Source organism: Falco punctatus (assembly GCF_963210335.1).
Source record: "Falco punctatus genome assembly, chromosome: 2".
Taxonomy (NCBI): Eukaryota; Metazoa; Chordata; class Aves; order Falconiformes; family Falconidae; genus Falco; species Falco punctatus.
In genome coordinates this window covers 99,095,802-99,167,890 of record NC_137581.1, presented here as the reverse complement: position 1 = coordinate 99,167,890, position 72,089 = coordinate 99,095,802, and the positions used below count along the sequence as shown (strand labels likewise).

General features: G+C 34.8%; 1 long non-coding RNA gene across 1 annotated transcript; it reads left to right on the top strand.

The window, feature by feature from the left end:
• The first annotated feature begins 16,509 nt into the window (after positions 1–16,509).
• Positions 16,510–58,376, top strand: LOC308058806. Its single transcript, XR_013925975.1, has 2 exons — positions 16,510–33,838; positions 33,875–58,376. It is a non-coding gene; the product is annotated as an uncharacterized lncRNA (long non-coding RNA).
• Positions 58,377–72,089: the final 13,713 nt, after the last annotated feature.

The following is a 72,089-nucleotide window of genomic DNA, read 5'->3' as shown; positions in this document are numbered from 1 at the left end:
TCAGGACTCTCAAGGACTTTCCAGAGCAGCTGCTTTCCAGATGGTGAGCTTTAAGCATGCACTGATGCCTTAGGTTGTTCCACCCTAGGTGCAGGACTTTTCACTTCCCCTTCCTGAACTTGGGAAGTGAAAATGAGTTTCCTGACAGCCCATTTCTCGAGCCTATAGAGGTCCCTCTGGATGACAGCATGATCCTCTGGCTGACCAGCCACTCCCCTCGGTTTTGTGTCCTATGGAATTTTGCTGGAGTTGCACTGTGTCTTCTTACCCAGGTCACTAATGAAGATTTTTACATTGTATTGATCCCAGTATCAGCCCCTGCAATACATTACTAGTTACTGGCCTCAGGCTGGCTTTTGTGACGCTTGTAGGCTAGCAGTTCAGACAGTTTTCATTCTGTCTGACTGTGCATTTACCAAGGTCAGATTTCCTCAGTTTCTCACTAATAATGTTTTGGGAGACCATTTTGAAACTCTTGTTAAAGCCTTAATATTTTCTACATAAAAAGGTGGATTCCATAGTAAGGCTGAAGAATATTTACAATATAAAAGTCTCTTTGAATGGTAAAAGTGAAAGAAAGGTTCCTGTTTCTGTGTTTCTGACAAGAGGTTTTCCATTTAGCAATTTTATAATCTATGACTAAAGAGACTGCAACTAAAAAATGGCTAGAGTGTCTAACTGTCTAGATGTTCACATAGCTTACCATTAATAGATTGAGAAGAAGCAACAACTTTTAGTCTTTGTTAGGGTAATATCTGTAACCATACAAATTATTATTTGGATGCCCAGGATAAAATGCTCCAGAGTTGTGTCTTTCATGTGCCAAGTTAAGACTAGAAGCAAATTTGACCAATAGCCTTTGAACTAGTCCTTGAAATTGGGGGTTTAGCTGTGGAACCCTGACACAGTGAGTACTACTGCATAAAATTGCTGGTAACATGTTTGTTGACTTAATTGTAACATGGCACTACACTGGCAAAAACAATGACCTTATTCAGTAAGTAACAGGTTTGATTTAATCTATGAGACAATGACATAAAAGTGGATACCAACATTAAAATACTGTGAAAGCTGAATTTTACTGTAGAATCAGAAAGTACATACACACTTCAAGGAATGGGGGATGGCTCATCTGCTGGGTGCACTAAGACTTACCATCCTGCATCAGCCTGAAGAGCAATATTCAGAGTCATTACCACGACCAATAGCAGGAAAAGTCAGCTCATTTAACATTTGCCTCACTATACTTGGATTTCTTGTGCCTGAAAACCATTCATTTTCTAATGACAAATCAGTTTGGCATCAATAGTTTCAAGGAATGTTAGCTTTACTAGCATACCTTCTTCTAATGGTTTGACAGCCTTTACCTTAACATTTCCCTGCCATCCCCCCCCCCCCCCCCCCCCTCCCCCAGTTAATTCCTTTGATACTTTTTTCTTTTGCTCCCCAAACTATTTAGTTTTCTAAGCAAAAAAATGTGCATTTGAGGAGACTTCAGTTGGAAGGGACCTACAGTGATCATCTACTCCAACTGCCTGACCAATTCAGGGCTGACCAAAAGTTAAAGCATATTATCAAGGGCATTGTCCAAATAACTCTAAAGCACTGACAGGCTTGGGGCATCAACCAACTCTCTGTGAAGCCTGTTCCAGTGTTTCGCTGCCCTCTTGGTGAAGAAATGAGTCCTAACATCCAGTTTGAAGCTTCCCTGGTTCAGTTTTCAACCATCCCTATGTGTCCTACTACTGGATCGCAGGGAGAAGAGCTCTGCACTTCCCTCTCCGCTTCCCATCCTCAAGAAGCTGTAGGGAGCAGTGAGGTTGCCTCTCATCCTCCTTTTCTCCAAATTAGACAAACCATTAATCCTTAGCTGCCTCTCAGAGGACATGCCTTCCAGACCTTTCGTCAGCTTTATTGTCCTCGTCTGGATGCATTTGGGTACCTTAACATCCTTCTGAAATTGTGGGGCCCTAAGCATTTGATTTTTAGAGTTCAAGTCAAATATATTCAGTATATTCAAGTACATTCAGGAACATATTCACTTGATAGCATGTGTGTGTGTCTATGTGTCTATGTGTTTGTAGGAGACTATCATAAACAGAAAAATTTTGTAATCATCACAGGTTTGCATATTACAGCAATAACTATGGACAAGATAATATACAAAAATATGTGTGTGTGTGTGCATTTTTTCTAGATGAAAATAAAAAATGTATAGAACAAAATGTATACTAAGAAAGGAATAAATAATATGAAAATAGTATCATGGTGTAAGAGACTGCGCCAGTGAGACCCACCATTGCCACAGCAGATGTGTTGTCTCAACATTGCTATGACAGGAAACTTATGCCATCACCACAGTGAATACCTTGTTAAGGCAGGAAGATAACACCACTGCCACCGCAGTTAAAGGAGGAAACCAACTGACACCATGGAGCAATGGGGGAGGTTGATCCTGCAATACTTAACCAAACCCCTGTACATGTGCCGAGACCTGGGTTCTGTAATTTTTTGGTTTGTTTCTGGTGGGTTCTTTTCCAGATTTCAAGTAATTCAGACTGTTTGAAATACAGTTCAATACAGAACTCAGATATTTAAGCCAAACCCAGAATAAAGATTTTATTTATCAATCCTCATGACTTTCATGAAAACACAGTAAACTTGATAACTGAATGTGATGAAACTGCATTCAACAGCAGAGCTGAAGGTAAGGGCTGCTCTTGGCCTCTTAGTGACTTAAATTGTCAAGGACAAGTTGTGTTCCAATGTGATTTCCATTTTTGTAAGGGAACTTTAGCTTTATGTATACCTCCTAACTTTCAAACTGTGACCTCTACAACAATGACTAGTGAGCAGCTTGTGTCTGAAAGAAGAGCCAGGAAAGAAAGGCACGGTGGTTTTATGCTGAATGAGATAACCTCTGGAAGTTTTGCTAAGGATATATAAAGTTATATCTTTTCTGTTTATTCCACAGAAAGAACTGGAATTTATGGGTTAAGAGGAACACTGAACCAATTTCATACCACTGACAAGACATTGAAAAAGTAGGTTCAAAGACACAGTTTAAATTAAAGATGTTTTCTAAAAGGACTTCCAGAAATAACAAAACATATAAAATAACTATTGAATAGCAGTTTCATGATCTACGCAGAAAATATGTGCAATTTTAGGAACATTATTTCCAGCTGAAAAATCTTTATATGTGTCTATATACACATGTAAGCATATATAAGTGTTTGTATATGTACATATACTTTTTTTTTTAATGTCTTGGTCTGATTATCACAAAATTATCTTACTGGATTTTTGAGACATCTGATTAATTTATTGGAAAACCAGAGGAATACTTTCATGGTTTTCTCTTGGTCTCATATTCTGAATAGTCTGGCTAAGGATGCACCTACAAATGAACAGAAAACATCGTGGTTTATTTTCTATACAGAGGTAAGACACAATAATTTCACATTTCCTCTTATTTCAAGGACATGACATTGCATTCTTTGCTGCTTTCAGTAATTTATTATGTGTATATTTACACTTGAGCTAGTTTTCACAGGATTTTTTTCAAGCATCACCCTGCTGCTACATGTTAGTCACTTATCTTATTAAAATGTAAAGAGGTATTACCATTAACATATCAAGTGTATACATATGTCACAGAGTTGTATGAATCACCAAAAGCCTGCCAGTATCATCAGAGTCTGTGTCCTAGAAAAGCATCTCCTAGAAAAAGTGTTCTTTTTCATGAAAACTGAGGCATTAATATAAACCACCTGATATTTAACGTCTACTTAATAAAAGACAAAATTTCCCATTCTTTATTTTTACTTGTTTTTATGAAGGACATCTATGATAATTTTATTACATATTCCTTGCACAGAACATGTGTACACCTCTAAGTTCATAACTATTTTTCAAGTTAGTAGCTAGACATACGATTTATCTTCATTACTCTTCATGATTTGAATGGAAACAAGCTACTAAGTGAAGATGTACACTTTCAGCAGCAGCAGTTAGTAATATTTTATCATCCTTTGAACACAAAAAACGAGAAACTCTCCTTTTGATACAGATCCTGCTCATAATATTCTGAAGGTTTACTGAATATTTTCTGAATTTAGTGACTAATACAAATCTGTTTAGTTTTTGCTATATAAATATTGAGGGATGATGGTAATGTGATGAAAGAAATCTACAGGGTCAGATTTACATAAGTAAAAACTGGCATCATTTTCCCATTCAAAGAAAAAAAATGTACAACCTAGTGAATGGTCTTATGTACAAAACATAGTGAATGATCTTATTCAAAGCTACATGGTCCAGCTGAATGTTTGGCTGGCTGTTTTGCCTCTCCAGAAGTAGCTGAAACCCTCATATATAGATTAGTGTTATATGCTACTAATTAGCCAAACTCCAGCTTCAAGGAGGAGTAGATTACAAGCCAGATTAACTGTTTGCCACTACTTGGTTTTCCTTTCAGTGTGGGAGGATGTGGCTCACTTTACAGGTTTGTCCAGTAATTTTGATTAATTAAATGACTAGTTATTTTGAAAACAACTTTGCTCTTGATCTTTTCTTTCTCGGTTTCCTCCTTTTAGAAACTTCTAGAGTTTTTTCAGAGATGGGAGACCAAAGGGCTGCTTGTTTGATTTTTGTGATCCACAGATCTTACACATACTTCAAGTTGATAAGAAGTATTTTGTGTCTTGCTGTTTATAGTATGTTTGAAAATTCTTTTATAAGACTTTCTAGTCTAAAAGTCTGTCATCCAACTCCTTGTGACTGTATGACACTGAACCCAGATTCCCAAGCTTCTACCATGCCATTTCTTTTGATCCACATATTGATTACTGCCAGGTTTATGGAGGGACTGAATAGTTTTTCTGAGTAAAATTACTAACATACACTTATTTTTAAAGGAAAAGCAAGATGGTTTTGAATATTTTGTCTAAATCTGGGGTAGAATCTTGTTTCCTTAAGTCATATGACTGACCTACTGAAATTTTAGGTATCTGGCTTTATAGAAAATAGGGCTTTCATGTAGCCTACCTCAGACAATAAACACATGGCGGGAATTTAATTTATTGTTTTGTTAGCCACTTCTAAGACCCCTAAAAATAGGAAACTGTTCATCTAAATTATGTTATTTCTTATCCCTGGCTCTTTAGAGATAGGATTTATTACGGTTTTCACAGACACTGGAGTGAGCTACCTCTATTTTAATTTTGCAGCACAGAGACCACTAGGAAAATATTTAAATGCCTACAGGCATCCTACACCTGGGAATCTAATGGTACACATTTCTGCACAATAAAAGATAAGGCACCGAGTGAGCCTCCAGTAGGAGTCTTTGCTTTCAAGTTCTGGCCTGCTTGAGAGGACCACATCTTTCAGACAGTGCCATGGGGAAGTTACTCTTCTTTAAACCTGCTCCTGTAAATAATGCTTCTGAGGCTATGGATTTGAGAACCACTGAAGCCAGTTAAAGCAGAAAGATGGTATAAGATAAAACATAGACAGATTTCATGAAGCATGGTTTAAAACACAAAGTCCCCATGCATACATGGCCTAACCAGGAAGGTAAAAGCAGGATTGTCCTTGATTGCTACCTTTCTGACTTTCGCATTCCTAGGTGCAATACCTCACCTTCAAATGAAAGTTAAATAATGTTTTCTGCTGCTTTTTCTCCATTACTGTTTTCTTCTGAAAACTAATAAATTGATTGTATATTGCAATTCACGTAAAAGGTGTGAAAAATTCCCTCTGAAACTGGGTACCTAAATTTGTAGTGTTGCAGAGTTATAAGCATGACATCACTGCTCATTTTCAGAAAAGACCCTTCCAAGCATTGGTAGTCAGCAGAAGTTAACTTCCAACTAAGCTTCAAGCTAAGACCTTAATGGCATCTTCAGAAAAAAAAAAACAAATTCCCATTTTCTTCGTCACACACTTTATGAATGATCAGGTAAATCACAGTACTTCTAATTAGGTGTCAGCAAAAGAAGATAAAACTCTGAATGCAGCAAAGCATCAACAGAACTATGTAATTCAGCACTAAATTTCATTCATTTTTATGCCCGACTTCCTTTGTATATATATAAAAAATAAATAAGAAGCTTCCAACACACTATTAAAATTTTGGCAAAGTTCATATCTAACTAAAAATTATGTGGAATACAATAGGAATTTTAAAATCTCTTGCCCCTAAAAAAAGTTAGTAAGTTGTGTCCTCTTTTATCCAAGATCTGAACAGTATCCTTTGCTTTAACAAATTGCTGTATGATTGTAAACAAAAATTAAAATAGCTTAGTTGTATGCCATTACATTTATTTTATCTTCCCACTATATAGATCTAAGAAATATATGTAACATTTCAGAAACTTCACTGAGCTCTTTTAGCCAAAATACTGATTTGCACCATTGCCTGCTCAAATCTGTTGCATTTTCATAGAAATCATGGTTGCTGCTCATGATAAATAAGCCTGATATGATTTGTTATCTTTTTTTTTTTTTTTTTTTCCCCACCACTTTTCTGCTGAAAGTAGTTGTGGTTCTCTTTGGTTGTTTATTCACTAGGAATACTCATAATTTAAAGAACTTGATTTTATTTTTCCTGAATAAGTCTTTGAGGATATATAGCTCGGCTATGTAATAGGGCATAAAGAATTTTTATTATCATTGTCTTAACCACTAAAATTAAGCAGGCAGGAAAGAAAGTTGAAGAAAATGTCACTTGCAACTTTTACATTATTGCCATGAAAACCTTTGTATTCTTACAAGCCTTTGTGAGAATTTGTTATCATGATGTATCAGATGTATTTTTCGTATTCATCCAGACAATTTTTTAGGAATGAAGCCACACAGGACTAAATGAATGAGATACTGGATTCCCTCATCCAGTCTAGTCCCTATCTTCTGCAACAGCAGACAACAAAAACATAATTAAATACTAGGAAGCCCCATAGAGTATTTACAAACACAGGATCTATGAATATAAAATAATTCTCCACACTTCATAAGAAATACAAGAATCAAATGATATAAAAAATGTATATATAATGTGATCTATTAAAAAACAAACAAACAAATTGACATAAGGGAATCACAGAATATTATTGTTATGTATACAATAATGACAAGATTTTTTTTTTTTTTTAATAATTCCAGGGAAACCTGAATGTGTCCCATCCGTATCTGTGGTCAGTTTTCAGTGTTTTAAAGGAAAGCAGGAAAATATTCACTTATAGTATGAATTAGGGTTTTTGTGCTTGCAGGGAAATTAGAAGAAAAGTATCACTCTGGATTTGGTACAACCTTATTAAATCCAGTGATTTTTTTCTGTAGACTTTAGTTTAGGATATTTGAACTTAGGAAAATATATTATATTCTTAGATGCTTTATATTGCCAGAAACACTCTTCTAGGGGAAAAAAAAAATAATCTACAATGTTCATGCAGCTTTTTTTCTGTCCAACAAAACTGAATGAAAGACTGAAGCAGAAAACTCACACAGGTGAACACTGAAATCTTTCCTAATTACAAGCATCAAGACAGGTGCAGAAGAGGATGACTGCTGTGTGGTATGGGAATTAGAGTATTAATTATTGAATCCTTCTTGTATTTCCCAGGTTCACCTTGACTGATTTTATTAAATGTTCAGTGATACCAATGATGTCCAGTGATCCACTCCAGTAACACCTACTTTTTTCTCATATTGTGAGAAGGCCTGCCAGATTTGTCTCATATGGTTTTCTATCTCATACTTCCATAAAGCAGATTGCTTGGTAGCAGGGATGATGACGGTACAATGAAAATATCAACTTCTAGCTGAAATGAATGCCTCTTAATTTTCCACACACCCATTATTGCAAAATGCCATATGGTTTCTTTGCTTTCTTCTTTCTGCAGTTCCCTCATTTTCCAGCAGTGAATTGTGATTTCTGTTGCAATGATCTCCAAATCTGATTCTTAAAGTAATATTAATTTTTTTTGAATGCTCTGAAGTGATGACATTTTAACTTCTGCCACAGTTATCTCTACATTAAAAGTAAGATTCATTGTGTTCTATGTCAATCTTATCTTTATGGAATTCTAAACTGCTTGCATGCTTGGGTTTTGTGGTTTTTTTTCCGTTTGGTGGGTTATTTTGTTTGGGAGTTGGTTTTTTTGTTTGTTTGTTGGCTTTTTTACATACATTAGTATAATTCCAAGTTAAAGCTCACAATAAAAATAACTAAATAATTTAAAAAAAAATAATGAATGGGCTTCTATCTGAGCATGCATTTGCTCTCACTGTTGTTTCATTACCATGAAGACCAGTGTGTTCTAGAATAAAATTACAAAAACCTTAAAATATAAACAGATCAGTGTTATATGCAATATTTCAGACTGACCATATTACTTCTGTGTCTTTATTTGTTTAATTATACTCAGTGTTGTAAAATCAGTCTAGTTAGAACTCTTAACAATTCAGTATAAACATAACTATAAAATCAATTAAGAAATACACTTCAAAAATTTTGCAAGAAAATATATGTTGTATACTAAAATAAGATTCTGGATTATATGATCCTAAATATAATTCTTTAAACAGTAGGATATTTTTACTAATTTAACTAGTAACAAGGTGGACCGGAACAGCTCTCTTTCCAATAATATGGCTATGAATTTTCCTTTTACCTAAGGTCTACATCTTCATATGTGGGTAAACGTTGACTGACTATGAATCCATCTGTTGTTTGAAGAGAAGTACTCTAGTCCTACCCGTATTTGTTTACAATCTAAATTTATGAAACAAACCTCTTTCAAACTCTCATAAAACTTCCAGACTACAGAACCACAGCTCTATCTCACTGAACAAAATGGTTCTAATTTATTAGCGTTTAGTGTGCAAGACATTTTCCTGCTAGTACATTTTCCATTAATTCTTTTGGCCATCTAAAAACTACAGTGATCCCTTAGGAAGTAAAAGAACACATATGTTCATACATTTTGTAAATTATTTTTTGTCTATCTTTAAAATCAGCTACCCACACATCAAAATATCTGTCCCCAATATAGCTGTTTGTCTAAAATTTCCTTCTTAGGATTTTTTTTTTTTATATTCTTTCTTTCTTTCTTTCTTTCTTTCTTTCTTTCTTTCTTTCTTTCTTTTTGTTTGTTTTTTAACGTGCTTCAGTGATCAAGGATTACAGGAACTAGTGTTGAAAAGCAATAGAGTGTGAAAAAGATATGAAGAAGATCATTAATTCTTTTGTGTATTATAGAATCCATTCCACTTAAACATTCCTAAAATTCTTAGAGAAAGCAAGTTTTTCAGCATCTGTAGTTATACCATTTATCTCTGACAAAGGGCAGCTTTAAGATCTAATATCTTATCTATTAATTCAATTACAGAAACATTTTCAGCTCTTGTGCTAATATTTATTATCAATGTAAGTCAGAAATACAACAAAATCTTTTTTTCTCATTAACCTGTAATGATATAACTCTCAAGATTCATAAAATAATAGCAAAAAGATGTCATGAGGAAGAAACATCCAAAATAAATTATCTGATATTCTTTTTAGTTTGTAATCAATAAGTATTTCCATTGTAGTTTTGGTACCATGAAACTGTTAGAATGTGTCTCTGCATGTCTGCATGCATTACACAGTTTTGTTTCTAGATACATGTTACTCTTTCTGCTCCATATTATTAAAAGATCCTGTAGAACCTTCTGATTAATGAATTATTTAACTGATCATGTTCCAAAGTGCTTTTGTCTTCTTACAGTTTTGACTATTACTCTGAAATTCATAATCTTTATAAATCTACGTATTGTATTGTCTTGGTTTCAGAGGGGATAGAGTTGTTTTTCTTCTTAGTATATAGTACAGTGCTGTGTTTTGGCTCTGATGTGAGAACCATGTTGATAACACACTGATGGTTTTAGTTGTTGCTGAGTAATGTTTTTATTAAGTCAAGGGCCTTTCACTTTCTTGGGCCTTGCCAGTGAGAGTGCTGGAACTAGCCAAAGAGGTATTCCATACCATATGACATCTTGCTGAGTATATAAACTGGGGGAAGAAGAAGGAAGTGGGGGACATCCGGCATTATGGTTTGTCTTCCCAAGTAACTGTTACGCATGATGGAGCCCGGCTTTCCTGGGGGTGACTGAACACCTGCCTGCCCATGGGAAGTGGTGAATGTATTCCTTTTTTTTGCGTTGCTTGCATGCATGACTTTTGCTTTACCTATTATATTGATCTTATCTCAGCCCTCAAGTTTTATATTCCTTTCAGATTCTCCTCCCCATCCCTCTGGGTGAGGGGGAGTGAGCGAGTGGCTGCGTGGTGCCTGGTTGCTGGCCAGGGTTAAACCACAACATGTATTCACATACCTGAAATATAATTTTCTGAACAGTTCCAAAACATTGCCCCAGAATCACACAAGTAATAATAACCAGACTTTAGCAGTTTTGTAATGAAGTTTTGGTAAAAACAATATTTACATTTTGTTTAACAATTGAGAAAAGGACATATTCTGATGACAAAATACTTCCCACCTCCTGTCATTTGCATCAATGCCATAAGTCCTCTTAAATTATTTACTTGAACAGATCCCTCATTGCCAGGTGCAGATGGCACAATCAGTACATAAAATGTGAAAATAAATCAGGATATCAAATTATTTTCAAAATTTTTTAGCCCATGAAAAAATGAAAAATTGATTTTATTACACAGAAAATTAAATGCCTGAAAAGACTGTGTTTGTTATACCAATGAGTACTACAAGACAGTATAACCCAGTGTAGGATCAAGATGTAGGCAGAGATAGAACTGTTTTTAAAAACAGTTACTAAAATAAGTAAAATTATCTGAGGGGGGAATTTTTTTTCTCCTGTACCCTTAGTCTAAATCTGAAAAAAAAAAGAAGAAAAAAAAAAAAAAAGAAATAAAACACAAAAATACAAGATAAAACAAAAACTCATGGGGGAGGGGAGGAACAAAGCAGAAAATCAACTGTCTTTGAACTTAAATAATTTCACATAAAAAGCTTCTTCCACTCATTCTTTCTCCCATCCTTTCAGGTGGTGTCTCCTTAGTATCTGTTTCAGTAGAATAGGTAGTATTGTCCTCCTTCTTCTCCTTCTGAGTGGTAGAAACCACTGCTTTCTATATGTGATAACTGATATGCATTTAGCAGTCCTGGAAAGGAGTGAAGATCACTGTCACCAAAGTATATATTCAGTTTCAATGATAACATTCGTTTGAAACATTTTAATGCAATTTTAGGCTATGTGAACAGGTGCAATCACACCACCATACCTTGTTATTTAGGAAGAGTACTGTAGACATGAATACAGCAGCAAGGGACTGTGCTCCAGTTAAAATAGACACATTTGGAAAATGCAAGTGTGTTTAAGCTAATGAGCACATGAAATATGTCAGGAAAAAGTAATAAAATTATAACAAACAAAATTATATACATTATATTGTCTCCAAAAAGCAAATAAACAGAACATTAAAATCTGCTATGAACTTTTTGATCGTTAGCTGGAAAATGTTTAGGGGCAAAAAAAAATTACCTAACATTTCATATGCATTCAGAAAAGCAAAACAAACAAAATAAACAAGAGCAAAATGAATACTGAATAGAATAAGCAACTTTTCCTTCACTGCAAGTAACAACATCAAGGTGCAGTCATCTGTGTAAATTGTCCATTGCTTATGGGCAGTTCTAAATTTTGTGATACATACTGCACACAGAGGTAACTCCTGGATTTAAAAGTGCTGGCAGAAATGGTCTTGGAATAAAGAAATATAGATAGGGGAATCTTGCAAAATTTACATTTCTGAAAAATTTGACAGCTTGATAATAACTGTCTGCAGTTATGATGCAAGTTAGTTGGTGGTGGGAGGTATAAACCAAACCAACCAAACAAACAGAAAACCCAAAATTCATAAGATATTTGCTCGTTCCTCACTTGTATCATCACTGCAATAAAAAGATCATTATTGTTTGGGCTGAACAAACTGTGCAGTTCTGCTTTCCCTTTATTAGTCTGGATTTGTAGAGACCACATTCATTAAATCCAGTGTGCAATTAAGATGATAAAAAGGATCCAGTGAAGAAATACCAATTTGTTATTACTGAAGAACCAAGCAGTGTTTGTGAAGGAGCCAACCAACAGCACAGTTAGAAAAATGTCATTTCAGTTTCTTTCATTCAGCTTTCACAACAATAATGTGCAAAAAGAATCTTGAACCATATCTGTTTTGTTCTCCTTCTTCTGATGTGATCCTACCAGCCCCAGTGAACTCCTAAATTAGCAAGGTCCAGAAATGTTTGAAGATATGTTTTATTTTTAAATACTCCAAAATACATATTTCATATTTTAATGAATCCTGCATAGCAGCACAAACTATTAAGTAGAAAGCTAAATCCCCACAAAGTGTCACAACATCTAGAAATATTCACCTGGGAAGCAATGTCCAACCTTTTACCCAAAACAGGGCTAACAATGAATTCAGACAAGGCCTTTGTCCAGCTGAGTCTGGGAAAATGTCTGAGGAGAGATACTCCGCAAGCTGCTTATGCTGCCTGGTCCAATGGTTAATAAAACTCATGCTGAGCATTCCAACACCACATCCCTCCTTATAACCAGTTGGAACACCAATGTATTGTTTCTCTTTCCTTAACCAGGCACCATTGTCCTGGATTCACCTCATTGATGACCTCTTCTAGGCAGTGTGGTATGACTGTGAGGTTCTCTCAACCCCAAACCACCTATTCTCCATTTCAGCTCCCCCAGCCTTTCCTTGCAGGGCAAGTTCTTCATTTCCAACCAAATTAGGAGACCTTGGTTCGACTCAGATGAATTTACCCTTTTGGACTGGATGCATCCCATTAAGTCCCAGGTGCTTGTAAGGATCAAGACTTCACAAGATAAACCTTAATCAATCTTCTACTACCATTGAAAAGTTCTTCTTGAACCCTTTCTCTAGGCACAGAGACTTCAAAGGCCTTCCTAATAAAGGCTGAGGGCAAAAAAGGCAAAAAGGACCTTAGCCTTGCCTGCATCCACTGCCACAAGGTCACCTATCCCTCCTTTACAGGAGGACTCTGTGCCTGGTGCAGAGCACGTCTCCTGAGTGGCACCACCTGCCCTCTCAAGCACAGTGTGAGTCAAGGACTTTTACAGGCCAGGGCCTTCTCCAGCTTCCTGGAGGGGACGTTCTGGGCCCTTTCATAGCTACCACTAGCTTGCTAAAGCTTGTGCTAGATGCAGTCTTGTTCACCTGGTGTCACCCCTGGAGGTGGGCAGGAGCCTGACAGACCCTGTGCAGCAGTCAGCCATATTCATGAGTGCCCCCCCTTTTCAGTCAAGAGCCATCCTCCTAACAGGGAACAGCTAACAGAAAACTGCTCTTCACAAGTCTTAAGGGGCTTCCAGAGGTAACTACAAACATAAATCATGATTTTTGAAGGAAAAAAAAGGAACAGAAAAAGTAAATAAACAAAACAAACCCCACAAACTGGTGTGGGTGTGGGTGTGGGTGTGGGTGTGGGTGTGGGTGTGGGTGTGGGTGTGTGCGGGTGTGGTTGGTTGGGTGTGTGTGCGTGTGTGTGTGTGTCTTGGGGAGAAAAAGGGATTAAAAATAAACCAACTCCATCACCCAGCTCCCCCAGGACTTGCTTAAATCATAATTGGGGGGTGGAGGTTTGGGGTGGGGAAGGAATAAACAGCACTCCATTGCTACGTGTAAAAAAGTGTTAAGCTACTGGAAAAACAAAAGAATGTTGCACTGCATTTGAATAGGAAGGTTTTGGTAGCTGGTGGTGTTACATGTGGGGCTTCTGTAAGAAGCTGCTAGAAGCTTTCCCTATGTCTATAGCCTCTCTAACCCAATATCTAAACAAACCTCACATAAAACCTGAAATAAGTAGGTAAATGCATAGCACCCCACAAGTAACTGCTAGAGGGAGGAAAAGAAAACCACACTCAGCAACCTTCAGCAACAAAAAGTCCCTGTCTAAATAAATACAGAAAACATTAAAAAACAACAAAACAACTCCAGCAAAAACAACTTTTTAAAAAAACAAACAAACCACAACCCAACCCAAAACAAAACAAACCCAAACCAAACCCACCTGAACAAAGTAGTGCTATGGGAGAAAAGAAAACCTACTGAAAAATAAAAACTTCACTCCTATACAAATAAATAAATACATACATAAATTAAAACCCCCATACAAACTCAATAACAAATTGCCAAAAATAAGATTGCCGCTACTTCTTAAAACAACCCACAGAAAAGGAGTAAAATAAAAAAAAGGAAATTTAAAAAAAGAAAGACCCCCCTAAAAACAGCCACCCATACATACTTCCAAAACACAAGGGAAGAAATTCAAGAAGCTACTACCCCCTGCACCCCTCCTCCCCCTGGCCCTTCCCAAGTCAGAAAAATAAACATGGTGAAGAAAACACTGTCAAAACTGTCTGTATAACTCAAAAATGTCTACTACCTCTCTGCTTGCTGTATTCTGCACAGCAGGGAACTGACTAAGGGTGCTGGCTGAGAATGAAATACCAGTACTGAATCATGTTTCTTATGTAAGTGTATTTACAGGTTTCTTATAACCCTAAAAGGATTCACAAGAGAGGAAATCATAAATCTTTTCAAAATGTCTTCCCTTGTTCCTCGGTAAGGGAATAAAGCCTGACAGAGCACTTTTAACATGTGTCTGCTAGGAACTTGCTATGCTTCCATAATAATTCAAATATAAGCAAAACCTCATTTAAATAAATCCTGCCAAGGATTTATCTCACCTAATTTTATGGGGGAAATTCCCTTGCCTAAACTTTTGCTACCAGTGTCATTTTAGGCACTGTAGGGTCTGTCTGGCTTCTAGGTGTCCCTTAACAAGAAAAGGGGTCCTAGGCTCTATTTAATATCTGCCTATCCAAGACAGACATCCCAGGGCAGGGGGTAGAGTTTGGAGGTCATCTGGAAGCAATGTAAGAGAAATTTATTTTACAAATATTGTCTTAGATTCTTGTATTTGGGCAACAGATTAATGCCCAGAAGTCTATAGTGAGTCTACATCTACCTTGAGAAAGTTAGCTTACTATTTCATTAGAGGAAATAGAAAGAAAGTGGGCATTTTGGGGCATGAGTCGTATGAACTATTTTGGATATCTGCTTCATGAGATTCCACAGAGGTGCCTATTTCTCTGCTAACTGTACAGTGGTGCAAATACACAGAAATCAGTTGTAGACATTTAAAGTTAGGTAAGATAACTTTTTCACGGGAACTTCATGATCTCTAGCTGGCAGTACCTACATGTATTCTGTACCACATTTGTTACACCTAAGAAATACAGATAAGTCCCACTTCAGCCAGTATAAAGGCAACACCTACATGGAAACTGTCGATTGTGATTATGACCACATGGTAACTGCTTTTTCCAGCAGATGAGGTGATGTATAGAGAAATAATAAAAGTTTCTGATACATTTTCCCACTGCCTTTTCTGCAGAGTTCTGAAAATTACAGAAGTGTCTGTGACTTCTGTGCTATTCTGTGTACTGCTCCGACTAGCTTGTCAAATTGGAGGTTTTGTCACAAGGTACACGGGCTATGATGAACTCATAATCAAACCAACAGATCATTCTCAAACTAAAAAACATACACAGCAGCTTTTGAAGTGAATAGACTGGCTGCAACCCTCTGATCTGCCTCCATTTTATCAGAGAAAAATAATGATGTCAAAACCTGTGGTGATTTTTCTTTAAGAAATATCATTTATTCACAGGTCACACAAACAGCAATCAGTTTTTAACATGTCTGTGAAAAAAAAAAAAAAAAAGAGTACTGTATAAGCAACACATCATAACTTGTTATTGACTTGGAAGAGGCAATGAAGAGCCTGCCCTACATTCATGCTATGTTTATTTGGAATGCACAGTTTAAAGAAACTGAAAACTACAGGAAAAGGGAAGTGAGACAATATTTCTCCTTTCCTTGCCTATATCTGCAAAGTTGCTGACATTTATGCTGGCTGGCTACTCAAATTTTAATCATCAGTGGATTTAAAAAGACCATAGATGCATCCATTTCTGAAAACTGAAATAACTTTCTACTTGTTGTTTCCACTGGTATGTCTGTGTAAGGCATTAGGTTCCTAAAAATTCACCGTCAGGATATTTCTGGCAGAATAACAAAGTAATATTTCTTCAAAACAGTAGGCTTCAGCACCTAAATTTACAGTATGTCCCAGATATTTCAACTACTATATTGCTATTTGTGTTTGAGCAACCCTGGGAATTTATCCTTCCCTACAAGAAATGTGAAATTGTAGGGGTTATTAATTTCTGGCCAAAATTTTGACCTCTTCCTCCTCATAAATTTATTGAATGATTTTTTGCTGATATCAGAGTATATTTCAGAAGGTTTTAACACAAAAAACTAACCATGAACAACCCACAAAACCCCATATATATATATATATATATATATATATATAAACCCCGAGGTTTCTTAACGGATTGCATTTTAACTCTCCTTCAGTTTTTCTCTAGAATTTTTTTACCTAAGAAAATTTTCCAAATATCTGTCACCTTTTTGGAAAACATTTCAACCACATTCCCATCTCTCCCATCCCACCTCCCCATTTATATATGGGTTCTTATTAGAGGACGGAAACCCAAAGTATTTTCTTCAGCAAAATGTGATACATTTTTACTGAGTCAACATAACACAACTCCCTTTCTAGTCTAAGAAATAGAAGCACATGAATAATGATCAGCTACTGATCTAATTCTGTCTCATACAAAGGAAATATCCTGGTGAAAGAGGAATTGAAGTTTTCTCAGAGACAATAAAAATAGAGATGTGAGGGATTAAAAGATACACCAGTGTCAAAAAGCAAGTTTCATGGTTGTAGGACAACTTAGTATTTTTCATAAAGTAGCAATAACTATTTGTAATGTAAAGAAAATATTCTTAATGTTATTTAAACTGTTAAATAATGCACATTAATTAAAATATACTACTCAACAAGAAGCAAAAGACAGATAAAGCCACTAGCTAAAAGGCATGTGTCCCAAAAGTGGGATCTAAGGAAAGAATTGCTATCTTTAGAACCATAAGCCTTAAAGGCCTTGCCTAGATGGCACATAAAAGCCTCCTTAGTTTTAAACAAGTTTTTAAGAAGTATCTGGGTGCTAACAACTACTTTGTTCTGGCAACATTTGCCAGAATCATTTATCTTATCTTCCTTGATAAAGTTGATCTATTTTCAACCAGTCTAGAGGATCAATTTCTAACAAAATCCAATGCCAGCTGTGAATATTGCTACACTTATTTAATACTGTACCTTGTTTATCTATATCTCAGTTCAGTTTTGTTTGCCTCTGAATGAAGGTAATTAAATTCACACTTTTCATGTCAGGTGAATGACATTCACCCTGGGGGAAGAAGAAGGGAAAGTGGAATCATTCTAAGGTAGGAACCAACAGGCAGGAGTTTGAAAAAGACCATATATTCATCTTCAGGAGGACTCATACACGATACATTAAGTTTATTCTGCAACTCAGTATCATGTACTTGCAGAGTCAAACTCTCCCAACTCTGTGTACAGACACAAGCAATGTATTTTAAGAGCAAGGTTGGTACAGGGTGCCCAAATGGAAATGCAGCTGGGACATTTCTGAGTGTAAAAAATAGTCTGACGTTCTGACAGTGTAAAAGGATGCATTCACAGCTTCCTCCCAGGGTTATTTTACTTTACACCATGTCACAAAACAGCAAGCGGTTCTCTGCGATACATGCTGGGAGCACCAACTAAGGGTTGAAGGAACCTTAATTTACATTACTTGTCCAAAGATAGTTAATGCATTTTAATGTTTTGTAATTCAGATTATATTGCATTCAAGAATGTTTTCTACAGATAAACCATCCCACCAAAATGAATGGAAATCCTAATTTTCTTCATAGATGAGTGCTGTAAGCACAAGGTGAAGTGTCATGTCCGCACTTTTTTTATTGATAACTTATTTTCAAGCTACATGACACTTTAGTAGCAGAGTGGAAGATACCTTGTTCCAGAAAATATTATAGCATACCTTACAGTTGCTTTCTTCCAGTGGTTTAGTGATTTCTAGGTACCCATACAGTAATTCTAAAGTGTTTATGAAAGATGATTAAGAAAAGAGAGTTCAAATAGGTAATACATCATTGTGCATACATAATTTTATTGAGAGTTCATAAACCAGTAAAGGTTACGAACCAAGAATATGTTATCTGAGCAAAACAAAAGTGTCTTGAAATGAAATTCTACCTTCTGACCTCCCCAAATCTGGGAAGAGAAAAAAAATTATACTGAATTCTCACATTTTTCAAAGAGTGATTTAAACACTGCATATTGGCAAGCAGGAAGCAAGCTAACATCCTACAGTATACCCTGACAGGAAGGAGACATACCTTGTTGGTAAAAAACCTCATAAGACCTAAGAAGCCTCCCTGGGAGCCATCAAGTTCTTTTCTATTAGTCAACCTGCAGGTCCAGCTAGTACATCAACTGTGGTTTATTAGACAGTGATTCACCTTAGGCAGTTAATTCTGTTTAAATACTGTGTTGGAAATTCAGGAGTGTACATAGGTTAGATATGTAAAAGATGAGGACTGGAATCAGGATGAAAATAGCTAAGGCCTAAATCTACTGCTGTATTCAATATATGCTTTCTTATTTTGAAAAAAAAATAAATAAATAAACCAAGACTGCTGCTGTGATGGGTTCTGACAGCTATTCACTTACTCAATTATCATAGTTCGTAAGATAAGTTAAAAGAAGAGATAATTGTCAGTATAAATGTGCAATTAATTCTATTTCTATGTTAATTTTAAAGAATTTATAAGCAGATCTGATATATATAATCAGAGTGATAATCATATATATTTATAACAATCTATCTAAAACATAAATACCATTTCTAACTCCATAATAATTGTTTTTCCTGCATTTAAATAAAAAGCATTATTTAAGCACAGGACGTCTATTCAGCTGACCACTGTAACACTTCAACCAGTTTAACAACAGGCATGAGTTTACTCTAATAGTACACAAACTTTACATGAATAAGAATTAAAGCAAATTCTAGTGCTACAGAATTACAGTCACTAGAATAAATTCATACATAAAAATTGAAATAAAAGATCAGCTTCTTTCAGTCTCTGTCACAGAGGAGTTTGGGGGTGAGGTAGCCACAAGGACAGAAACATACCAACCAAGGACATAAAATCTGAAAATCACTTGCTAAGCAGGTTGGTCATAGCAGGTGGATAGCAATTTCTGTTCTGCCACAAACACACACACATGTCATGTAAAAAATATGCTGGCACCAATCACGGCCGCCAGGCCAGTCATGAAAAGCTGCAGGAACTCTGGACAGAGGACTCCAGCCAGTCCAAGTGGCTCCTTCAATCAGTTCAGATTATAGAAAATACTTTCGTATATTTTAAAGAATTCAATTGAAACACCAAAATAGAATTATTACCTCTAGACAGGAAAAGAAGCAGGTAATTCTTAAGGTTTGAAGTCTAAGACATTTATAGCTCTTGTAAAACAAACAAAGAAAAAGGGTAGCAACTTGTTACTCTTGGTAAAATGCTCTAAATATTCAAAGCACTGTATAAATATTAGTTTGTATTCCACCAAGTGCTAAATGTACATTGTACTTTTATTTTATTTTCTGCAATATACTACAATACTTGTTCTCAAAATCTGGGGTTTTAAGCTTTGAAGAAGTAGAAGATTTGATCCTTGCTGGGAGACTGTGTTTTCTGGCCAAAATTACACACTGCTTTAATTTGCTAGGGCCAAATTATGATTTATCATGCACACCATGTAGCTATCCAACACATGTCAAAGCAGAGCAAATCTTGTATTTCCTTCAATCAACATTCTGAGAAAGATTCTAGTTACATTACTTGTAGCCTACAGTAGAATAAATATATTAAGATGTTTAACCATTCATTGCAAAATCAATTCTGCCTTTAAAGAAAAAGAAAGAAAACAACAAAATTCTAGTAATCACATTCTTGAATGATTTAAATTTTATGTCAGTTATTATCATGTTCTGTTTGTCAGCAGCCTAATATTTACCTGTTCATGAACTATTACTTTTCCTGTGAAGCTGGTTACAAACAGGTGAATTGCTTAAGAGAAAATTATTTCTTTAAAAAGATTGTCATAATCGTGGAGAAAACTTCCAGGTCTGTGCCTGTAAGAGCTTTGGTGAAAACCCACCAACTGACACCACTGCCACAGCAGATATTTGTCTCAACATTGCTATGGCAGGAAAACCACCAATTAACACCATGGAGCAATGGGGAGAGCTAATTCAGAGAAAATTAACCAAATCCCTGCATGCATCCAGACCCGTGGCTGGGGAGATTAAGGGCCTTGGAGACCCCTGAGGGCCATCTAAATCTTCTGGAGACCCCCTAGTGACAGTATTGGGCTGCACCACCGCTGGGTGGAAGGTGTGGTTAAGTAGAACAGCTCAGGATAAAGGAACGGAACCAACCAATATCGTACGGAACATTCCCCCAGCAGACTTGAAAATTAATTGGAATGTTGGGATGCTGCAGCTCTGGGGTGGTAGCTATTTCATTTTTTCCTTCTTTATTTCCTTCCTTTCTCTCTTTATCTCTCTGTCTCTCACCTTTGCATTTGCAAATCACTTGTCAGGCAAATAAAGTTCCTTGGCTCTTTACTCCGTTTTGAGTCTTAATTCTGTTCCTGAGAATATGGGCAAAATCTTGATCTAGTCTTTGACCAGCATGCAACAGTGCCACAAACTGACAAAAACCAGCAGACTTCCACTGACTAAAAAAGATTCATAACAGGGAAAGGTCTTGCCCAGGTTTGGTTTGTTGTTGTTTTTGTTTTAATCAATATTCTGTAAGAATATACAGTATTTGGCAGATGGAGGTTAAGGGGATCCAATGAGTTTTATTTTCAAAATAAGTACCAACAATTTTCTAAAGAAGAGTAGTAAGTATGAAATGTAGTTGATATATGTTAGAATATATTCAGTAAATGAGGTACTATTTACAAAGGTGTGTCCTAAAGCATTGTCATGGATAAATTATGAAGCAACTAACAAATTAAGGTTTCCCAGCAAATCATTAGAAAATTTGTTCAAGAAAGACTTCCACATCTGCCATGTTGAAGACAGTGGAGGGATAATAACTCTGCACCACAGTTGTAACAGTGATACAGATGTTCAGCTAAGCTCAGTCTTTAAATTCAGATATGCTAACATTGCTGTTATAATATGGCCTTATCTCAGAGTTTTATAATCAGTTCATACTGAGAAAATGAATATAATCTATCAATACACACATTTTTCCTATAAAACCAGCCAGGAGTCACTTAAGCCTCCTCTCAATCCTAAATTTACTACTAGTAAAGACTGAATTGCACCCAAAGTTTTAAATCGCTTATAGCACCTGATATTGGTACGGTTCATACATATGTTGAGATATCATTCTTTTGTTGCTGGAGGTAAAATAATCTAATTACTGTCAACAGAAAGCCTGCAAGATTTAAACCATTCTCCTCAGCATCTCAACTTCTCTGAAGTGATCATTTATACTCAATATTTTAGGGTTTTGTCAGCAGTTGGTAATTTATTTTACTTGTCATTGAGATAATGCTGTCTTTTCTTTCTTTTTTTTTTTTTTTTTTTTTTTTTTCATTTTTTGACACCACCACCATCCTTTCACTCTTCCTTATTGTTTGTCACCTCTTACATCTCATTAGATTTATGGCATCTTCTTTAGGGGCAGAGATATTAAACTTGAAGCAAGGAACCGTGTGCTTTCAAAGTTATTTTAAATATATTTTTACAGAGAGAAGCTGCAAAACATGAACTACTTTTCTCCACAATAGAAACAAAGTTCCTGAGCCATGCTAGAATGCATTGATAAAAGATTGCAGAAAGAGGAAAGCTATTTGCAGGAAAACTCCTGGCAGGAAGACAAGTCTCCTCTTGTGATTTGTATCTTCAGGGAAACCAAATAAAACCAAATAAATTCACATGAGACACAAGGATATTAGTAGTGCTATAGTCACATGTAGCATCGGCAATTTAACATCAATTAATACTTAAAAAGGCTTTTAAAAATATAGTTATTTGGATCTTATAGTAAAGAATATGCCAGAGTTACTTTTACACTTAAAATAATGTAAAAGGAAAGATATTTCCTTTTCTGTGTTTGTTGAAACTACACACCTAAGATAACAATAAAGTTCAAAACACATTCAAAGCAATCTGTTTTGCACAAATATTGTATATAAGACAAAATGCCATAATTTAACCTCTCAACTAAATTACACTTCCCTGAACCAAATGTACACAAAGTGTTCAGGTACCATAACACAGAATTTTCCTAGATGCCTAAAAATCATTACCAAGTATCCTTGGCTCTTCCCTGTATTTTCAGACAGCCTCTGGGATTGCTAAGGGATGGATACCTATAAGAGTAGGAGAAGAAAAAAAATAAATATTTATTTGAATACAATGTCAAGAGATGACCTGCATGCTCTTCCAGAGGAATAACGGGACACCTGACCCCAGGCTCTGTTTCTTAGGTGAGGAGTGCTTCTCCCATGAGGAGCAGCAATTTGTTTTTTCAGCTGTGCACATACTTTGTAGCACCTCTCCAGATGCTACATTTATGGTCCATCTGTATTTTTTACAGCCAAGAGAAATCCCTTTGGTTTTGTTGTCCAGGTGTCAAAATGAATTATCATCCAGCATTCATCTCACACAGCTGGAGACTATTAATCCAGAACTAAAAAGTTTCACATTCTCTGTAAGTAGTGACTACAAATTCTGAAAACTTGTCTAAGACAGTACAAGCAATCTCTCTCTCTCTTTTTTTTTTTTTTTTTTTTTAATATGTCTTAACTGTAGTGTAAATTCTCCACTATGAAGCCAAGCATGACAGTTGAAATAAATTGAATGCTTTAGAGGGAGTTCTAATGGACCTTTGTTCATAATGGACACAGCATAAATTGTTTAATAGAAAAACTTATTTTTCCTAGACAAGTCTATTGTAACCCAGGTACTGTGAAAAATATTCACAATATATGACATCTCTTCTTTCACGTAGTATCATAGGATAATTCAGTTAGGAAGTGATCTCAGATAGCCTCTAGTCCACCCAAAGCGGGGCCAGGTCTAGGGTCAGAACAAGTTGCTCAGGGCTTTGCCCAGCTGAGTCTTGAAAACCTCTGAGGACAGAGAATGCACAACCTTTTGAAGACTGGGATATTGCAGTGCTCCATTATCTTCACAGTGATGCTTTCCCCCCCCCTTATATCTAGACAAATAATACATGTTTTAATGTATGACTTGTCTCTCATTCTTCCACCATAAATCTAAGTTAAAAGCCAAATCCATCTTAATGACCCCTTTATAGATGCTGAGGAGCTGCTGTTTGGTGGTCCCAAAGCGCTCTCTTCTCCAGGCTGAACAAGCCCAGCTGCCTTAGCCTCTTCTCATGAGGCAGAAGCTGGAGCTGCTCAATTGTTCCCAGCTAAGCTAACTAAAATTTATTAGCATTCATCTTGCATTGATGGGCTTGGAACTGGATACTGCATTTCAGATGCAGTCTAACATGTGATATGTTAAGCGGCAAAATAACTTCCATTGCTGTACTGTGTTCCTGTTGATAACACCCAGGATGCTGTTGGCTTTCTTTACTGCCAGGCAACACTGCTGATACCTTGACCTCACGGTTCTTTTCAGGAAAGCTTCTCCCCAGTAAGTCACTCCTCATACTGCTCCACTATAAGAAGTTAGTCCATCCTCAGTTCACCATTTCACATACGTTCACATCAAATTTTCTAAAGTTTCTGTTGTCTCATTCTTTTAATTTGATTGGGTGTCTCTGAAAATCAGCCCTGACTTTCAGTGGGTAAGCTGTTTCTCCAAATTTTTGTGTTATCCACAGACTTAATAAGCAAGTACTAAATTTCTTCTTCTAGATCATTGATAAAGATAACAGAAGTTGTCACAGGATAAACTTCTGAGGAACTCCACTTGTAACTAGAGACTTTCAAGTGTTGCTAAAGTCAAGGTAAATGACACCCGTGGTGCTCTCTTTATTCACAGATCCAGTCATTTCATCATGGAAGGCAGTCAGACTGATTAGGTGTGATTTAGCCTTGGTACCTCCATATTAGCTCTTCCCAGTCACCTTCTCCTTGATGTGCTCAGAAATGTGCTCTAAGAGGATTCTCTCTACAACTTTCTCAGGGACTAAAGTGAGGCTAAAAAGCTTGTAGTTCCCCAGACTGACCTTGTCCTTTTTTGAAGGTGAGTAAAACATTTGTCTATGTGCAGTCACCAGGAATCTACCCTGACAGCTGTGCAGCTGTGACCTTTCAAAGACAGACATATATATATATATATATATATATATATAGAGAGAGAGAGAGAGAGAGAGAGATGTATATACATACATAAAAGCAAAACAAAACTTTCAGTGGTAGCAGCCAGCTGTCTCTGCATCTTCAAGTTCATTCTATTTGGTATACCCGTATGTATATACTATTCTTCAGGAAATTAATTCAGTTGCTTGTGTTTAATTGTTCACCACTATGCTTTCTTGACATTTCAATCAAGAAGTGAAGAACATTTCACTAGAGATCTTTCTGAGGTTTCTAACTGAGAATTACTGTCCGTATTTTATTTACTTGTGGCCATCTAAACTACATCTGGAGATCATTTACTGAGGAAAATTTAGGAGAAACTGGAGGTATTAAACGGGACAAAACAGTAACCACTAAAACTATTTATCTTCTTTGATATCCACAACTTAACCATAAAAAGTACATTCCCACAGCACTGAAATCAATGAAGTTCTGCAGGTGATTTCAAAAGGAGATAAAACGTACATAGCCAGATATATCTGTGCTTTTAGACAGCTTTATGAATTAATCTCCATTTATTTAATTTATATTTTAATGGAATTTACTTCCTATTTTCATGCCAAGTAAATAATATTTTTTACAAAGGGAATGAGAAGAGGCATGGATGAAAGGCTATTAGAACAGACAGCTTTGTGAATAAGAGAGGCACAAACATTTTAGTGTGGTATTATATATGTCAAATATTCATGAACCTTTTTAAGAAAAATACACAGATTATATCTGGAATAATTTTTTCAACCAAAAATGTTTATACATATATCTTAGGTTTTCTACCCCCGTATATTTCTCATCCATGTATAGTACTGGCCAACAATGGAGAATAGTTAACAATATAATTTTAAATTCCCAAAGTTCTTATGCATAAGTATTCTAAATTATGGTTATACAAATCTAAGCTTTAGCATTGCTAAAAATGCTAAATTCATATGAAATTAGTCTTTTTAATTCACAGGATTATTAACCTGTTTTTAAAAAAAACACAAAAAACATTTAGATTTTAAAAAACACAGGTGTTTGTTATTCCTATTGGAAAGTGTGAGTTTCCCCTCCTTGCTATAGAAATTTATCAAGAAATTTATGAGAAGGGACAGGAGCTAATATCTGCTGAAGGTTTTTGTTATTGTTGTTGGGGTTTTTGTTTTGGTTTTTTTGTTTGCTTTTTTTTTTTTCTTTTTTTTTCTTTCTTTTTCAGTGGTCTAGTCTTTTCATCTATTCCAAACCACATTTTAGGAAGTCAACTGTTCCTAAGAGCTCGTGTGAACAAAAAGGCTACTGTTGGTTAATGATGTTAGTGCAAAAGTTGTAACTCAGCCACACTTTTCTCCCACCTTTCTGTTTTTCCAGTGGAAGTTTTCACCTACTCTGATGGAACTAAATAAAGAAGGAAATCCCAGCCTGCCATTCCATGAATACAGAACTTATTTTTGCATACACAAGCTAAGTAAAACAGTAATGTAAAAGAAAAATGATTGTGAATGTTGAGTATTTCATGACTATTCAGCTAAATAGTTTGACAAAGCAAGTTTTTTCTTCTCATTTTCTTTTTCCTCTCCTCTAAAGGACTTCAGTCATAAGTCCCAAGAAGGTGAGAACTGCTTTTAGAAATGGGAACTTACATGCAGCATTTCACAGTGTCCACTATATATGATATATTTTTCTACATGTATTTTAATTGGTGTCCCCATATGATCGCTGTGTATTCTTGTTTAAACAGAGGTTTCTTTCTGCTGCCACCTATTACAGGGATATTAATCTCATGATTTCAGTAACAAAATCCACTGATATCAGTTGTATTCATTGCATTAGGAATCATGTCCTAAAGAGGTAAAAACTGTATTTAATAAGACAGTTTTCCACAGGACATGAGAAAAGAGTATAAAAAATACCATTATATTAATAATATGCAGACTTCATAGACCTCTACGAGAGACCTTAATCATCTATGAAAGATAAGAATGCAAAAAACATCATGGTTTCCTGTTCTCAGTAGCTCAGTATAAAGAGTTTTTTTACGAACATGTATTGGTACAGACACACAGATGTTGGGTCCATTTACTTTAAACCTTAAATAAGGAATGATATAATGATAGAAGAGCTGGTAGTGCACAAATCATCTTGGATTAGAAAAAAACCCAAGAATTGTCGTTTCAGTGTTTTCTGGTTCAGTGCTTCACAAACTACTCAAAAAATACTTACAAACTTGGCTGAGTGGATACCTCATGTCTCCTCTGTCTGTAATACTTTTTTTTGCTCTATATAAACATACCTTGTATTCTAAATGGCTAGAACAAGTCCCTGATTGTTGGAAACTCCTGAAGAATAATGTTATCATATGTTTTCAAGTATCTGCATGCAAGATATACTTCACTGTGGCTAAAATGCATATGTGTATACATAAAAATACATATTTTTTATTTTTCTTACTATATCTTGAAACAGGAATGAGAAAAATCTGTGAAGAATTCCATCCCATATGTTTCTAACTTCAAGTATAAATTGACATAGAAATATTTCTACAGTTTATACGCACCTGAGTCACAAATTTTAGAATAAATATATTACACTGGCACCTTTATACACCCACACACACACGTGTGTGTGTTTATAATGTGTATATAATGCATATATATTTATATGTATGCACATAATAAACATTTTGACTCTTTCTCCCATTTTCTCCTTTTTACCTCTCTAACCAGCTGAAGAAACATACATGTAATATTTGGTTGCCATACAACTGAACATTATTAATTACTATTTACTTACTCTTGGTCTGGAAGGATATACTCTGTTTCAGTAACTAACCAAGGGGTCTGACTCCAACTAAGCTCTCCCCAGGCTGTGATAAGCCAAAGCCAAATTAAACTGCAGCTTCTCTGTGGAGACAAAGCAATGAAAGAAAGAAACTTCTAAGTTGTTTCTGCCTAATTTGGCTAATGTCTTCCTTGTGGTGTATATCAGATTTGTAAGGAGAGAGCAAAATAAAATCATTCCTCAGGCAACTGGGAAAGGTTGTTGTTACTCTGATCAATCCATATTGCTGAAGGGAGCAGGGAAATGGGATTATAATCAAATAACCTTGTTCCTTATAAATAAAAGTGTTAATTAGCATTTTAATTGTAGGACTTGTGCTCTGTGAGTGGTATGTTGTATTGTTCTCAGCAGCACAGCACTTTTATTTTGAAGTTCCCAATAAGTTAACATTAAATTTAATGACTTACTCTTCTCATTAAGCTCATTAGTATATGAAAAATATGAACAAGAGATATGGATAGCTCAGGGCAAAACATTCTCCCCTCTTCTGGAACAGCAAGCTTCTTACACATTTCACACACATACTGTGAGAACTGAACAACTATTGCAGCCTTTAGGTGAAACTTAATGCCTTCCTTCTTTACTTGCTAGTCCTATGCTTTTCCAGGGAAGATCTATTTCATCTCTCAAAGACCTCTGCTCAGAGGTCCATTGTCTGACTCCCATGAAACACAATCAAAAAGATTGACTTCAATTTATCTATCCTTTAAGTTGTACACCCAGGCACGGCCTTCCAGGTGAGGTTCTTCACAATGAAATTATTCCAAACAGGACTCCTTAGCACAAATGAACTATAAAGGGTGGATTGGTTTTGGTTTTAGTTTTGGTTTTGGTTATTTCCCAGCCCAGCCCACCCCAGCCCAGCCAACCCCACTCCATGCACCTTCTGAGACCTTAGAATAGAGACACAAATAGTATGAAAAAAAAAGGACAGTATATCTTCTCACAACAACAAAGATCATGTTGCTGAAAGGGGGTTGGGGTCATTTACAATACAATATCTATTTATCTGCAATTTAAAACCTAAAGTATTATCAAATAAAACATTTCCAAATCCATTTGCCTTAGAAGGCTTTGGTCTATAGGCAAGGCTCCTGTCTCCATCTATCGAGATATATCTCAGTCTTAGCCTGAGAGTTGGCACATATTTCAAGTCATTTAGCAGAACTCACTTCCCACATATTAGATTACAGTCAAAGGAATCTATACAACTCATGAAGGATGAAGATAAAGAAAGGTAAACCTTGTCCTACTGTGATTGCACTGAACTTCACTGTACTAACCCCATACTAACAGCTATGGAGTAAGTTTGTGAAAGAAAAGTAATTGGAATTCACGGGAGCACTTGGACCATTGAATGGTTCAGTAACCTTGGCATTAATTTATAAATTGCTTTTGCATTCAAAACACCATGCACAGAAGAGAGACTATTCAAATAGCTTGGGGAATACAGCTGCTTTCACTACCACATTTTATTTAAAAAGATCTGACCTTGCTTTGTTAAGGACCTGCTATTAATGTTATTAAAGAACTATCTGAGAAAAGACAACAAAGATACACCCTGTTTTAGAATTGTGAGCCAACAGATGTGCTAATTTATTTTCTCAGAAAATGAATTTCTATTGGACTATAGCAAGCTTTTCATTCAATACCTTAAGACTGTGCAATAAGAAACTAATTTCTCATTAGAATGTTAAAAGGAAAGATATCTCACAGTTACTTACATTACACCCAGAAATAGTAAAAAAAGAAACTTGTATGGAAAAACACTGATCCTAATAAAGAAGAGTCTGAAAAAAACATCAAGTCTTTTTCTGTGTCAATCTGTGTGATGTCAAGTGCAGATGCAGCGTCTCTGGAAACTTTTTTTACTTAACAAAAAGTCCCTGACTATTAGTGGAAAAAACACAAGAGAACATGATTTAGGGAGTAAAACTATAATGGGGTTATTGACTGGAAAGAACCTCTGCAGGTCATCTGGTCAAGTTTGTTTGGAACACAGTTAAATTCAGTGTTAGATCAGGTTACTCAAGGCCTTGTCCAGTCAAGGTTCGTATTGTAAGATTTCCATAGGTCCCTTCTAGACTAGTACTTCCCTAGACTTTTGTATGGTTCTATGAAAACAGTAATTTTCTGTATCCTTTATCACTGGGTTGCCAAATCTACTGAGCTCTGTCTTAGTTATTTTAGTCTTCCTTTTCTGCCAATGTATTTACAGATGCCCTTCCTGCAGTCTCTCACATTCCGTACCACAGCAAACTCCATCCCTGCTTACCTAAGTGAAGTCTCTGTGTTCCTTTCTGGTGGCGCCTCCCAGATTCCACCTACTACATATTCCTTTTTCACATCTGAGCTCAGACAGGACTTCCCTGTTCAGCCCACCTTCTGCTGCTCCTGCTCAATTTCTGCATATCAGAATGTCTCTTTTTTTTGCTCTGAGGAGTCTGTCCAGGAAGATCAGGCAGGTTTCCTGTATCCTTTCACCCTGCAGGCAGCCTCCCATGGGATTCCAACAACAAGTTCCATTGAAAACCAGAAATCAGCTCTCCTGAAGTTGGGGACTCTAATTCTACTTGCCTTCCTCGTTTCTCTCATGATCTTAAATTCAGCCACTTGCTTTACCTGATGTTGCTGTAGCTGAGGCTGCTCGTGACTATTCCCAACCGGCAAAAGTCTTCTTAGTCATCTCACTGAGTTCCTGTATCAAGAAACAGTAATCAGCACACTCCAGATATGTACCACTTTGCTTGCACCCAACCGTTTTGCCCACCCAGTAAACATCAAAGTGGTTAAAGTGCCTTGTGAGTGCCAGGGCCTGTAATTGCAAGACTTATACTGGCTGTCAACAAACCAACTTCCTCCTCTTTTTTGGAGGGACCTGCTAGTATTTCGCTAGTACTGGTCCATCCTCTAATTTCAATCCATAAGGTAATGATCAGCTCACAACCTTCACTAGAACAAAGATCCATGATTTCAGATTTCTTTTCTGTGTAAGACATAACTCCCGCTTCCCAGCTTTTCTGCTGCTTGTATCCGTCCATGGCAGCACTTCAGTTATTTAAGCTCTATCACCATGTCTCTTTGATTCTACAAAGATTGTAACTGCTTTGGGACTGACTAAAATATGTGGATCAGGCTCATTTGGCCTGTATGCCTACCTTGATGGGAGTTGTTCCTTCCCAGCTGCCACCAGGGCACTACACCTTTTCTGTAAGTGTACATCTGCAGTGGAAGAACTCTTTCCTGTTTAGTCAAAACAAGTTTCCAGCCTCTGCCTGCTAACACGTAGATGTTTAGCTATTTCTCTTTCCATGCAATATTCTGGAAGTTCATCAACTGTACATACAGGTAAACACTCTGGCTATAATGAAACAGGATATTTAAAGTAGCTAGGACATTTAATTTTCATCACTAATTTGAAGCTGCAGACCAATAAAACAAATAAAAATCCAAAATACTCAAATCCACAGAAAGCAAAATAATTTGAGAAGGCTGATTGAAGCATACGGAATACATGACACAGGATGCTATCCCATAATACACATGTACACCAGAAACAGGATTACTTACAGGGTGAAATCAGTGAGTTTTGTTGCTGAAATCATGAGATTAGTATCCCTGTAATAGGTGGCAGTAAAAAGAAACTTCTGCTTAAACAAGAATATCTAGTGGTCATATGTGAACACTAATTGAAATGCACATAGAAAAATATATGATATATAGTGAACATTGTGAAATGCTGCATTTAAGTTCCCATCCCTAAAAGCAGTTCTCACTTCTTTGGATTTATGACTAAAGTCCTTCAGAGGAGAGTTAAAACGAACTGAGAAGAAAATCTTTTGCTTTGTGAAACTATTTAGCCTGACAAATTCAAATGTACCAACTTGACTTGATTTTCAAACTGGTTAATTTTGGTTGGAATTAAAACAATACTATTATGTATCAGGGTACAAATGTCTACTCACAAACACATTACACAGAGGCTGGTGAGCATAAGGACAAATAATGACAGTCTTCTGATACATGTGATTGGAGAATGATCTATATAACCATCTGCATAATGAAAAATTGGAACACTGATATCACATTGCAATTTTATTTTTCATTTCCGTTTATGTCTTTCTTCAGGAAAGAGCTTACTAGCAGAAGAGCTATGAATGCTTTCAAAATGATATTCAGCAATTAAGTGATCATGGTGATGATTTAGTGTTAACATCCCCATAGATTATAGAACGCCAAACAGTACCACATCCTTCTCCGGGACAATCTTTTTTCAATCAATTGACTGTAGAAATCAGGTAAACCTCTGTTGTACCAAAAAGAGTGAGGAACTTCTTTTTCTACAATAAACATTAAACAGTCTTACTAATACTGTTGGGTGTTTCCTAGCATCAGTTGAACTGTATACTTTGGGGATACTATCTTCTTGTATTTAAATGACAATAAGTTGATAAAGAAAAAACACTCATTTTATTGCTAAAACCTACCCTATATATACACAACAGTATACACACAGAAACTTATACAATTTAAATTTTCACTGGGTTACAATTATTATATAACTCAGGGCAATTGCAGAAATCAGTTTTATATACATATCCTGCAATCATAGAACAAAACAATATTTATAAATACAAACATCTTTGCAAATAATTTTTTAATTTATGACAGAAAATCAAAAATAGTATTAATAATGTGGTCTATGATTAATTTCAGAGTTCATGGCAGAGGATTGCTATATAGTGTATCTGTAGCAATTATAAATTATAGTGTATCTGTAGCAATTATAAATAGTTCCTCATTTGTAATCTCCGGTAGAAACCCAAAGAATTTTTTGTTATTTTTCTAATCAGAGTTATTAATTTCTCATGTATGAGATTAAAACACGGTGGGTGAGGGCAAGGTATTAATTTTTTAAGGAGGTATTCCCGCATTTCTTTTCTTTTTTCCCCTACCTTCTCTAGAACATTAAACTATAACATTTAATGCAGAAGTTAATATTCACAAAGCTTTGTGAATAAAAGAGCAAAAATAAATATTTACATCTCTCTTGTAAATTTACAGATTGCAAAGGTTTCCTTGGATTTAAATCCAAATATCTTTTCAAGGAAAAAATCTAAACTGTTTTAATAGGACAGTTTTTATCTGAATAACTTCAAATTGTGTCTTATATATAGGGAAAAAATATTCACATATTGCAAAATATTTTCATTTAATTGGTTAGTCACAATTTAAATATATTTTTTTAAATCATTAACAAAAAAGTTACATCAATTGGAATTTTAAAAAGTTTAAGTAACTATTCTGTCATGTTTATTGAACACTTATTTGGTAACTGGCACATTTGGTCACAATATCTCATTCACAAGAGAATGTAAAAAAGTTTCTATGTCTAATGATGATGTATATGAAAAGACACAAAACGCAACACTGACATTATTTAGGGAAAAAAAATTTTATTAGTACTAGTATAGGTAATGTGGTTGTGGATTTTCTTTTTTTTGGGGGGGGAGGGAAGTCTGGAATACCAACCCCTTATTGATCTGTCATCTAGAATTTTAATTAAAACAGTAATGCTGACCATATAACAGAGAATGTAACTTTTTTAATCTCAGATAAACAGCCATTATTTAAAATCAAAGAAAATTAGCAGTAGGAAAGGTCAGTATAATCAATATGAGGTGTTTGCAGCTGGGAAAATAAGATTTCAATTGTATTATAAGATTTCATCAGCTAATAGTTAAATGTGGCTGAAAATAGGTTCACTCCTTGAAGTAAAACAACAAACAAACAAATCAGCAGGAATCTATGTCTAAACTGTGGTAATTCTCTCTGTATTAGCTCAAATTGAAGAAAAATATTGGGGGTTTTGTTTCTGGCTTTTACTTGTAACTTTGCTAATTTTCATGAAGTTTTTAAATTGCTATTTATTTTCTTTATAGAACATTTAAACATGTTTTATTCTCAATCAAGCTTACATTTTTACATCTTTGACTTATTTCTATTCTTTTAATTTTTATTCTATTGATAAACAACCACAACCTTCTATGGAAGTAAGGAGCTGTTCGATCAGCTCAAACAGAGCTTGATCTGACTGTGTATCTTCATTCTTAATACTGGAATAAAAAAAAAATGTGCAAGACAGGATGAGGAGCAGGTACAAAGCAATTCTGTCATTAATTGCATGCTGGATGTCAAGATGAATATATATCTAGAAATGCCAAAGAAAATATATAAACCAAAATGAAATTATATCACTGTATCACATGTATAAATGGAAGTCAGGCTTGCAAGATGTATTGAGTGATTCTTTCACCTTGCTCATCTCTGGTTACGTTTTTGCAGGAGGCTGGTCTTTGGTACCATAAACAAGAATAAGTCATAAAAAAGATAACAGAAGACAAATAACCATGCCATAAAACAAAATAGTGAAATACATGGGCTTATCTAGTTTGAAGGGATGCCCATCTTTGAAAATGTAACAGGCTGCTTTGAACAGAAAGGGAATGGACTCTTGTCTACGTAGAAAAGTGATCAGGACAAGAAGCAGCTGATTTAACTGGTAGCAAGAAAGATCCAAGACAGACACTAGAAAAACTAAAAATATTAAAATCAAAACCAACCAAAACCTCAGTAGAGTGGATTGCCTGAAAAAGATTTATTATCTCCTGGAGGTCTTGAAGGACAAGTTAGCCAGAAATCAGTCATCAGTGGTAAAATAAAAGACTTTTCAGTTTTGTAATCAGAAATGACGGTTCCAAATCTCTTTCAGCCCTATGTGTCAGGCCCTGAAGGTGCCACTCCGTCAACACAGCTTTCCTGGGTAGCTAGAGGGCTCTGCGTTAGCCCTGGTCACCATCCCCATCCCAGCTCTGCTCCCTTGCTGAGTGCTGCAGGACAGAGCTCTGCTCAGGGAGGACATGGCCTTGCTGGCCTCTTGGCCACCCTCCGCTGCTGGCTCCCTCCTGTGGGACAGCCAGACCTCAGTAGTTAAATTACACCACCACAAAAATGGAGAAATGTTCCTATTGATTTGGAAATGTCATCATTAAATATAACATTTTTTATGCTACTGATCATAAAAAAGGACTTAGTATCTCTCAGGTAGATGGAGATCTCTCAGGTCTCAAACAGTTGTCAGGTTTTTAGTTTCTGAACACCACAGGCTGAAGGTTAAAAGATCTGGAGGTTTACCTTGACTGTCATCAGAAAAAGCTAACAACATAATTGCCAGAAAGCTGTCATTCCCAATTATGCTACTTTTTGAAGGGTCAGAAACCAGTACAAAATTTTCATGAAGATCTTATAAAGATGTTTACTTGGATACAGCATCCATTAACAATGCATGCAGATGAACATATATAAAATAGACTGCCCTTCACTGCTAGCTATTGAAATGAGAATGCGTGTTATTTAGTGTCCAGGGATTCCACCTGACAAAGTCTTATGAATAATTTTACATGTGCATGCAGCCAAACAGGTTTCATTCTCCTACCAGCTATTTGAAAAGAAAACAAACTTCTGGCTAAGGCCTTCGAATATTTTTCACATATAGATAGCCTGTAGTTTTATGTTTGTTCAAAGTCTTTGTATGACTATGAAGCAACTCCTTCATAAACAGGGTACTGCATGTGACATTTTGCATAGCCTATAAATAAGTTAAATAAAAAGGATAAGGTAAGTAACGTAAATGTAAAGTAAATTGATATCATCGATCTGGGCTTCATCTAAAATGTTCAAGGTTGCTAGATGCTGGATGCAAAGTAAATTGAAAAGCTAAATGGGAGTGAATAATCATGACTGCACTATGATCAGTCTTAAGCTGTAAGGCAGCCATGATAAATGTCTCGAGTTTCCACTCTCAGTTCCTTTATTTGCCTGACCATCAAAGATTACATTTAAGAGGATTTTTTCCACTTCAGTTACCTTTCTGCGAAGATTGTTTCAGGTCTTAAAAAAAAAGAGTATTGTGTTCTACCTGCAAGCATTGTCACTTGGCAGTGATAATCATAACCCATCTCTTGAGAAGATTATTAGAATCATCTCCTAAGGGAAAGAAAGAGTGGAAGACCAAGCTCTTGAGGTGCTGAAAATATGCTGGAGCAAATTCTGAAAAATATACTGACTGTTAAGTATAAACCTAGATTGACAGGAGAATAAGACACCTGACACAAAAGTATCAAATTATCAATTTAATTGTAGTATCTTTTTTCTAATTATATTTTGTTTTGGTTTTGTGGATAGGGAAAAATGTCACAGAAGTATTATCTGAGCATGTTCTTCTATATTTACAGTACTTCATTTGTGAAGAAATAAGACATTTTATTTAAAGGGCTGGTAAGAAAATTTACATTTCTTCTGCACTACTGTCATATATTTCCTGAAATTAAATGGGAAATCATACTTCACACAAATGAGAACACATGAAATACCTCTACTGCAGGTTTTGAAGTATTTACTGTCTAATCATATAATATTAATCGTAGGATGTACTGTGCTGAAAAGCATTACCTCTGGCCTGGAATCACCAAAATTGTGAAGAAAAGCAAGCTAATGTATGTTAAAGAAGAATTAGGATTTCTAAATTATAATCTGTTCCACAGTAACTATTTGGATAATTACTCTTTTTTTTTTTTTTTTTTTTTTTTTTTAAATGAATATCAGAATAGTCTCTCTCTCCTTCATTGATTATTTCAAAATAATCTGATTTATAGAATGTTCTTTCTGGTAGTTAAATAGTGCTTCTAAATTGTATTTTACTGCATTGACTACTGAACCATAATTGAAGTTTCCTTTACTATGTTAACTTCATATTTTGTCTTCATTTTGTATGACTTTGATTAGATACAATAAGTAGCATATACCACATAACACAACAGAGACATCTGCTTTCTTACCTAAACATACTTGGAATTCTTTGCTGGAAAGTTATACTCAATAAATTTATAATTAAAGCACTGCACTGCTATTTTGTATTGTTCCCAGAGGGAATTTACTTATAGCCTTGTGCCTTTAGTAATAGAAACTGCTCTGTATTTTCACTGTATGCAGCTGATATGTTTCAGGTGAGAGATTTCTGAACAGGTGTAGTCCCATGCACATAATGACTTCTGAGAAAAAAAAAATCTATTAAAAATAGAAATTTTGTTGCTATTTTTTCTAAAAATTATTTTGCAGTATCATATAAATGTGAAACTATTCATCGGGGGGGGGGGGAGGGGGAGGTGCGGACAGGAAAAAAAACACTATTGTTTATGGTGAAATGTTAAGGAGTAGAGGATAGTTTTCTGTCTTCAGTGTCACCATTGAGTGGCCATGTGCATTTGACCTTCACTTCACCCAGTTCTGGAGAAAGTTTCAGATCTAGTGTTTCAGCACATATTTACTGATAGACCTTTTTTTTGCCAGTTCCCAGTACAATCTGTCTATAATCCTAATAACAGGTATAACATATACAGTTATTATTTAATTAATTCAATTCATTTATTCTCTGTGATCTATGCAATTTGTTTTGTTTCAGTGATTTGAGACAGCATTTTTTTTTAATCATGAGCAACCTATAGGTTGGAACTTGAATAGTGTCAGACTAAGTCCCATGACTGGAATTTGTTTTATTTTTTATTTGAAGATGCAGATCTTCTCTTGAAGTCTGTCCTTTTTTTTTTTAAAGCATTGAAGTTTTGCAGCTATCCTAAAACCTGGGCAGGTTTTTTTTGACTCTTGTTTATACATTTTACTTGGTGTTTGTCCTTTAAGAAAACATAGTAGTTTTGGATGGCAATAAGTTTTACAGTTGGATTGCATTGTTAGTCTCTGCAAGAAATCAGTTTCCAAATCCAAGTATTTGCATTGTGAAATGCTGTATTGTATGGAACTGATTTTTGTCTTGGAAGAAAAAAAAGTCTTAACTTTAATAATTGTTTCTTACTTCAGTCTTACGTGACTTCTGTAGCTTAATGATATTAAAATCTCCATAACCTTACCTTAAAGGAAAGCCATTAAGGGTAAAGGTATCATTTACTTCAAGGCAACATAAGCAATTAAGGTTCAAAAGATATTACACATATCAGATGGCATAGCCTGAAATAGAAATGTGCATATAGAAGTAAAAAAGCCCACATTTAAAGGCGACAGACTGGAAGTGGTCCAGTCCATGGAAATTTTTCCTTTAAAAATATATGATTATTTTTATTATTCATAATTGTTTCCTTTATTTCATTTATGCAAAAATGGAAATTGACTAAGACTGACTCTAATTGTGGCTGCCGCTCAATCATCAGGGAAACAAAACTTTAAAATAAATGCATGACCTCAAGGAATGCAAAGTGAGAACCAAGGGTAGCTACAAGTAGCTTTCTTGCAAAGCTGTCATTGATTGATTGTCTTTCTGTACACCTCTTGGCAAAAATCAATGCTTTCCTTTAAGTAAAGCAGTCTTTGGAGAAAAAGAATACATGTTCTGAATATTTTAAGAGCCCACCCAGCTGATGAGCACCACCACAAATGACAATCTATTGCTAAATTACTGATCCATAAGAGAGTTTTGTGGTTGTGAAACTAAATGTAATTTTACATTACTCTTCCTATTATATGTGTATAGAGTAATATATGTGCATGTGGATATGTGAAGACGTTTTTCATTGTCTTGGAAAGGACTGTCTTTGATTGGTCCATGAAGTTGCTTTACCATCTTGTGAAGAACTGAAATATTTCCTGCTCTGAAGAAGTGTGATGACCTCCCTGCCTAGCACTTGAACACTTGTTTATTCAGTCAGCAGTTTTATGGTTATTGTTTGTTTTCCTTGCATTTTTGCATGGTACATATTTTAATAGAAAGATATTCCTGTGAAACATCAGAAAAAATTTCAAAGGATTATTGATACTTATGCCAAAATATAGTACAGTCATTTGTATGTCAGATTTTCAAAAAGAAAGCAGTAGTTGGAATGCACAGATTGATAAAGTAGCCTGGCCAATCACTGCATGCCATTAAAATTTAAAACAATGGAAACTAGGCAAATAAATAATCTTCATCCTGCCTTTTGGTTATTAAAAAAAAACATTAGCTGGCTGTTGTATCACTGGAAAAATATTTATCCTAGGATTAATATATAACTGAGAAATATATCAACTGGAACTAGAAATAAAGCAAGCACTATGATACGTTGAAGTACTGTCTTATTTCACCTACAACTGTCAATGTAACTGGAGGGGTAGTTGTAGTTTAAGTTAAAGCTAAAACTTTGTTTTCTTCTAGAGAAGTTCTGTTGTTGGGTACACTTGGAGTAACACACTTCCCTTATGTAGGGGACCAAAAATTAGAATTTCTTGTTAGACTGATTAATGTTCTGAGAATTTATCAAAATATATGAACACCTTGCTAGTCAAAATACAAGCAGTCAGTTCTACCATAGGTCATGATTAATAGAATAAAGTCCACCCAACACAAATATTTGCTGTTTTTCTTTGATGTTAATTTTTCATCGTTCCTACATATTTTTGCACCAAGTCATCAGTGTTCCATCTCCTTTGCTGGGAGTATTAAGGGGGTTTCTTCCTAAGCCTTGCATTTTCTCAGGAATATTTTTATGCATTTTGACTCTATACTTATTAATTGATTACACTCTTTTCTTTCTGATTGATTCACAATAATTGTAATGAAAACAAATATCCCCTTATTTTTATGCCACTGTCTATTTTGTATTAGAAGCAAGTACCTAAACTTTTTTTTTCTTTTCTTGTCTTTTTTTTTTTTTTTTTTTTTTTTTTAACAGCTTAGTTCATTTTTGGTTACTTCATATTCTCTCTAGGATTAGATTCTTAAAGTGTTTTAGAACATTTCACAAGGTTTCAAAAATAAAGAGTATGACTCACATTTCCTCTAACAGAGGAGATATAAATTACCTTACCAAATACACTTAAGCATAAGTTCAGTGCTTTGTTGTATAATGACAAAAAATTTAATTGATTTTACAAATCCTAAACTCAGTAAGCATGCCTTTTTCTATATAACACATTTCATTTTCAGAAGTATTACAACATACAACTCTGAATGTTCCTCAACTCCTGAATACTTTCTAGATGAAGAAGACAGTTTTGAAAGTAGTGGTATTACTTTTTGGTGGTGTCTGTACCAAAAACAAGCTAACAGAAAGCTACTTAATTTTTTTTTTCCCCCAATATTTCATACTACGTAGATGATTCATTGTTTTTGTAACTTTTAAAAAATATTTTTCAATAGATGCCAGTTTATTGCTAACACTGGATTAGCAATTACAATAGTGATGACAACATGTTCAAAACTTTGATGCTAGCGAAGTTCTTTTTTCTTTCAATCACTAGATGGTTCCACAAAACAATTGTACTGCGACACCTATATAATTTTGTGAATTTAACCAAATCTGTGATTTAATATGTCTTTTATAACAGTCAGAAAGTCTTTTGACTTGCATTTCAATGACAAAATTGTAAAATAATTAGTTTAATATTAAAAAGTCCCTGTAAGAGACTATAGGTGGCATTTACATGCATAAAGTGCACATTAAATTATATTGCAAAATTATTGCTTTTTAAGTTTATTTTTTCATGTTTAAAGTCTTCCGGAGCATTCAAAAGAGAGTAGCTACCAGTTATCACTGACTGTATGTAATATATATGTAAGTGGGCTTACTATATTGTACTAGGAATATGCATAAATAGCTGCGAGATTTATGTAGACAGTCAAGAGTTAACTTTTTCTATTAATTAATAAAAAACACTGGAAGTTGGAAGTATTTGGAATAAAATTTGGTCTGATATTGACGTAAAATCAGAAAAAGGAGGCTGCATGCTCTCGGGTTTTGGTAGTAAGAAAGAGACAGATACTATAGAGCACAAGACTGACCATCATTTTTTCAGCATGGAATGCTGCTGAACCACTGAAAATATATAGAGGGTGCCTGGGGTATACATTAGAGAAACCTCATGAACAAGATTGGTTTCAGTGTAGCTTTATTACCTTGTTAATAAATAATGATACTCAGCAGATGTAAAATGGGTCTATTCATCTGCATAGAAAAGTGAGAAAATATTCCACTTCTTCCCTATTTAATATTATCTAATTAATCACTTCTTGTTTAACACGTTGGAATTGCCCTGGCTTCTAGGGCTGAGTTTAGAACTGTCTGTCCAGTTGCCTAATTACAGACCCTTAGAATGATTTGAGATGCCATAGTGAAGAACCTATGCAGGCATGGAGACTGTGCCCCCGGGCATACACCAAACCCAAGCCCTTTTGGAAAGGTAGCTGAACATTATGTGGGATACAATACATGATGAATGCACTGAGACTCTGTGAGGGCAGCAGGATTTAGCCCATTCTGTCCAGGGCAGCCCTGTGTTTTACCTGCAAAGGGAGAAAAATAATTGGAAACTGCACAGTAGTTTAAAAAATTCTGCCATATTTTGATCTCAAACATTCAGCTTAATTTTCATTTTGCCCATTTTACATCAACTGGAAGTTAGAGGGATTCTCACAGATAAAAATAACTATGTTTTAGGTGTCTGTATGTGAGCTAGACATATAGTTGAATACATGGAAATCTATTTAGCTCACCCTTTAATAGCTACTTGTGTATGATCAGCTAAACTGTTTTTCCTGTATCCATCAGGCACAATTAATTTGCCCATAGTTAGGTAATTAGTACTCTTTTCCAGGTCCTGCACTCTAATCTGACCTAAAGTTTCTGTTCCAGAAGAAAGGCTCCCATGAGTCCTGTCTTTTAGCTCTTTAGTCCCTCAAAAATTCTCACAAAATTTAGGGCATCTTCAATGCTATTATACATCCCCTTTTGGGGACTTGAATTGCTACACAGGTATCTATTTTGTGCTAGATACTTATGGAAATAACAAAGATGTTGATATTTGGTACAAAAAAATTATCATAAAAGTAATTTTTTATTTGCACAAACATAAGTATTTTCACACAGTTCACTGCCATCATTCTAGATTCTGTAGGTACACAGAGGGATGCCTCAAGAGGGTTATTTTTTTTTTCACATTCCAAGACTGTTTGAGATAGGTGGAAAGATTTGGTTTCTGCTTTTGCTTTGATCTATGTGTTGAGTTTTATGAAGCTGTAAAAAAAAGTCCAATATTTAAAATTGTGAGAGGAATCCTCTCATAAAGATAGTCAGAATTTTTCCTACTTTTTTTTTCTGAGCAATTACTAATTGTAATTAAATAAATGTAATAAAATAAAATCATTGCATTTCTGTAAAAGTTCAAAAACATTTTACTGGATTGTATTTATTAGTTTAACATGTATTATGCAATAGCTAAAACATTTCAGACTGAGTGAAAGAAAGCACTTTGGGATTGTGGGAGTATGACAGGGAAGGGCATGGAGAATTGTCATAAGCTATTATAGGCAATCATAGCTCTTGGAGAAATGGATCAGATTTCACCTCAAAACTATTTAGCTGCCCCTCAACGTCTTTCATATAGGAAGGCTGTTCCACAATGCTACTACTCTGACAGATGGAAAATATCAGTTTCTTGCTTAACTATTCTCATGATCAGTTTATAGCAATTTATACTTTTGCAGACAGTGTTGTTCAATTATTTTCCTCCCCCTTTCTTCTCATGTCAGTTTGACACCAACTGTACTTTGATGTTGCATGCTAGTACTCTTTTTTCATATTGATGTCTCAAAGTTACACACCACTAAGAACATACCTTGGGGTTTCTGCTTCCTTTTTGAATACTACTGAAGTTTTCATAATTCATAGCAAAAATTCTTCTTATTAATCTTTACCTACTTGACTTTGTACTTTTTCTTCCTCAGTTTAATCGTTCTATTACTACCATTCTTAGTGTCATAAAATTTGTATGTGACATTTAGCTCTTCTGAAGTAACAATACCTGCAAGTTTTGCCTCATATCCACCAGTATCATCAATGGTTAATTAAGAAATGCATCTTTGAGAAATGTGATTTGTTTTCTTGTCTTCCCTCCTCCTCTCAGCACAATTTGAAGTTGCCTTCCCATGTACTAGCCCTGAGATAATGGTATTTTTCTAATCTTGCCCTTCCATTCTTGATATATCATGTGGTATTAAAATTCTGATCTAGACAAATTCTAATAATTTTGCTGGTGCAGAAATAAGTGTATCCTATTGTCGTTGAAAGAATGTTTCTGACCTGCATCATAAATTAGAGGGCAATTGTTTTCAGTTGGTTTGGAAGAGACAGTGAAAAAACCCTAAATATAGGAAAACTAATAAGAAAAGATCTTTTTCTTTTTATTCTAGTTGGAGCACATTTCTGTCCAACACTGGTGATGTCTCTCTATGCCAGGAATTTTGAAGATTTTTCAGATACATCATGAATCCAGGGACCCAAAGTAGTCCATTGTAATAGGAAAACAGGTTCGTGAAAAGCAAATATTATAAGCAAGCTGGAAATTGTTTAATAAGTTTCACTATAGCTGTTTAATAAAAATTTACCAAGCGTCTGGAATCCAGCAAATTAATCAGTTAGAGAGTGTTTTAAGTACATAGTTATTAAATTTCTACCCTTTTGTCATTCCATTTAATGACCACGAGACAAATGAATAACTATAATATTAAGCAAAACTAAATATGGTAGTTTGTTGGTAGAATCAGAGAAGAATCATATGTCTACCTTTCTACAAGGTTTAGGTGTAATCACCATGGTTCATCTGAGTCATGATCTTATAAGTATTCCCAAGAAAACAGATGTGAGATCATTTCAAATTATTGACCACCGACCATGCAAAGTAATGAAGCAACCTCATTAAAGCTTGTGTGTATCAAAAGCTATGTCGGCACCAAGATCTGAAACAAAAGCTGTGTTTAAACCAACTTTTTCAATGACTACATCTCCCAAATATTGTCCACATGCTTTAGTTTTTGAATATATTTTTTTTTAATATTTTGAGTGGAGAAATTCAGAGATCTACACAGAAAAACAACAGCTGAGGAGCTGAAAGGACTCCGACCCCACCCCCTGACATGAAAGAAATAATTTCTTTCTTAGTAATCAGATGCCATTTTGCCATTTATGGAAGTCATCCCAAGGAAATGCTTCACTGTTCTGCTAAACTTTGCAACTCACAGCATGGTCTAAGAAGGTTCATGGAGAACAGAAAAGACAGATTCCAGAGAGAATCTGGAAAAATATTTGTGGCTACATCTAAAACACTTTCTTTGAGAAATTCCTTGAAATTTTTGGCACTAAAGAATCAGGGACATTGTTCTGTACATGAACATCAGAAACACTGCAAAAATCCATTCCTCATGAAGCTGTCAGATGCAACATAGATAATGTGAAATATCTGGCAAACAAATCTGTAGTACTGTGGGAGGTAAGCAGCATTTATCAATTCATTTTTCAGTGCCAGCTTTTATATATTTCAGAAATTATGACACTGTCATTCATTGTTCCTTCACAGATGATAATGGAATAATAAATTCAGTCAGTGATGCTAAATAGTTATACAATGGAATCTGCCAAAATCCGGAATTAGCTGAGCTAACATCTGTTAAACTTGAGGTGCAGGATGGATTTCTCAAAATATAAATATATATGGCTCTGAATATGCTTGAAATAAGGATACTTTATATATGCTTCAATATACAGACAAAAGTTTGCACTTAAAATGGAGCCATAGTCACACAATACTCCTTACAGGCTTGTTTAAGCTGCTTAATGATAAATAAGATTTTTAAGCTTCACTCACTGCTATTTTTCTCCTATTTGAGTTATGTTCATTATTTCTTATAAAAACTCATTGAAAACAGGTGATAGTTATGCATTCTGTCAAATAATAAAGCTCCATACCTCTTAACACAAGCCAGTTTTAAAGAAAACTTACAAAATCTCTGCAATGGATGTATCCTGTCCTTTACTGAACTATAACAATCTATATAGACTAAATAAATGTTTAAAAAGTGGGCTTACTTCTCTATGGTTTTGTCACAATGAACCAGGAATTTCATTTGGATTACATTTTCATCTCTGGATGGTGTTTCCTTTATACCAGTAATAAATTGTAACATAACCAGTTAACAGAATTTTTATGCAATAACTTTAGTTTTCTATTATATACAGTGCTTTACACAGCCAGTCATCTTTTCAAAATCTTGTAACATTGACTGGATCTTGGCTTACTTAAGCATCAGCTACAGCAATTACAGGTAAAATGATTGAGTGAAGGAGTTGGTACCTATAGTGACAGCTACCGGTGGTGCTCTTATAACTGCTGAGAACAGAAATAACTCTCATCCCTTGTTAGATGAGGCATCTATAGATAAGACCCTTAGTCCTCCGCAGCACTAACAGTCATGATCCAAACAGTACTCTGCCTTTTCTCAAGTATTGAGGAAACAGATTTCACGTTTTGGCAGTGTTTGATGGACAAACAGAAACTTCCTCCAACTCCTGACTTCTACCAAAGTGTTGCACTGATAGAAGCTGTAAAATGTGTTCTGATTACTGACATTTTTATCTTGAGTATCCCTGATAAGAATAAAATGATGCCACTGGGAATGTGACAAGAGAAATTAGAGTGAATAACATAGATGCAGATTTCTTTACATAGGCACATAAATTAAACTGAAATATTACAGCTGTGCTGATGAAAGTATTCAGGATTCATAGAAGAAAGTAATCCCAAGATTGAAATCTAACATACAGTAAGGTAAGCAAAGTCTGTGGCAAGCACAAGAGCCTGCCAACTATTAGCTAAACAGCTGTAACAGCTATACATTTGGTCTAGGGCACTCCAATAATTTTTTTTTTTTGTTGTTGTTATCTTGACCCCCTCAAGACCTGCATTTGGCTCCAAAAAGGGCTGTTGTGGGTTGACCCTGGTGAGCAGCTCAACCCCACACAACCACTTCCTTACTCCCCTGCAGTGGGATGGGGAAGAGAATTAGAAGGGTAAAAATGAGAAAACTCATGGGTTGAGACAAAGGCAGTTTAATAGGAAAAACAAAAGCTGTATGTGCAAAGCAAAACAAGGAATTCATTCACTGCATCCCATTGGCAGCAGGTGTTCAGCAATCTCCAGGAAACAGGGCTCCATCACACATGAGTTATTGGGAAGAAAAAACACCATAACTGAACATCCTCCCTTCCTTTCCCAGCTTTTGGTGTTGAGCATGACATCATGCGGTGTGGGGTATCCCTTTAGTCAGCTGGAGTCAGCTGCCCTAACTGTGTCCCCTTCCAGCTTCTTGTGCACCCTCAGCCTTCTCATTCACAGGACAGGGTGAGAAACAGCAAAGGCCTTGGCACCGTGTAAGCACTGCTCCACAGTGACTAAAACATCCTGATGTTATCAATACTGGTTTTGGTCACAAATCGATATGAAGAAAATTAACTCTATCCTAGTCAAAAACAGTACAGGGAAAAAAAAATAAATCATGATTGTTATACACTATGACAGCAAATGTGATCCTTTCCATCATCCATAAAAGAATAATTTAAGTTTAAGATTAGGTTCTTAATGTAATAGAGCTAAAAGAGATACATGTTTTCTTTTTATCTGCTCAATGCACTTGAAAACTCATGGATCATACCATTTTGATTCAGAAGACAGAGGAGAACTATACGGTTTGCAAAACAATTTTTGTCTCTCAAGACATGACAACATTTTGGAATTAAATTATGTGACCCATAGACAATATGCTTGGCAAAGTTTATGAAATTATCCTATTTACTCTGATAAAAAGTTCTTACATGCAAGATTATTTTTATTATTCAGACATACACATAACTAGCATTTTTATTGCAGATTTATTGTGCTTCTAACCATCACTATTTATGTCCTAACACCCTTCAACTGTTGTCACAAGGTAAACTTTGATTAGTTCACACTTTAGAAGAGATAAAAAAGAACCCAGTAAAAGAATCCATCTTTCTGAGCAGCTAGATACTCCCCTATAGCTTGAATTATTTTTTATTTTCTGATCCCTGTTAAAACCCTTTTTATATTTTCCTTTAAAATTATACCTTTTACAAGCCCATACTTGAAACTTATGACATTCCATGAGAATAACGTTATAGTTTAACTGTAAAATGAAGAGAAAAACAAGGAAAAAATGACCAACCTACCAACCAAAAAAACCCGCCAAAATCCCAACCAACTTTGACAGCACTTAGGTAGACATGTAAAAAAAAAAGTTGCATTTTCCATTTCAGTGTCACTTGCTTCTTTTCTGCAGTTGTTTCTTTTATTCCGTGAAATATTTTGGATGCTCAATATATGAGTGAAGGTAACCTTATAATGATATTTATGATTACTTAGTTACCTTATTTATTAGTAATTATTCAAATACCAGTACCAGTAACATAGTACAGTTTAGTAAAAGAGCAAAACTGTCAAGTAAAACCAGTAACTGATAGAAAGTATTACAAGTCTATGTTTATTTGACATATTCTGGTTCTATGAGTTTAAAAGATTTTGTAAAACTATTTTTATGAGACTACTTTTTTAGAGTCCGGATGGAAATATTGAAATCCAGTGGAAAGTGGAACATTAATTGATTTTCCTTACTCATTTATAATCCTGAATTTACAAATCACAGAATTCAACTATGATGGGACAACTCACCACCACTTTCCTGTCAGTAGAAAGGAACAAAATCATAATAAATATTCTGATATCCTTGCAGGATTTTGGAAAGACATAAAGTTTCTGTGTACTGGTAGATTTGCATTGACTGTTGCCTTGTTTGGCCAGGACGTGCTAAAGAAAAGCAGCAAGTAACAAGGTCTGTAGTAAGGCTGAAGGTTAAAAGTTTTGAATAAAATTTGGAGGTCTGAAAGGTGTTCCAAATTCTGTGTAGTATATGGGTAAATTCACATTAGGAAATGAAGTTACAAAATCGAGTACCCAGATTTTAAGAAACAGTAGTAAATCAGCTGTAGAGGTCACCTCAGTCCAAAGTTTTCACATTAGAAAAAACGTCTTCCCAGAACCCTGTTGAAAGGAACATTTGCATAGACACAAAACGTGGAAAATGTCAGCCCAAACAAGTATTTTTTTCTATTATTCTATACACACATTTGAGATAATAATATAATATGGCTAAATAAGTGTTTACTCTGTATAATTATAACTGTGAAAGCCTCCTAATCGCTGTAACCAAGTGCACTGCAGAGAAAACAGCAAAAAAACCCACCTTGATAAAGATGTTAAATCTATTTGATTTTATTTATATATGAGAACAATATAAGAATAATGTAATTGTCATGAGGCATCAACTACAGGAATGGTAGTGACAAATGTGGAATGCATTTCACCGGCACTGAAAAAGAATAGATTCTTAACTGGAGTGTTTGGTTTGATTTTAGTTGAGTATACTTTACCAGTCATGAGATTTTTTCATGTGAATATTTTATTAAACTCTAATTCAAAATTATTTTCTCTGTCCTTTCCCTGTAAGAAGCAACTTATATGGAGCTAATCATTAGCCACTGAAAGATACTATGTTTATTCTTACGTTGATGTAAATCTAATTGGGGGGAGAAAGGAAGGGTGGTGGTAGTGGTAGGGGAGGTTCCTGTATGTATTATAGTGCAAAGAGCATAGAGGGCAAGAAGTCATTCAGTGCTGCTTAACTTCTATCCTACTGAAGATATAAGCTTACTTTCACAGGCTTATTCATCTTAGACTTACCTCTATATCTAGGTACGTGTTTTTAACACACTTCTTTTCTTTTTTTAATTCTTCCTCCCCCTGCCCCTTCTTTTTCCTATTACAAGAGTCACAACAATTTTAATAGCTTCACTTTCTTTCTATTTAGATAAGACTCGTGAGATCTTAATTGTGTTGTCAGGGAAAATGACAAACTGAAAAATTTCTTCTTAAAGGTGATATCTCCTGTCATAATGTGTGTAACCAACAATGGCTTGTTCAATGCTTGCTGCACAGTACAACAGAATGACAGCTGGTTGCCACATCAAGGTTATGTGAGTTTTCTTAAAGTAAGTCCTGGTGGAATTTGAGAAATGCCATATAGAATACATGATAGTTGTGTATACACTGCTAAACGTGTCTGCTTAGTTACAAAGTACATACTTATTTTATGGTTTGAAGGTCTGAATTTTATTTTTTAAGTCAAAGATAAGCAGGTAAACATTTCTAGGCTTCTTACATTAGTTGGCATGTCTGCAGATCAACTGCAAAAGAAAAAGTGTTCCTTAAGTCTAAAACCTCTTTAGCCATCTCTTTGTTGTCTGGAGGTAGACTTATTTTTAAGAGCTCAGAGTAGTGTTGCTATAACAACTTGGCTGCACTGAGTACAATTTTATTTCTATGTCTTAATGAATGCAGATTGGCATATAAAAAGGAAAATAAATAGAACAATGGTTTTTTAGGTTCTGAAATAAGATTATACTTTTGGATACAATATGGGTTTTATTTTGCCTGGCCTTTGCAAAGGAAAACATTATTTCCCTTCTTCTGCTCCTTTAGTTTTGCTGAGAAACTAATTCTATAGCAAATCTGCTAACTGTCCTGCTGTCTTTGACATTTGTTGGCATTCATATTATACAGTTTGTTAGCTTTTTGGCTACCAGGTTGTGTGGGTTTTTTTGAGCTCTAGTCATAAAACAATCCTAAAAAAATTGTCCCACAGAATGCCTAAATAACTTTTTATTTGACAAGACAGCCTGTAGGTTTTGCTTCTAGTAATACTCTTCCCAGTTCAATTACAGTTTATATGGTTAGAATATGGACTTAGATTTTGAATATAAATATAATAATTAATGAAAAAACTTTGAGAAATATGTTTTTTCTTCTGGGATAATGCAATAGTTGAACTGAGTAAATAACTTTTAGTGGAAAAATGTTATAAAAGGCCTCAGTAATTTTTATTCTTTGGTATAGTCCAACTGATATGTTCTTCTCTAAATTTTAAGTATTTAAGAGACTTCTACAGATAGAATTAATATGACTTGGACTGACTTTTGACTATCCATCAATTGATCACCTTAATTTTTACTCTTAACAGCTATGTTTAAGAAGTAATTACATGTGTGGTTATGTAATAGAAAATGTGATATCCAAATATGCAGTAAATCTAAAAAGCATCCTACTTGTGCAATTTACTCATAGAAAATAAAATCTGCACACTCTGGAGAATTTTGCAATCACAATGGTGTAGGACTGTCCTTACAACACAAGACTTCCCTTTAAAGGACTGTTTTCAGCTACCTATAAAATTGTATCAGTATTTAATTATTCAGATTATGATTTTCCATGTTCACTATCTCCTTAGGTTATATTTAGTAAAGCACAGGGAAAAGTGGCTGAACTACTTCTAAGAACAAAATGAGGAAACAAATCAGGTGCAAGCAATACATCAAAAGAATCTAGCACTGCCATGGCTTGGGGCAGAGGTAGGAAGCTTTTCAGAGGGATCACCTACCTATCAAGAATGGATCGTTTATTTTGCTGGTGAGAAAAAATAACATTAAGGACTTTTAAATCTGAGCATGTTGCTAGCTTTCTTAAGACTGCTAGCAAGACTAGTTCCAAGCCCAAGCTGTATGATCTAACTGAGATTGTCCCTGAAGTTTCTGTCCCACTACATTGCTGGTACTGCATCAAGACTGCAGAGCACTGCTTCTATGTCCTGTCTGCATTTCGTTTCCAGTATAAGGTGAATAATTGCTCAACTTGCTTATTCGAAGTATAAAAGCCAAATCAAGGTGAGTATGATAATTTTTTGGGGGTAACCACAAGGAGCCTTAATTGAGGATGATAGTGTAGAAAAAATGCACTACTGGAAAATAGTACAATTTGTTTCTCTCCATTGACTAGCTCACCTACTTCCATGCTCCATCGATCAGCCAGGGTACCCCGGCTTCCATTCACTTCTACGTACAGGCATCTCTGCCTTTCAAGGTATCCCAAGTTAAAGCAGCTGCATTGTGCTGGCAAATGTTATCCTAGATTTGCATTGCTTTGTATTGGCAGCTGGAGAAAGGGCTATGAAACTTCAAAACAGGTAAAACAGAGGCCCCTGTTTTTAGGTAACTGCGTTGTTCACTTCACATGAGAGTCAACTTCTGATTAGACAAGTTCAGATATCTGCAGTGTAGATACCTATGTGTGAGCTACATACATAGGTCCTCATTACAGAATGGAGGATCTATTTAGTTACCTGTGCTTAGATGTCTAGTGCAATGTGACAATACCCTACAATGTGCAAGCTTACCTTCAGATGCTACTTGGAAGTGGCTTTGCATTTTGGCAATATACACAATAGGCATAAATTATTGTGGGAAAATTATAGAACATGCATTTTCCTGTAATTTTTAAATTATTAAAATTATCATTATTGAAATTATTAAATTTAAATTATTAAAAATAATCAAGAAAACTCATATATGTGGTCAGGAAGGCGAATAGAATTTAACACATTAAGTTATTTCTTCAGAATTGGGATGTTTTTAATCCAAAAGTTTTGAAATTAAAACCCTAGAACTTCAACTTTTGATATTTTGAGCATTTGACTCCCTTTAAGCCATTCTAAGAGTTTAAAAGGCTACAAAAAGAAAAAAAGGAACTTAACTGTTTCAGTGATTTCAGTGATGCAATAAACGAAGTTAAGAAAAGGTTTTATGGTATCTACCGCAGCTAAATGATGACCAGAAAGACAGTTTATAAAGCTATTTCAACTTACCAATAGCTTGTAAACAAGAAACAAGCAGAGTTGTTAAAGTTGATATATAGAAGTATAATTGAGTGTAACTAGACAAAATGAGAAAGTAAAATTAAGACTGAATGAGGAAACATTTGCTAACACTCAGATCTATTAGACCATGCAACTGCTTCCCAAGGGAAATTAAAGAAAAATAATTGAGTGGTTTAAAACCAAAGTGGACAAAGCAATGCAGGTAAACCTGCAGTAATGGCATTGTAACTCAATATATTAAAATATAAGCAATTTTGTGAGAAAAAAAATAATAATAAGGACCAAGACAGTTAAAGATGTCCTTCACACTGACATCCAGGGAAGTGCTGGTTGAGACACTCCATAATTACTTCCTTAATTCATCACTTTTTTATGACTTTAATTTAGAAATTCCTGATATGAAAGCAAATCATGAAGCAACTGTGAAGCAAATGTATAATTACAGACACCTGTTTATCTCATAAAGGTAAAACTAATATAAAACAGCATACTTAAACTGTAATAATATCTGTAATAAAATCAGATTTCAATGTTTCTAAAATGTAATTAGAAATTTAAATTTTGAATGAAACAGGAGAAGTAATTAACAGAAACCTTAATATTTATGCTAATAAAACAAAGGTGAATTTTGTCTTTCAGAAAAAATATCAGACAAAAATATTGAATTTAATTATTAAAAAAAATACTCTATGCGAACCCACACATTTAGGATTATATTTTTTTGTAGTCCCCTGATAGTAATTGTAACAGAAATTTGTTAAGCAACAAATAGAAGCTAAATATTAGTCAGTGTATCTGTTCACAAAATCTTTCTGTTAATGATAGAAAGCAAATGAATTTTCCTTTTTGTTATCCAGTTTAATATAAACTTTCCCAAATATGGGAACTGGTAATGGTAATACTTCTCAATGTGAGGTTTTTTTGTTTGTATACCTATGTTTTTTGTCTTAACAAGTAGTTACTAAAGTGGTTCTTTTCTGTATGATAAATAAATCTCTGATAATCTTAAATACCAACAATTTTTCAATTTCCAAAGTTGCTGATGAATAAATACTAACAAAAAATATTTCTATTTAATTAAAATATCCCTATTTAAATACAGTGATGAGAAAGTAATGGAAGAACTAAAATACTGTTATTTTTCATGTGTGTTCTAGAATAAAAATATTTCCATATAGAAAGCATTTTAACATGAGCTCTTGTGTGCAACATATGATTGCATACTATTGATGTTTTCGCTTGGAAAGGAGTAAGGATTGTACTCTACTGCAATTAAAAAAAAAAAAAAAAGAAAAAAGTATAAATACAACTGAAAAAAAATGGACAGTGGAACTGTGAAAGTGGGAACTGAAGTTATAGATATTTGACTGGGAAAGACACGAAACTTCTGTTCTGCCATATATGTTGATGGACTGAAGAAATTTATGGGCAGGAGATGTTAAACAAGAAATAAAACTTTAGGATTTATAAAGCCTGAACTTGTACCCAAAAATGGCTTTCAGAAAGGACCATTCTGCATAGGTAATTGCTGACATTTTTTCTCATTCTAGGCAAGAGGTTGAAGCCTACAGAAATATTCAGAAGTCTGCAGTGTAATTTAAATCCAAATTAAAAATCCCTTAAAACAAATCCTGTTTAATTATTCATACCCTGGGAGTTGATGGGAATGTAAATTTCTGCCTGTAATATTATAATTATTTTACAATATTTCTATTGTTTTGGTTCTCACATCAAATATAGGTATATACAAATTCTCAGAAGGTATTTGTTGAAGACAGATATTCCATTCCCAAAGTAAATGTTGTGACAGCTTAATTATTAGATAAAAGTTAAACAGTAGCACCTTTTTTTCCTCTTATAGCTGTGTTTTAAAGGGAAAGAATGAACAATCAATCTAATTTTTTTTTTTTGTATTTATGGAAGCTTTATTTATTTAACCAGTTCAATACGTTTCAGCTTTCCAAACCTGCCTACTTCAGGATTGGAGTAGAAAAGAAAATTCAAGAGATATCTGAGCTCCCTCTTCCCTTTGATGTTTCCTATTGGCTAACTATGGTCATTTTAGACATTTCTTTATGTGACGTACCAGATAATAAAGATTGCACTTTTGAAATGTTTAAAAAGTTCTTCCTTAACCCAGTGTTTACAATTATCGTTATGAGTCAAATGCCATAAATGCAATGCATTTGATATGAATGTAGTCCATGAGTGATACCAGGGTTGTGAGTTCTCAAGACCTGCAGGAAGGGTGGACCTTCATCCCAATCTTCCCATCTCACCCTCTAGGTGAAAGGAAAAGCAGAGAGCTGAATCTAATTCTGTTGAATAGTCTAGGTGTGCCTTGGTGTTTTTTGGTCTTGCTAAGCACCTGGTAGATCAAGACTCCAATTGCTTTTTGAATGTGGGCGAGTAGTGGGTCAACTTTCTAGAAAATAACTGGACTTCTTGCATTGATGTTTAAGGTTCTCTGATCAGGAAGGAAGGGAGCGTTAAGATGGGATGCAGTGCTCTTGAGACTCCAGGAGCAGTGTTTATTAGGATCTACCTGATAATAAAGAAGAATACAAGCTTACTTGTAAATTCCTGCATCACTGAAGGTATCTTAAATGGGAGTTCACATCGCTTGTAGTCTGGCTGTAGGCCATACCTCCAGTGTTCTCTGTGACCCCTTAGTGCATCCCATATGCTGCTTTGCAACATGCAGCCTTCTGCTGAGGTCTCTTGTGAGTATCTTGTAAGGACTGCATGCTTTTGGTTTGGATATCCATGCCTGTCTGAGGTGACACATCTTGATATTTTGAACAGGATTAAATATTTATAATACCAAAGGACACCAGTTGACTGATACTTTGATCATCCAAATCAATTAAAACATTTAAATTTAAAATACAGTGCATTTAAACCAAAGTGTGTGTATATGTAAATTCTGAATATGAAGTAGAATGACTTATAAAACATTCCAGCTTTAAAGCTCCATCAACCTCCTGCTTTCAAGAAAATACATGGCAGTAGTACACTCAGGGTGCAGATACAAACTGCTTTTTTTTGTTGTTGTTCTAAAAACATAACTCCTACCGACAAAGGTTTTTCATTATTATTTTTTCTTTCTACCTGATTAATGAAATAGGTTAAAAAAAGAGTGAAAAAGCCATAAAAGAATATCAATTCCTTCCCCCGTATTTTAATGGTCCTAATAGTCTTTGAAATTCTAAACTGCTTCATGTCTTAGAAACAGAGTTAGATAGGAGAAATCACATAAAAGAAATTATAAGCCACATGAGACAGTGTCAAGCCTCCTCAGTATGCATTCCTGGGCTAAGACAAGCCTCCAGGCATCTGATAAAAGCCAGTGTGCTTTCCATCACACTTTGTAAAACTCACCAAGTAATTAGGAATACTCAAAATTTACAATATAATTGCAACTGAAGGAAAACAGAAGCAAAACTTCGAAAACCAAAAATTTCTGAGTAACGGATGAAAGGTGAAAAAACACCATACAGGTTCTCAATTTAGTTATACAGGAGACTGTCTTTCAGATAACAAAATAGGCAACAAACATGAAACTCCTTGAAAACATTCATAACGAGTAAAGATGAAGCTGAATTAGAAAATACCCATTCCTTTATGAACTTCATTTGAACATGTTTGTCTGAATAGTTCTCAAATGATCTGGCAGTTTGATGCTTGGAGAAGAGAGAATGGAAATGAGAATTTTCCCGCAATATAAGGCGTGGTTTTTTTCTGATGAACATTGTTCTGCATCATGACATTTACTATGGACATCAGTGCCCCAGTTTGAAAAATGGCATCAGATAACAAACACAGTAGTAAATTAAAGAAAACTTAGAGACTACTTCTTGTCAAAGGACTATTGAAGCAATCCTTACACTAGCTTTACTCAGATGCTCAGTACTGGCAGTGGGGCAAACTACCATGCAAAGCAAAGATCTGTCACCAGTAGAAGATGCTGCTGAAACAAGATCATCAGAAAAATCAGGTTATGGTTAGAATATTTGAGGTTTTCCACTCAGAATTCAAGAAAGTTAGCTGGCTTGAGAAAACTGGTACCAGTTTCTAAGATGGAAATGACAATTGAATGTTGTAGAAGAGAATAAACAAACTGGAAAAGGCCTGATAAGAAGTCCTGCACCTGGGATGGAACTCTTGGAAATGTACAGGCTGGGGTATGACCGTGAAAGTGCTCTTCAAAAAGGGACCTGGGGTCCTGGTGAATGTGAATCAACAGTGTGCCAATGTGTTGAGGGCAAACTGCAAGCTAGGCTGTACTAATCAGCAAAAGTGTAGCTGGCATACTGAGGGAAGTGATTATTCAGCATTGGTGAGGCCACATATCAAATATTGTCTATAGTTCTGCTCTCCCAATACCTCCCAATATAAGACAGATGTTGACAAACTGAAGTCCAAACAGAGGTAAATCCAACCAAGATGCTTACAGGGTTTAAACTCTTGCTGTATATGATGAGAGAGGGCCAGAGAACTGGCCTTGCTCTGCTTCAAGAAGGGAAGGCTTAAGGGAGATTGCTTTCTACAACTATTTAACAGGTGTCTGTATATGATACAAATGCCAAGCTCCAGGTGACCCTGGATGCGAAAAGGATGAAGGGCTATAGCTACAGGTCACATTAAGTGAAATTTTGAATGGATGTGAGGGAAAAATGAATTATGTGAGAATGATTAACAATTGGAACAGGCTGCAGAATCTCTTCCCTTGGAGAAACTCAGTGCTTAACCAGACAGGGCCCAAGCAAGCTCTTCTAGTATCTTAAGGTTTGTGTGGAAGGTTGGACTAGATGCCTTTTGGAGTTCCTTTGTGGCATGATTGTATGATTCAAATTAGGAATAGCTTAAACAGAGCTATGGAGGGTTTTTTATTATTATTATTTTTTTTTTTTTTTTCCCAGAAGGAAAAATAGTGAATACTTTAAATAATGACATTTGTGTAAGACCTGATTTGAAGTCAGGAAGTGCTAGATAAAAACAATGTGATACCTGCTGTCAGATGGCCTACACCAAACATCCAGTAGCTTTCCTAAAATTAGAGAAGTCACTTGAAAACTTCCAGACTCTGTTGTGATAAAAATGGTTTCAGTATAGCTTACACTGATTTATACTTAAATTAGAAAAACACAGATTTTCATAAACATATGATTTTGATTATGAAAATAAAAAAGCATTTCATGTGTGAGGAAGTTCAAGGGCTGAGCTCTCAGACTGACTGGCCTTCATTAATTCATTAGCAGACAAATTTAGTTTGCCATTGAAAGTAAACAGAGCTGGTGAATGCAAACCAATCATAGCTCTACTTTCAGTTTTAACGTAAATGCTCTTCATCAGTTCCATTGTTTATGGGAGAGTTTCATGAGCAGAACTTCTCAAATGAAAACTAGGTACATGGCAGAAACTTTAAAGAATGCTTATACACTTTGCAAAGTATGAAATGAGGGCACAATACATGGATTTTATGTCTGAGAATGAGACTATGCTTCATCTTGGCTTCTTTCTGTTGCCTTTAAAATAAGTGTGCATGCATGTGTCTGCATATACACAGAAAGATACAGAAGATTTTTTTTTTGTCAGGTTTTGGGGGGATATTTTTAAGACTATCTGTTCTTTTCAAAAATTTGCTATGATTTGGGAATTGACTACAATTTGTGCTGCTTGTAGAAAACATTTTGTATTATACACTAGGAAATATGCTTTTTTTTCTCAGTATAATTTTCAGAAATAGTGTATGATTTCCTTAAACTATTCATTTGTACAGCACAGAGTCCTCATTCTTCTCTGTATCTTTTCTTTTCAAATACTCTGAAAAGCAAGGCACTGTTGCTTGTGGGAAATCAGGAGATATTTTCATTATCACTGGGGAACTTGTTTGTAAGTTTTCCTTAGACAAAATATTTTCATTTTGCCCTGTGAGGTCCAAATATCAGTGGACATTGTGTTAGAAAAGAACAAACACCACCACCAATAGTGGTATATGGCACTGTACCAGGTAGCGGGTTTTGATTTTCCCTTTTCAGAAAGTCAGTATATATTCTCCTGAACTGCTCTGCTTTGCTCTTCCTTTTATTTCATTATTTCTCAAAGTCATTTACCAAGACAAATCATTGCAACAAAGACATTTCTTTGGCCTACTCCCTGATTATTTGCAGTCTTGAATGGCTGAAACATGACAAAACAGTTCAGCATCAGATAAAATGAACATACTGTGCTGAAATGACACTAGATACAAAATAGGCAGAAAAATAAATGGCTTGTCTTCAGGTCTGTTTTCTGGGGATAAAAACACCACCAACAAAACAAAACACAGAATAAAAAAAATCCCTACACTAAAGCAGATCCTGAGACAGAGAATTATAAAAAGCAAAACACCTTTCTCTTCCTTATTCTTATACTTCAAGATACATAGAAATATCGCTACGAATTTCTTTCACTCACACAATATCTTTATTTCTGGAACTTTACATTTTCTTAAAAGGTGACCTAGTTACAGGGATTTTTTGAAATGCTCTAGTAATTATTTGACATTTTTAAAAAATATTTTTTACACAATTATCTTCCTTAATTACTTTTATAATACATGCAATACATATCTTGATTCTATAAATGTAATATAAATTTATGTTAAATTCAGGTAAGTTACTCTGAAATCTTAACCTTACAATTTTGATTGATATTCAATAAATCTTGCATCGCAATCAAGCATTGTTACACTTTTTTTCCACACCTTTATTAGACTGCAATATTTTCTCATTTATTTTCAAATTTTCTCTAGATATAAGAATTTGGACTTGCCATTTTTCATTTATGGTTTAAGGATAAGATGTCTATCTACTGATGCACTACTTGACAATGCCATTAAACCAGTTCTTTTTCACTACCATTTATTTTTAATTCCCTAAAATATTTTATCTCAGTCATCCAGAACCATTTGGAAACAATCCCAGACAAAAGCCTTAGAAGTCTGTTTATGAAAATGCATTCCACAAAACTCTAAAATTTTGTTTTATAAGCAATCACTACAGAAAATCTTAAGCATCAAAGATTGTTGCAGCACAAACTAGTAGGCTGCAGCAAGGCTTTTACCATCAATCAGATTGAACTATCCATGCTGGATAGCCAGCCTCCAGAGACAAAACCACACAACTACTCCTCCACCTTTCTCCCAGTCCTCAGGGCTATTTAACTACTTAGGGGGAATGAGCTACAGCTGCACATCATCCATGTCAATCAACCCACTGCCGCTAAGGCAAGGCCACAGCTGCATGTTATCAATGCTAATCAACCCACCGGCTTCATCCCTCTACACAAAATGACTTAATTCTTTAAAGCAAGTTTTTTTTAAAAAAAGGGGGGGGGGGGGGAGGGAGGGAGAGGGGGAGTGTAGTTTTCAGTGACAGGGGAAAACTGAAGACCTGGTATTGTTGCAAGTATGTATAAAGATTCTGAATTTATATTTTAATTTCCTGAATATATAACTTTTCCACTGTTACACTCAGTACAATACAGTTGTATGCAAATACCACGTTCAACTGATGTTTTTCTGAACTTTATTTCCTGTATAACTTTTCTTTCATGTTTTCCTAAAATTTCATTTCCTCAGTATAAATCTTTGAATAGGTTTTCTTCATGTTTCAAAAATTTAGCTAGGCTTAGTCAGCTCAGATTCTGTTTTGATTACATCATAAACAACTTATACCATTGAAGCAATTTTAATCCTCGAGGGGAGGAGTGAAGCATAGTTCTCCTATTGTTTAGTAAGTTCTGCCTAGTGACATCCAACATAAATTTCTTTTAATTACCATTTTATATGTAGCATGTATACCACAACTGAAAACAATTCTTAAAAATAAATTGAGATTATATATCAGCTAGACCACTTGTTTAAGAAAAATCTCATTTTAGATTTCTCATACTTTTGTCCTGATTCTTCAACACTGAAAAACAGAACGGCCAATACACTTTCAGCAGATAAAAACATAAATTAACCTGGGTATCCATGGGATTCTTTGACAGGCTATTCAACCTCCTTTTTGTAAAATTATTTTTATTTGTTTACTTATACTAAGTGACATAATGTTTTAAATACTTTCATTTTAACTTTTTTCAAAGACACTGTCTATGTCTGCCGTGACAGAGGAAGCCACAACAGTAACACCTAGCCTCCTAGCCACATTGTAAAGGTCCACAGGTAGGTATTTAAATGTGAGTATCTTAATCTGTGAGCTGGGTACTACATGGATGTTTATGTGTCTGCTACCAACAGGAATGTAAGATGCCAAGATTCCTATAGTCAGTTACTCAGTTATATAGTTAGATTATCAGTTACTAAAGAGCTGAACCAGTTATCCAGCTGTATAGCTAGTGGAGCTCATGGGGTGATTTAAATGACATTAAACATAAGAGTGGGATTCAGTTGCTTCTAGCTGCCAATACAAGATGGCACACTTGCCAAATCTCCAGATTCCATGTAGGTGCCAATAACACTTTACAGCATTTACAATAGCAACTTCTCTAAATGTCTGCATAGGGTGAGATGAACTGTTCCCTGTTCACCTCTGATTATACTGACTACAGCAGACATCTGGTCTGCGCATTTTAATGGTATTTTTCTCTTTTTTACGTGAATTGTATTAACCTAAGTGACTATATGAGATTAAAAAATCCAGAAAAATGTCATGTACCTATGTTCTTGAAATTTCTTCAGAGAATTCAATAGATTTTTTTTTTAACTAGCTTGAAGACATTTTGAAAAGGCAAGAAGATAGTAATTTATCATATAGTTGTTCTGTTAGATGGTGGACTGAGTTGATGAATGATATGAATACTGGGATGTCTCAATTTAGCAAATATAAATTGCTTAATAATTCTAAGTTGCAGAGCACTGCACTTAAATTGAAAACTTTGCAAAACATCTCTTCCAGCTGTTCCTTTTAGTTGATATTGAAGTAGAGAAGGCAAGTTGTGTTTCAGCATGCTGTTCATGAAAATAAGAATACAGTAATAGCATTTCCTTATCAAGTCAGAATAACCTAAATAAACAGTTCAGCCCAATATTCCAGATGCTGCTTTAAAAAGCAGTAGCAACTAATGTCAGACATAACAGAAGTCTTTGTCCTCTGTGTACAAATTTATTCAGGGTATGTATCTCTGAACAAGATCCTAATTTAACTAATTTTAAAATTGATGTTCTTTTAAAACATTTGTTCCCAAGTTTTAGTATTAGTTTGGTTTTATCTTCTCCCCTTCTAATAAGGACTTACCAAGAATATTTTAGCTGGATATTAAATTAAGTGGTCAAATAACAATTTAATTTATAATAAATTAGAAAGTTGTTATTTGCTGATTTAGTTACAAAATATTTGTAGATAAATATTGGGAGGTTATTTTGTTAAGTAGGCTCTTTCTTGAGAATTTTCCAATCTGAACATCTTTTTTCACATCAGCAACTTCACAAATAGCCTTAAAGGACTTTAATTTCCTGTATATTTTCTGACAAATAATAATTCCTTCCTACTCCCATATGCCCATGATTGCTCTCAGACAAAAGCATGTAACTCTCTGAACAAAATAATAACACACTCTTTCAGTTTTTTCCTGTTTTTTTTTAAGTGTTCATAAGGTATTTTATGCTTTAACCTTCTTAAAGTCTAAGAATAGAGTTCTGAACTCTTTTTGCATGAATCTAGTGTCAGATTAGAATATGCTTACTAAGAATCCTTTGATGTGGTAGTTCAAATCTCATAATTAGAAAAGAATATGATGAGTAACAATAAGCAAGTTATTTGTGACAACAGAAGCTGGAAACTACACAGTATCTTACTTAAATATGACTCATTCCATGTTCGCACGTCATTTATTACATATTCACAACAGGCTTAACTCAGCTGTTAGCAGTCTAAATAGCTCCTCTAATTAACTTTCATAAGAACAGTTAGTCTTCAGTAACAGCAGAATTAGCAGAATAAGGGTGGAAGTAAGTTTTTTTTTAAAAAGTCTACAATTCAAGCTACAGCTGTTAGGGATTAAAGGATTAAAGCAAAGAACTAGAAAGGTATATGCCTGTACATATTCTTCACTATATAACTTCAGCCAAATTCCTAAATATTCTCCATGTACTTTGATATCTCCATTACGTCTGATATCTTTCAACCTAACTGACACAGGCTAATAAAAAAATCAATATATGTTATAATTTGACTTTTTTGTAGTAATTTCTTATTTTCTGAATGAAGTTGGAAGTGTGCTTCTCTTGGCTGCCTAATGAGATTATCTAGCTGAAGTTTATTAATTGTCTAGCATAATTTCCCGTTATTTGACTTTGTGACATCTGTTTTAAGATGGAATGATGCTTCTGGAAAACCTTTCTCTCTTTTTCAAGGGAAGCTAGATGATTAGCAGGTACTATGCACCAAAATTAAAAAGGGTCAGAAACAGGTAACGTGAAAAACATGCATTCCCTGGGGATAATAGCTCTGGTCTCTACATGAATTATTATAGTTTATAAGATTTTTAAAATGAAATGAAGTAAATAATGCATACATGTTTCTTGCATGGATGAGTTTTTGCTGATATTAAAATGTAATTATAACCCTTCAGTTTTGCTAATCTATTGGAAAACCTTTTGCTAGCACATATTACACTGCCTCCTGCTGATAAAGCCAGTAACTTGCTCCATTTGGTACTTTCTGTCAAGGCATTAAGAATAATCAGTACCTGAAAAATACAACCACCATTATTAGCCATCCACAAAGTATATGTATTTTTATGCCAGATCTGAGTATTGATATATTCTGTAATGACTTCCTCCTTCAGAAGGGTCTTGAGGTGGATAACACTTCATGTAATGAACATAGTTTTTTGGGAATGAACTAGACAAGGTTTTACAAGGTTACTGACAAGCAAGGAAGGTGATAAAACTGTCTCCTTCTTTAAGTGGTTGAAATTGTTAATTATCTTCCTTTTTCAAGAAGTGGATCTTATTCCAATAATGATGTTTGCAGGTAAATTCATTCAAAATCATGAATTTCCTGGGCAAATTTAGTAACCGTGTGTCTTCCCAGTTCGCTGATACAAGACGGATAAAAAACTTGGGGAGGGGGAATGTAAATCCAATAAGACATTATATAGAGAGTATAAAAGTTGAGCCTTTGGTTAATGAGGGAAGGTAACAGAAATTTTAATAAATTTTAATTTAAATAAAATAAATAAATAGATAAATTTTAATAAAATTTAATAAAAAAAATAAAATAAAAAAAAAAGTTCCTTAATACCTCAGTGGTGCATGAAAGACTTGTTTTCCTTCATGCTGCCTATAAGAGTGTTTTTGGGACACCTACAGTTCAGATATCTAACCATAATGCATGTATAGCTGAATATTATTAAAGGGTTTACAAATCTCACCTTCTGAATTCATAAGCTAGAGAAAGATGAGAAAGAATATAAAACCTCTTCCTTACCTTTGGGTCTGCACTATTACAGTAAGGAAACAATGACAACTAATATCCCCAGTAGACATATCAGGTAACATTAAGATGCAGAGTATACTATAGTCTTATATAAAAATATGGAAGAAGCAGGATAAAATTGACCATACACAGCTCCATGTTTCTACAATTTCCAGGGTCTACAGTAACATAGTAGCTCCTCACTTTATTGCAATTTACAATGTAACTACTTCTCACTTCTTCACTACAATTTCTTTTACTATTCCTGGGCAGATTTTGTATCTCTTACAGTCTTTGTTGCCATTGAATCTAATCCAAAAGTTGCTTCTTTCCACATAATTACTTCTTTATCGATGCTTCTACCTAAACAAAGTAATTTTTCAAGTTTGCAAAGTAAATGACAATTAGAACCTTTTTCATGTTTGGCTTTATTTTTTTATTTTTTTTTTTTCCTTGCATGCTCTCCCCCTTTTACAGACTCCAGTGAAGGGAGTAGAGGTTGCATACCAGAATGAAGAGAGTCATTGAGCTCTCACTATTTTGTCATCTTCCATTTGAGGACCTGGACCTTCTTTTTTTTAGTACTCCCTAAAGTACTAAAAGTACAAGACGGTTGTAACGCTCCTTAGTGTTTGTATAGAAGTAAAAGATAGATCCTGAATAAATAAGAAAGACTGTTCCAGATAAAATGCAGAAAAACAACATTGTTCAGAAGGTGAATGAGGTGTTTACAGGGAGAGGATGCACGTCTCTTGGGTGGAGCTCTGTTGCCGTCGCTATTTATGGTGGCTTTGCAGTGGCACTGGACTGCGTATGGAAGAAGGCAGTCAGCTTGTAGCCTGGAGTTCTGAATATGCAAGTGTAAAAGTAAAAATATAGTTAAGAATTCTTAAACCATTTTTACACTCATTATATTCAAAATGGGTTGTTTTTTAATAATGAGATTTTGCAGCTGTTTAATCACTAATCATTTTGCCAGTTTTAGTTAATTCCAGTGTTAAAAGATGAAGTTCTGAATATGCATGGAAGAATTGGAAATGAGGCTTGCCTTGGCTTGGTTTACAGCAATAGTTTGTATGTCAACAGCTATAGAGAATTAATCCTCCTTTAGAGAGTTTAGAGTACCATAGGCTGAAGACGCAACCCAGGGTGATGCTGTTTATTTCCTCTAGAGGTGATCGATACTTCCATTTTTCTTTGAGGACGCTCTCAACTTCCCAGAATTAGCCCTTTGAACTTCCTCCTATGTATTGAGAATAATCTGTTGAGAAACAGAAACAGAGATGGAATACCATACACAATACTATGCCACTTATGTGTGATGTTACTATAGTTACAGTCTTGCCCATGATGGCTGTAATGAATTATTGTTTTCAATATTGTCCATAGCCCTGTCTACCAAACAGTGTAGGTGTGTTTCTCAAGGTCTAGCCCAATAGTTTACAATTATTCAGCATACAAAGGAAAATTTATAGCAACCCACCAGCATGGTAATCAAAGAAACAAGACTCTACTTTTACAGGGTAGTTTCTCCAGCTGTGAGATACATAATTCCCTTCCAGAAAAAAGTATTGACCTATGTAGCTTAAAAGATTATGTGGATGAAGGATAAAATCCTCTTCTCTAACTAAGGTCTATATTTCATCAGCCATGGGCAATTACAGTGATCCTCTGTGTTGCAGGAAAGACAAGATTCAATAGTCATACAGATTTCACTGTATTTGATTTCTATCAAGAAAAGAATTTCTATCCTGTCAGACTGTAAAGGTAGTTTTGATAAACACATTCTGAACTTTCTGAGTCTGTGGATTCAAAGGCATCACCCTACAAGTGAATGCCCATCTCATACGAGCACATAGTTCTGAAGTTCAACTATAATGGTAGATTACATTCCCATGACTCAAAACAAGAAACAAGTTATTGTACACTGCATGAGTAGAATTTAAATTAATGGATGAAAGGATACAAAATCCCACTTTGTGCCTGGAGAAATGAAAGCTCATTTTGAATGTGTTTTATTTACTATTGTTGTCCTTACATATTAGTATTAGTAGCACATATACTATCTCAGAATACAAGATAATTCCTGAACATAAAGTGAGATATGGTCTTCCTCTAAGGAGTTCAGAAACTAATTTGTATAGATTAAAAAGTATTTAAAAAATTAAATATGATAATGTAACAAGGCAGAATTATGGTGATTCTTTTTATCAGACAAGTGGATTTTAAATAATATTTATATAGAGATCTTAATTTCATTCTAATCTGTTGTTCACTTCCAGTACTATGCCTTCTATTGAACAATCAGATATTTCCTTGCTTACTTCAGCGGTTTTATTCCAGCATAGCACAAGGTAATCCAAGGAAAAACCCCACACAATATAAATCTTAAATGTATTTAATTCTACTCTTAACACTTTATATTGCTGAGTTTTACTGTCTGCTAAAACAGAGAACACCAGTGTCCCCATTTCTAACTCTTGGCTGGGCACAGTATGTACTGGAGTTCGTTTTATGTGTGTGGGCACGAAAAAAAGACAATGCCTATCTTCTAAGGAATGTCACATATTCTTTCCTGTGCAGCAAATTGTTTCCCCTTGACGGCATATAAACAAACCCTGATTAACCTACATTTCTACCCTGTTTCTAATGAATTGATCCTAGAGAAATATTTCTCTTGCAGAAAGCATCAGCCCAACTTTGCAAGCTATAGAGATTTATAAAATCAGAAAAGCAGTGAGATGTCTTTGTCTTTAGTTTATACAGAAACAATATGAATACTGACAGGAGAAGAATGTTATTTTAAAATGTTGGGTTTTTTTTAGGATCAGTAATAAAGGGCAGACAGTGAAGTAGGTAGTATAAAAGATTTTTGTCAGCTCTCCTTTTTTTTAAAAAAAAACCCACTATTTTATATTTTCTACTTGGGCAGACCTCATGAACATATGCATCACATCGGGTATTTTCCTACCTATGAAGTAGTCACAATGTCTGGCACATTTGGAATGGACATAGTATTTTCTTTATCAAGAGGGTATGGCAATATAATTTTGTGGGCTGGACAAGCAGCATCACTTTACTGTGGTAGCTGTGAAAATATTCTTTAAAACTGAAAATAATAACCTTACAGCTTAGTGAGCTGAAAGACAGTTATTGTATAGTCTCAATATTCATAACAAGAAACTATCTAGGAACAATTCGTAAGGCATTTATGTCAATCTTGACAGTTCTCCTTTCCTCCCTAATCCTGGTATGTATCTTTGCCTTCAGCCTTCCTGTAATATTCATTTGACAAAATGCCAACAGCCTAATTTCTACAACCCTTCATAATATTGTCAAAATGCATTAATTTTTAAAGTGCTTCCTACCCAGGCCTCACAAGTAATTAAGGTTATAATCTGAAAGAGAGAATGTTCCAAAGATCTTAATTTAAGCCCAAAATTTTCATTTGAATTTTCTGTTAAAAGGTGATTCACATGATCTTTCTCAGATGGACATGGACAGACATGAGGTAGCTCCACCGTACCAAGAGTGGCATTTCACTTTAACTGATATCCTGAGCCTCTTAATGGGACTTTTTACTTTGGGCTTAGCCATACATGTGTAGAATTCTTAGTATGGAGGCTGGTACGTTGCTTTCTGGTTCAAAAAACAGTTCAGTTGTGTCAATCTGAATAACAGACATATTCAGAATCAGGACTACTGTAAGCAGATTTACTTAAATGATTTCAAAACCTATAATAGCACTGGTCCTACCAGATCGCTCCACAGAGCCAAAGGCAATTAAATAAATTAGCAATAACAGATAATGACAACAGTTACATTTTACTATCTTGCGTTATTATACTGGGAAAAGCTACTTAGACATCCTACATTTGAGTCTAATCAGTATAATGGTGATCTTTCATTCAAAATTAATATAAAACCAGATGAAACCTATTAGGAAATAATTAGCTGAAACAACAGGTCACATGCTGGTCTGGGGGAAGAGTAGAATTAATTCTAAAATTTCTAACAACTGATGTGAACATGAGGCACTGTGCTTCTTTTTGTCTGAAAAACAAGGGTCACAAAGAGGCACGAGTTAGGAAGCAGAGCTAGAGTATATGTGACTCGAAAAAAGGCAAGAAGAGATTTGTGGATAAGTGGTGGATGAATTTAAACTTGGAATAACAAAAGAAACACAAATGCTAGTGTTAGATTTTCACTTTTAAAAAGGAGTTAATTTACATACTCTTAATTGATAACTATGATTTCACAAATTCTTCACTTAGTTTTTTTTCTTTCTTCCTTTTTGTTTCTTTGCTTTTTCCTTATAAAGTGTATTCACGGAGCCAGTTTTTGGCCATCTGCACCAATTAATCTGTAATAGCATTGATTTCTATGCATAGCGAAACTAGATGTAGAATAAACATGGTAAATAATTGTAGTATTAAGACTAGATTGCAAATCATGATGTACTTAAAAGTCATGTACAGTTAAAAATTGAAAACTGGGGAAAAAGGTCGTTTGTTTTAAACTCTTTTTTAAGTGGATGTTGGAAATTGTAATTTTAATTTTTTATTAATTGTTATATAGGCAGAAGTTAATATGGAATGGTCATTCCAAAATCTAGTTCTGCAGAATCTTCTGTCTCACAATGAAAAATAAAGCCATAAAAAATAAATATTTATTCTTAATCTTTGTTCATCTTCTGTGAGGAACATTTACCAGAACTTCTCTTAGTCTTCCATTTTCTGAAATAATTAGTCTATAATTATTTGACCTCTGTTCAGTGGCATCACTCAAACAGAAGCTCAGCAGGTCATCAGCTTTGCCTTTTTTGAAACCCTTGGAGACAGCCAAAAATAAAGAATGTTACGTGAATGTCTCTGATTGCTGTACACACTAATGCAGCAGCTGCCTTAGATAATGTTCTTCCAGAGAACAGAACTAGAAGACTTGCTGTCTTCCCTGGAAATATGACGTACTTTTTTCAGGGTTGATTAACTGCTAGAGGATCCATCAGGCTTTTAGGGCTAATGGCTTTAGAAGAAGAATATAAACTCCTGGCTTTGTGCTATTAGCAAATGTCATTCAAATTCCTACTATTATCTGCACATACACTTGTGGTTACAGCCTAAACAGATATCTGGGTTCTTCTAGTCACTCTGCCTTTCAGGTCCGTTACCTGAGCTGCCATGCAGGCAAGATGTGAGTCCCAAAGCAAAACATTCTAGTTCATGAAAAAGGTTTGAGTTGAGCTAGGGTCAGTAAATCCAACTACCGAAAAGGTAGTGCCATTTAAATTGAAATTTTAATAGAAAAAAAAATATTTTTTGTATGTTCCAAAGTATCTTTGTTTAAAACAACGTTCTTGAGATATATATAAGAAGCATTAAAGGAAATACTTTCTTTTTATTATTAACAACTGCTGCTATTAATTAACAGTAATCTTAATGGACATCTTTAAAATATATAGGGAGATTATTATGTTTCAAATGCAGTGACAGCTTGGGATATGTTAAACCAGATAATTTCCAGCATTATTGATTTCCCCAAAACATAAGCAGGAAACAGCAGTCTGGAAAATAATGGTATTTTTTTCTTTTTTCCCCTCAAAATAATTATTCAGAAAATTAGATTTCTATTTGAAACACAAGACAGAAAGATATATGCAAGGTAAATAGAAATTTAAATGTGTTTTGTTTTTAGTGAAAGGTAGCTTTCACTAAAGAAACCAATCTGTTTGTAAAGATGACCTCTGTAAAAAGCCAAGTGTTCTCAGATTTTGCTTATGCTCAAACAGGAAATACATTTTATGTATAAAGCCAAGAATTTGTGGTTATTATTACTATTTGAATCTTAAAAGTCTAATTGAAAAATCATTTTAGTCTAGATCTAATTATTACAGTAAAAGGGTGAATAATAATACTTATAATATTTTCCTACAGAGAAAGTTACAATAACAGTAATCATACAATTCAAATTACAACTTACATATTTATAGTTATTATTCCTTTTCTTGAGGTTATGCTCACCCTTCCATTATTCTTCCAGGTCTTAAAGCCAGTAGTTACAGCTGCTGGAGAGTGAAACACCTCGCTTCTGGAGTTCTTTATCAGAAGATATATCGTATTGATGTACATGATTTCTTCTGCACTTTACAATCAATTTGGTGTCACTTCTACAAGTTTGCTAACAGACTTTTACATCTCTGCTTTTTATTCATTGGCTTGCAGCTCCATGTTATATCTGCCTTTTGCATATGTTAGATACTATTTCTCCATTATCTCTGTTACTTCTGAAACCAGTTTTTTCCACCTTCACTTACATTTCTTTAACTGACCCTTTATGAATTACTTTTGTATGTGGGCTGTCCAGTGCTAGACCTGTGCCCCATGTTTTATCACTCTGTGTCTGTGCTCCTCTACTCCATGCTCTCTGTCTCAGCTTCTTGGGGCCTTTCCTATTGTATGCACCAGGGCAGTATCTCTGTAAATGACATAATTGTGTTAAGAGTTGTAAGTATCACGCATAGAATAAATGCTTATTACTGCTCTAAAACTATGGTTGTACCACATGAAGATAAACAAAAATCAGACAAAGTAGGTAAAGATACCTGGTCAATCAAAGAAATTAGCGTCACTTCTACACCAAGTAGAACAAAGCTGCAGGCAGATCAAGAAAAGTTCAGACAGAGCAAACCTGACAGGATATAGTCCTGAGGCCTTGCAGATTTGGTACACCTACGGCCTGTCACTAGCAGTGCCAACACTGTAGTACATGGTTACACAACACAGATTCTACATATCGCTTAAATTTCATTTGAGTCCTTACAGGAAAAAAAAAGAACTTTTCAGTACTACTTCTATATGGAGAATTTTATACTGTGAGAAACTAAGGTGTCAAAATGATTTCTCTGTCATGAATCTTATCAGATCTCAATAAAACAGGTACTTTTTTTTTCCCAAAGAGAGGAAGAACTGAGGAAACAAACAACTCACCATAGACGAAAACTAAAAAGTTATTAGGAACAATTGTATCACTTCTGATTATTCCAAAATGGAAAAGTGATACAAGGTAAAGCAAAAAATTAATTTCCATTTAAAGCACTCTGGTATCTTGACAGATGACATAGATATTAGTTACTCTCTTGCTGAAAAACACGTTTTGTTGGCTGAGATATTACTTCTGGGATATTGCAGCTTTATACAGCTATACTGCTGTCAGGTAAACAAAAAGATTCCAGTGTGATAGTAAGAAAGGGAGTTCTGAATTCTATTTTTCATCACATTTTTTAGAAATCCAAAGGCAAAGAGTATTTGTCCAGGTGAAGTATGGGCAGGGATTGCTAGCCTGTCAGATATGATTAATAAGAAGATGGTCATGCATCACTAATTTGATTATTTTTTACAGGGAAATGGCAAAGAGATCTGACAATAGCAAAGCAGTATGTATAATTGACTTAGACTTCAGTACATCTCATGTTACATAGCAATACATAAAATATTTTTGAATAAAAGATTAGGGTTTGAGATATTTTGGGTTGTTCTTAACTGTGTTAATGGAACTCACATCAGTGTAATAGAAATTGTATACAGATAGAGTAGGGATGAAGACATAGGCTCTATGCAGCTGAGATTGATGGAAGACCAGTCATGCTACATAGTGTAGGGGAGGAAGGATGAGGAGCATATGGAGATAATGATCACACTTATCCATTTAATAGAAAAAAAATAGAGGAAGTTAAAAAGTAAAGTATCAGTAAAAATGGGCAGAGGTGTGAAATAGGAAATACCATGTGAGAATGGACTGGCCAAAGCTGTGCCCAGAAAATTCAAAAAGGTACACCAGTGGTCTTTATCTTGTTGATGTGATAGGGAATTTTTTCCACCTGAATTTAGTGACAGATTGTATTAATGGTGTTCTTATTACTACTTTCAAATTTTACCTCTAAAATTTTGTATTATCTAGCACAAAGAAAGGTAGGAGCCCACAAATTCCATCACAAATGTGATAATCTGTTCTAGCCACATGTGTAGCCTTTGTAACAGGCTTCACCTATTGCCGCTTTCTGTCATGTTATGTTCTGAATCAAGAAGAAGTTTGACAGGCGCAGTACTGTCTTGTATTCAGCTAAATCAATATATGAATATCAACAAAAATGTATTTGTACAGAGTGGTACATGACAGAAGAATGGGAAAAAAAACCCAACAGTCAGGGCTTGATATCTTATCCAAACAATTGTACTGGCAATTGATGGATTTTATAAGTAAAAAATGGGGGAAGATTAAAAAAGATTAATATTTCATGTACATGTACCTGTCCTGTGCAGGCAGAAATAAGTGAGGCAGTCCTTGGTAGTCATAGGATAGGATGAACATGCTTCAGACATATGCAAAAATGGCTTCACATGTGCCAGGCTTAGGAAGGACACAGTTCATCTAGAATCAGTAAATTTTCTATCTGAGCTGGAAAGCATAAGCACAAAACAAACCGTTTAGTTTTTAAGAGTTTGATTGCAAAAAACTATTACAGGCACTTGGCAAAATATAATGGGTTTTATCGATTCCATCAAGAAAGTGGGAACATTCTATTTTGTTGGAATATGTAAAATAGTAAATGTCATTTAAAAAATGTTTATATACAGAACATCATAAAAGCGTGGAGGTGCTTTATCAGTAGTCCTATATCTATGGTTATTAACAAAATATGTTCAAGATTATCTGATGTCCTTTGAACAATTAAAAATATTTTCCATGTTTTCTTTTTCTAGCCCTGTCCATTATGTTTGGTCATTATGTTGTATTTTAAATCCAGGAAAGCAGAAGAATTTTCTTCAGAAAAAATATTTTATTAACTGTTAAATATGATTTTATATATGAATACATCATATAACTTTGGTACGTTTAAATGGGACCTAAACATCTTTGTAGATCTGGCCCTATCTTCTGTGGTCTACTTAAATTACATTAAATTATTTTTTTTATTTATAAATATTTATATTTATATATATATTTATATATATATTTATATATATATATATATAAAGTACCTATCACCATATTGATAAACATTATTTGGAACCACTCTTGATGGCAGAGGTAAGAACAGGAGTCAGTCTATTAGTACCTCAACACTTCTGTTTCCAGCCAATTTAAAAAACAAAAACAAAAAAAACAAACAAAACAAAACAAAACAAAAAAACCCCCAAATAACAACAACCAAATAAAAAACAAATGTATCTTTTTGTAAATGTGGCCCTATCTCCTGTGGTCTACTTAAATTTTACTAGAGGGAATCATTAAAAAAAGTGATGCTGCCAATTGCCATCAGCAGAGAGAGAAAACCAAAAGTTTTATTCAACTTCTGCACAAAAATGAAATTTTGTACATATCCACTGTTTTTTATTCAAAATAAATTACTTGTTTCTCCCTTTTTCCTTTAACGACACTGTCCACTTAGATTCTAGTAGCTACACAGCCAGAAGAGGGACTGGTACGTACATTCTTTCAGGCTTCCATTAACAGCTATAAAAAACCATAGCATCTCACTAAATTCTACTAATTATATTTTTTTTTTTTTATTTTAGTTTTTTGCTATGAGATAATTTACCAGGA